This window comes from Nicotiana tabacum, chromosome 14 (genome assembly GCF_000715075.1).
Source record: "Nicotiana tabacum cultivar K326 chromosome 14, ASM71507v2, whole genome shotgun sequence".
NCBI lineage: Eukaryota > Viridiplantae > Streptophyta > Magnoliopsida > Solanales > Solanaceae > Nicotiana > Nicotiana tabacum.
The window spans coordinates 52,958,021-53,030,109 of NC_134093.1; the positions used below are offsets into that span (position 1 = coordinate 52,958,021).

Here is a 72,089-nt window from a genome sequence, read left to right on the forward strand (position 1 = left end):
ACCGAGCCCGAGATCACTCTTATCATTGGTTTGGCCATTTATCATATCTTTCATTTGCTTAATCTAACGTCATTAATTACTTATATTGAATTAGTCCACATATCTTTAAAACCGTATATAAATTCAATTGTTATCCGTTTTTAAGGGTAAACAATAAGGCCACGCATGGCACCTCATACCATAACTACAACACAATTACCTCCACGAGGTCCATATGTCTCAAATACAACTAAATAGACGCTGACATCAATATGATGAAATCTATCACAATGAGGTTAATCTAATCCAACCACCATAGGTAATACACAAATCAAAATACATTGCTGTAACGAATTGAGTGCAATATATAAGTAAGATGCACAAAGACTAAGACATTTCTTCGCATAAGTAAGGATATTTGCCAAACTCTAACAAAAACTAAGAATTAGTCATACTTGTGGATGTGAACAAGTGGGAATACGAAATTTACATATCTTCCGCAACCTCCCAAGTAACTTCCTCAACGCCATGATTACGCTAGAGTATCTTCCCTGAAACTGTCTTTAATCCTCAACTTATAAACTTACTTATCAATAATCTCGACTGATTCTTTCTCATACCATATTATCATTTACTCCCATACCTAGAGAGATGATGTGAGAAGGATCGGGCTCGTATCCCGATAGCATCGGTACACTATGATTAAGAATATTCCTGGTAGTAACTTAACTTAACTTAACTCGTAGATCACTTTATCAAACTATCCTTTCAAGTCTTTAAAAACCATTAAATCTAGGCATTTCTTGCCAATTTGCTAACCATTAAATCACACCTCTTGGTTCTTAAATACTGTAAAGAAGAAGGAATGGCTTGAACAAAATGAAAAGTTCAAATATTTCCCCTCCAACATGTGCGCTTGTTCAAAATTGGAGTCTTTTCATATTTAAAGACTTCTTACTTACATTCTTAAGAGGTTATACTTCCATCTCCGTTCCTAGGGTTGTCTAGAACCCAAATCATGTTATACTTGCGATGTTTGCACCCTACCTGCTAATTTATTTGTTTAAAATATATTGGAACTTGATAAAGGAATTGTACTAGGTCAAATTTCATTTACTTGAGTTTTGAGAGGGTTACTTGACAGTTAATGAGAATTGTTGTTTCTTTGAATAATAACCTCTTAATAATCATTGAATCAGTTATTTATAAAGTATTTTCTCTTCTTGGGGAGCGGGCCGAACGTCTCAGTAATAGAATAGATGCATCTATGGTTTGTGTCGTTCGACCCTCGGCAGTGCACAGTTTATATATTTGTATGTTGGATCGGGCCATACGACCTTGGCATAATTCGTGCATAATAATTCTTGGAGCCTACTTATAATTGATATTGTTTCATTGGCTTGGGAGATTAATTTGTTAAATGATAGGAATTAATTTGGGATTTACTATTATTAGAAGAATTGTTTATTTATTTCTTGTTATTGAGTTTTCAGCTGTATTTATATAGTCCATGCTTAGTTATAATTTTAGTATTTTATTGTTAGCCCATAGTAAGTGTGGAAGTCGACCCCTCGTCACTCCTTCTTCGAGGTTAGACTAGATACATACTAGGTACATGTTGTTTATGTGTTCACGCTACACTTCTGCACTAATTGTGCAGCATCTGAGGCAGGTGCATCTGGTTATCAGTCTGGCGCGCATCATTGATTTCCTCGAGACTTAGCGGTGAGCTGCCTTCCGAGCTCATTTTGCAGCATCTGAAGTCTTCCTTTTGTTTTTACTTTCTCTCTATTTCACTTCTGACAGTAGTGTAGTATTGTTTCTTGGTATATTCTACTAGGAGCTCATATACTTGTGACACCAGGTCTTGAAAATTATTCTAGTAGACACATGATGATTTTTGGGCTATTTCACTTTTCTCATTTGCTCTTAAAATTAGCTATCTCTCATCTTATTAAATTATTTCTTCCTATTTATGCACAAATTAAAAATCAGCTATTTTAATAATAATAAAAAAAACAATCATGTGGTTAGTTCACTGTTGGCTTGCCTAGCGGTAGCGTTGGGAGCCATCATGATCCATAGGAGAAAATTGGGTCATGACAACATGGTATCAGAGCAATAGGTTCACGTAGATCTCACAAGTTATGAGAAGGCCTAATAGAGTTTTACGGATCGGTGCGGAGACATCTGTACTTATCTTCGAAAGGCTATAGGGTGTTAGGAAACTACTCTTTATTCATCTCCTATCGTATAGTTGATTTTATACTACGTGTCTTTCTCTTATTCTCTCACAGATGTTGAGAACACACACGGCGGATATTCTAGACCCGGTAGGAGCTGTTCTCCTTATTGCTAGAGGCCAACGCAGAGGTCGGGGGAGGGAAACGGCCCGAGGTAGGGGACGAGGATGTCCCAGAGTTTCCCCAGCCATGCCACAAGAGGATCCAGTATAAGATCCCATTATTGAGTAGCAGGGCGAGGTGTCTGCGACAGATCCAGCACCGTTAGATTTCATGTCAGCACCGGGCTTTCAGGAGGTCATGAACCGCATGCTACAGTTCATGGATACTATGACCCAGGCTGCTTTATTTCCAGCAGACCCAACCACCTATCGGGCTGGAGGGGGAGCGTAGACCCCTACTGCTCAGGCTCTTGGGCATGCAGTTGATGTATATCAGACCTCGAGCACACTACCCGTGGGTGGAACTCAACTAGTGGCAGCAGCCGTACCTGAGCCCAGACCAGCTGCGGCCGGCGAGCTGCAGAAGCTATTGGACATATGGACTAGGCTTCACCCTCCTGTCTTCGGAGGTGAGCAACATGAGGATCCCCCGGACTTCATTGATTGGTGAAGGGACAGACTGCACAACATGAGGATATTAGAGACCCACGGGGTGGATTTTACTACTTTCCAGCTAGAGGGCAGGGATCGTAGATGGTGGTAGTCTCATCTTCTTGGAAGACCAACAGGTTCTCCTCCCTTGATTTGGGATAGGTTTACACGCCTTTTCTTGGATAGGTATATTCCACCCTCCCAGAGGGAAGAGTTGCGGTTTCAGTTTGTGCAGCTCCAACAGGGTCAGATGTCAGTGACCAATTACGAGGCGAGATTCTTTGAGTTGTCTCGCCGTGCACTTATGATACTTCCTACTGAGGCGGAGAGGGTACGGAGGTTTGTTGCGGGGTTGAACTCTGGTATTCAAGTCACTATGGCCCGAGAGGTTGAGATAGGGACTTCTTACCAGCTAGTTGTAGAGATAGCTCGGAGGATTGAGGGTTATCGTCTGCGAGGCCGAGAGCAGATGCCGCGGGACAAGTGGTTTCATTATTCTAGAGAGTTCAGTGGTGCTCCATCTAGGGGCAGAGGTCAGTTTGGGAGAGGTCAGCTTAGCAGGCCCACATATCCAGCATCGCCGCCTCCTCGGGATGCACCAGTTCGACCTTATTTTAGCGTCATGCCAGAGTGTTCCTACTGCCCACCAGTTATTCAGGGTTCATCTAGTGGGTATTCAGGTCATCAAGGTCACACTTCAGGTCAGCAGTCCTTCGTACTGAGAGGTTGTTTCGAGTGCAGGGATTTTAGCCACGTGCGGAGGTTTTGCCCCAATCTTTGGGGAAAGGAAGTGCAATAGGGTTCTTAGCCTATGATTACAACACCAGTAGTCGCACCAGCCGTCTGTCCGCCTAGAGGTGGAGGGCAGGTGGATAGGGGCCATCCAAGAGGTGGAGGTCAGGCAGGTGGAGGCTAGTCAGGTGGCGCTCCAGCTAGAGTCTATGCTTTCCCGGCTAGACCAGATGTAGTGGCCTCAGATGTCGTGATCACATGTATTATTTCTATCTACGGTAAGGATTCTTCGGTATTATTTGATCCAGGGTCTACCTATTCATATGTGTCATCTTTGTTTGCTCATTTCCTAGTTATTCCTCGTGAGTCCTTGGGTACTCTTGTTTATGTGTCCATTCCAGTGGGCGATTCTGTTGTTTTGGATCGGGTCTATCGGTCCTGCATTGTTACATTCTGTGGTTTTGAGACTAGAGTGGATCTTCTACTGCTTGATATGACCAACTTTGAGGTCATCCTGGGCATGAACTATTATCTCCATATCACGTCATCCTTGATTGCCATGCCAATACTATTACCTTGGTGATGCTAGAGTTTCCTAGATTGGAGTGGAAGGGTTCATCTGTTAGCACACCTTGTCAGATCATCTCTTTTATGAAGGCTCGACATATGGTCGAGAAGGGTTATTTGGCTTATCTAGCCTATGTTGGGGATACTACCGTAGAGACTCCGATGATCGATTTAGTACCTATAGTCCGGGAGTTCTCCGATGTGTTTCCTTCTGATCTTCCAAGCATGCCACCAGATTGTGATATTGATTTCTCCATTGAATTGGCTCCAGGTACCCAGCCTATATCTATCCCACTGTACCGTATGGCTCCGAAAGCGTTGAAGGAGTTGAAGGAACATCTTGAGGAGTTTCTAGTAAAGGGGTTCGTCTGGCCGAATGTATTACCTTGGGGTGCACCGGTGTTATTTGTGAAGAAGAAATATGGGACTGTGCGGATATACATTGATTACCGCCAATTGAACAAAGTTACCATCAAGAACAAGTACCCGTTGTCGAGAAATAATGATTTATTTGACCAGTTGAAGGGTGCCAGGGTGTTCTCCAAGATCGACTTGAGATCAGGGTACCATCAATTTAAGATTTAGGATTCGGATGTTCCGAAGACTGCATTCCGGATTAGATATGACCATTATGAGTTTCTAGTGATGTCCTTCGGTCTGACTAACGCCCCAGTGGCGTTTATGGATATGATGAACATGGTGTTCAGACCATATATTGATTCGTTCATCATTGTCTTCATTGATGACATTTTGATCTACTCGCGCAACATGGAGGAGCACGAGCATCATTTGAGAGTGGTACTTCAGACCTTGCGAGAACAGAAGTTATATGCTAAGTTCTCCAAGTATGCGTTTTGGCTAGATTTTGTAGCATTCTTGGGGCATGTTCTATCAGGAGAGGGTATTAAGGTGGATCCCAAGAAGATTGTGGCAGTTTAGAGTTAGCCTCATCCTACTTTGGCGACTGAGATCAGGAGCTTCTTGGGGTTAGCAGGTTATTATCGTCGGTTCGTGGAGGGCTTCTCATCTATTGCAGCACCTTTGACTAGATTGACCCAGAAGGGTGCTCCGTTCCATTGGTCCGATGATTGTGAGGCGAGCTTTCAGAAGCTCAAGACAGCTTTGACTACAGCACTAGTTCTAGTGTTGCCTTCCGGTTCGGGGATGGATACTGTGTATTGCGATCCTACTCAGGTCGGTTTGGGTTATGTATTAATACAGGAGGGGCGAGTTATTGCATATGCTTCACGTCAGTTGAAGCCCCATGAGAAGAATTACCTTGTACATGATTTGGAGTTGGCCGAGATTGTTCATGCTCTTAAGATCTGGAGGCATTATCTTTATGGGGTGTCCTGTGAGGTTTACAACTGATCATCGCAGCTTGCAGCATTTGTTCAAGCAAAGGGATCTCAATTTAAGGCAGCGCATGTGTCTTGAGTTACTCAAGGATTATGATATCACCAATCTTTATCATTCGGGCAAGGAGAATGTAGTTACAGATGCCTTGAGCAGAAAGGCAGAGAGTATGGGTAGCTTGGCACTCATTTTAGCAGAGGAGATGCCCTTAGCTTTGGAGATTCAGTCCTTGGCTAGCAGACTTGTGGGGTTGGATATTTCAGAACCCAGCCGAGTTCTTGCATGCGTCGTTGCTCAGTCTTCACTATTGGAGCAGATCAAGGCTCATCAGTTTGATGAATCGCACTTGTTGGTTCTTAGAGAGACGGTACTACAGGGTGGTGCCAAGGAGGTTACTATCGGCGAGGATGGTGTTCTGCGACTCCAGGGTCATCTATGTGTTCCTAATGTCGATGGCTTGAGGGAGAGAATTCTATAGGAGGCACACAGTTCTCAGTATTCTATTCATCCAGGTGCTACGAAGGTGTATCGCGACCTGAGGTAGAATTATTGGTGGAGACGGACGAAGAAGGACATAGTTGAGTATGTTGTGAGGTGTCTAAATTGCCAGCAGGTTAAGTATGAGCCCAGAGGCCAGGTGGCCTACTCCAGTTGATGACTATACCTGAGTGGAAATGGGAGCACATTACTATGGACTTTCTTCAAATTGAGACGAGGTAAGTCTTTTTTCTAACCTTGTAAGAGGTAATTAACCCCATAGGTAAATTGATTTAATATGTGCTTCTATTTGTGGGGGCTACGTACGCATGAGGTGACGAGAGTCCGTACGTAGCTACTAAGTATGCTTATGTCCGGGTTCTTTAGGACCTAAATCATGTTATACTTGCGATGTTTGCACCCTACCTGCTAATGTAATTATTTAAAACATATTGGAACTTGATAAAGGAATTGTACAAGGTCAAATTTCATTTACTTGAGTATTGGACGGGTTACTTGACCGTTAATGAGAATTGGTGTTTCTTTGAATAATAGCCTTTTAATAATCTTTGAATCGGTTGTTTATAAAATATTTTCTCTTCTTGTGGAGCGGGACGAACAGATCGGTAATAGAATAGATGCATCTATGGTTCGTGTCGTTCGACCCTCGGCAGTGCACAATTTATATATTTGTATGTTGGATCGGGTCGTACGACCTCAGCATAATTCGTGCGTAATAATTCTTGGAGCCCAATTATAATTGATATTGTTTCATTGGCTTAGGAGATTAATTTGTTAAATGATGGGAATTAATTTGTGATTTACTATTAGTGAAAGAACTGTTCATTTATTTCTTGTTATTGAGTTTTCAGCTGTATTTATATAGTCCATGCTTAGTTATAGTTTCAGTATTTTATTGTTAGCCCATAGTAAGTGTCGAAGTCGACCCCTCGTCACTACTTATTCGAGGTTAGACTAGATACTTACTCGGTATATGTTGTTTATGTACACACGCTACACTTCTGCACTAATTGTGCAGGATCTGAGGCAGGTGCATCTGGTTATCAGTCTGGCGCGCATCCTTGACTTCCTTGAAACTTAGCAATGAGCTGCCTTCCGAGCCTGTTGTGTAGAACCCGAAGTCTTCCTTTTTGTTTTTACTTTCTGACTATTTTACTTCAGACAGTAATGTAGATTTATTTTTGTATATTCTACTAGTAGTTCATATACTTGTGACACCATGTCTTGAAAATTATGCTAGTAGACACATGATGATTTTTGGGTTATTTTACTTATCTCATTTGCTCTTAAAATTAGTTATCTCTCATCTTATTAAAATTTTTCTTCCTATTTATGCACAAATTAAAAATCAGCTATTTTAAAAATAATAAAAGAAACAATCATATGGTTAATTCATTATTGACTTGCCTAACTGTAGCGTTATGCGCCATCACGATCCATAAGAGAAAATTGGGTCGTGACAATGGTAATGGGTTAGGTTCTAATTATCTAAATGCTTAAAGAGTTCCCATTCAATTAGGAACCATTACAGATTTTAATTTTTATAAATTTCACTGTATGCCTTCTTCCTCTTTCACTCGGCCATAGTTCGTGAGTATTTGAAAGCCAACAGTCAAAATACACGCATTAGTAAATTTTTAATTCCTTTCGAAAGCTAAATCCCTTTAGCTTTCTTTTATGTTATTTTGGTTTACTTTGAGACTTCGTGATGCATTAAATTGTTTTTTTCTTCAATTTGCTAGCTGTTTTTAATCGGAGAGTTGAAGATATCCTTATTAATTTAAAATTGATCTTCTATTGCATACAGGTTGATTTTGGAAAAAAAATCCATCATTTTACTGAGAAACTTATATCCATCAAATGACTTATGTAATGGCACAAGAACGGTGTGTAAAGATTTTGGAAATGACATCGTACATTCTGAAATCAAGATGGGTCAATGTTCTTCCAAACATGTGTTTATCCCAAGACTTTCGCTTGTCCGTTTAAATTTGTACGAAAAGAATTTAATGTATGCTTGTGTTAAAATTGCAATAACAATAAATAAAGTACAAGGGCAAATAATTCTAAGTGACGGATAGTATCTACCGCAACATGTTTCGCTCATGGACAACTATATATTGTATTTTCAGGAGGAATATCAATATCCACAACAAAAGCTCTTATCATGCCGGAGCAACCAAAGTATCAGAAGGAAATTTTAAAAAAATAAATGAGGCCTTAGGGGGGTCTCCCGAGGAATCGCCTCATAGTCCCAAAGTAAATATGCAGTATAGGGGGATCTCCCGAGAAATTGCCTCGTAGTCCCAAAGTAAATATGCAGCAGATAACCGAAGGAATAACGAATTTACAATAAGAAATCTTACAATTAAAAATTTAATTCAAATCAAAGGAAGCAAGTAATTCAACTAAGCATGTTGCACAAATTTCAAGTAAGAGTTAAGGCAAGTAGACATGCGATACTAGGCTAATAATAATCACTACATATGCTAAGGCAACTCAGTTAACGAATTTAAAAGAAGACACCTCAGCAAGAACCGAAATTTTCACAATAAGCCCGTGTACGCACTCGTCACCTCGTGTACACGGCGCTCACATATCACAAATTGTTATAACAATACCAAAACCTAAGGGAATTTTTGCCCACACAAGGTTAGACAAGTCACTTACCCCAAATCTCGCTCAATCAATCGATAAGGATGCCTTTCCCTCGATTGTCCGACTCCGAAAGGCCCAAATCAAGCCAAAAGTAATTACATATCATAAATACAACTAAAAAAAACTAATTTAAATCATAAATTTATGACTTTAGCAAATAATTGAAAATCACCCCCAAAAAGTCGACCCGGACCCACGTCTCGGAATCGGGTAAAAGTCAAAAATTACGAACACTCATTCAACTACGAGTCCAACCATACCAATTTTACCAAAATCTGACACCAAATAGCCACTCAAATTCCCAAATTAAACTCTCCAAATCCCTAGCCTCAAACTCCCAAATTTCACCTTAAATACACACTAACTAGGGGGAAATCAATGGAGAAACAAAATTATTGATCAAAAATAAGCACAAGGGACTTACCTCAAGAAATCCCTCGAAAAGTCTCTCAAGAAATCGCCAAACACGAGCTCAAAATGTCCAAAATGATAAAAATCACGATCCCTTGATTTAATATAGTCTGCCCAGTGTTTTCGCTTTTGCGAATCACTTGATCGCATTGCGGTCCCGCTTTTGCAGAAAAAGCACTACTTCTGCGGTTTTGCCCAGGCTGCCTTGCCTCCGCTTCTACGATCTTCTATCCGCTTCTACGAGAAGCAGTCTGCTTATGCGGACTCCAACGCACATGCGACCTCCTTGTCCGCATCTGCGGTCTCGCAGATGCAGAATTTTCCTCGCATCTGCGACCTCTGCCCACATTTCTCCAGCCCGCTTTTGCAATGCCCGCTTCTGCGGGCTCGCACCTGCGATCAATCTTGCGCATGTGCGATTACACCAGAGCTGGTGCCTTCAGTCATTCTCCCACATCCAAATTTGATTTGTTAACCATTCGGAATCTACCCGAGACCTCCGGGACCTCAACCAAACTTACCAACAAGTCCTAAAATATCATACACACTTAGTCGAGCCATTAGATCACACCAAACAACGTTAAAATATGAATTGCACATCGATTCAAGCCCAATGTACTTTAAAACTTCAAACTTCTATATCCGACGCCAAAACCTATCAAATCAAGTCTGATTGACCTCAAATTTTGCACACAAGTCATAATTGACATTAAAGACCTATTTCAACTTTCAGGATCAGAATGCTACCCGGATTTCAAAAAGTCCACTCCCAATCAAACTTCCCCAAAATCCTCCCATTTTCCAACTTTCACCAATTGATGCTAAAATGACCTACGGACCTCCAATTCAATATCCGAACATGCTCCTAAGACCAAAATCACCCTGCGGAGCTATAGAAACCGTCGAAACTCCATTCTGGAGTAGTCTTCACACAATTCAAACTACGGTCGATTCCTATGACTTAAACTTCTATTTTAGGGACTATATGTCCCATTTCACTCCGGAACCAAAAACAAATTCTCCCGGCAAGTCACAAAATCCAAAAATTAAATAGAGGGAGCAATAAATAGGGGTTCGGGGTTAATACTCTCAAAACGACCGGTCGGGTCGTTACATCCTCCCCCTGTTAAAACAAACGTTCATCCTCGAACGAGTATAAAGACATACCTGAAGTGGTGAAAAGATGAGGATAACTGCTGCGCATATCATGCTCAGTTTTCCAAGTCGCCTCCTCGATCGGATGACCCCTACACTGAACCTTCATAGAAGCGATGTTCTTTGACCTTAACTTTCGAACCTGCCTGTCCAAAATGGCCACCGGCTCCTCAACATAGGATAGATCCTTGTCCAGCTAGACTGATCTGAAGTCTAACATATGAGACGGATCACCGTGATACTTCCGGAGCATGGAAACATGGAATACTGGATGAACAGCAGAGATACTAGGTAGTAGTGCAAGTCTATAAGCCACCTCTCCAACTCTCTCAAGAATCTCAAAAGGCCCGATATACCTAGGGCTCAACTTGCCCTTCTTTACGAACCTCATAACACCCTTCAAGGGCAAAACCCGGAGCAAGACCCGCTCCCCAACCATGAATGCAACGTTGTGAGCCTTCCGATCCGCATAACTCTTCTATCTGGACTAGGCTATATGGAGTCAATCCTGAATAAATTTAACCTTTTCCAAAGCATTCTAAACCAAGTCTGTACCTAATAGCCTAGCCTCTCCCGACCCGAACCAACCCACTGGAGACCGGCACCGTCTACCATACAAAGCCTCATACGGTGCCATCTGAATGCTCGATTGATAACTGTTGTTATAGGCAAAATCCGCAAGTGGCAAGAATTAATCCCAAGCACCCCCAAAATCAATCACACACACACGAAGTATATCCTCCAATATCTGAATAGTGCGTTCGAACTATTCGTCCGTCTGAGGGTGAAATGTAGTACTCAGCTCCACCCGAGTACCCAACTCACATTGTACGGCTCTCCAAAATCATGATGTAAACTGTGTACCCCGGTCAGAGATGATAGATACTTGTACGCCATGAAGCCTGACAATCTCGCAAATATAAACCTGAGCCAACTGCTCCGAAGAGTAAGTAGTAACCACCGGAATGAAATGAGCTGACTTGGTCAATCTATCCACAATCACCCAAACTACATTGAACTTCCCCTGAGTCCGTGGGAGCCCAACAAAAAAATCCATAGTGATCTGATCCCATTTCCACTCTGGAATCTCTATCTTCTGTAGCAATCCACCTGGTCGTTGATGCTCATATTTCACCTGCTAACAATTTAGGCAAAGAGCTACATATTCCACTATGTCCTTCTTCATCCGCCTCCACCAATTGTGTTGCCTCAAATCTGATACATCTTCGCGGCACCTGGGTGAATGAAATACCGTGAACTGTGAGTCTCCTGGAGGATCAACTCATGCAAACTATCTACATTAGGCATACATAGTTTGCCCTGCATCCGTAATACACCATCATCCCCAATAGTGACCTTATTGCCATCACAGTATCCTTAAGAACAAGCAGATGGGGGTCATCATACTGATGCTCCCTGATATGATCATAAAGAGAAGACTGAGATACTACACAAGCCAACACTCTACTCGGCTCGGAAACATCCAACCTGATGAACTGGTTGGCCAATACCCGAACATCCAAGGCTAAAGGCCTCTCTGCTACTAGTAGATATGACAAACTGCCCAAACTCTCCACCTTGCGACTCAAGGCATCAGCCACAACATTGGCTTTCCCGAGATGATAGAGAATTATGATGCCATAATCCTTAAGTTAAGATCCTTATGTTTAAACAGATGTTGTAGACTTCGATAGTTGGTGAAAACCTCACAAGGAACACCATACAAATAGTGCTCCAGATCTTCAAGGCATGAACAATAGCTGTTAACTCAAGGCCGTGGACATGATAGTTCTTCTCATGCACCTTCAGTTATCTAGACGCGTAGGCAATCACCCTACCGTCATGCATCAACACCACACCGAGACCAATGTGCGACGCATCATAACACACCATATAAGACCCTGAACCAGTAAGCAACACTAACACTGGGGCTATAGTCAAAGCAGTCTTGAGATTTTGAAAGCTCTCCTCACAATCCTCGGTCCACCTAAACGGAGCATCCTTCTGGGTCAATCTGGTCATAGTTGATGCAATAGACGAGAAACCCTCTACAAATCAATGATAGTACCCCGCCAAGCTAAGAAAACTCTGGATCGCCGTAGCTGAATATGGCTTGGGCCAACTCTGCACTGCTTCAATCTTATTTGAGTCTACCTTGATCCCCTCACTAGATACAACATGACCCAAAAATGCCACTGAATCTAGCCAGAATTCACACTTCAAAAAATTTTCATATAACTTCTTCTCTCTCAAGGTCTGAAGCACAGTCCTCGGGTACTGCTCATGATCCTCCCAACTCCGAGAGTACACCATAATGTCATAAATAAACTCAATGAGGAAAGAGTCAATATAGGGCTGAAATACAATATTCATCAAGTGCATGAATGCTGTTGGGGTGTTGGTCAGCCCAAAAAACATACAAGGAACTCGTAATAATCATACCGAGTCTTGAAAGCAGTATTTGGGATATCTGGCTCCCGAATCTTCAACTGATGATAGCCTGAACGCAAGTCGATCTTAGAGAACACTCTAGCACCCTGAAGCTGATCAAATAGGTCATCAATACGTGGCAATGGATACATGTTCTTCACTGTAACCTTGTTCAACTGGCGATAATCAATACACATTCGCATAGAACCATCCTTCTTCTTTACAAACAAGACAGGAGCACCCCAAGGTGACACACTGGGCTGAATGAAGCCCTTATCAAGCAACTCTTGCAAATGTTCCTTTAATTCTTTTAAATCTATCGGGGCCATACGATAAGGTGGAATAGAAATGGGTTGAGTTCCTGGTAACAAATCAATGCCAAAGTCAATATCTCTATCAGGCGGCATGCCCGGAAGATCTGCCGCAAATACATCTGCAAAATCCCTCACTACCAGAACTGACTCGACGGTAGGAGTATCAACACTAACATCTCTCACATAGGCCAGATACGCAACACACCCCTTCTCAACCATTTGTTGAGCCTTAAGAAATGAGACAACCCTGCTAGGAACACGATCTAAGGTACCTCTCCACTCTAACCGTGGTAGACCTGGAATAGCCAACGTCACCGTATTGGAATGACAATCAAGGATAGCGCGATAGGACAACAACCAGTCCATGCCCAAAATAACATCTAAATCCACCATACTAAGCAATAATAAATCGCCTCTAGTATCTAAACCACTAAGAACAATCAAACACGACTGACACACACGGGCAACAATAATAGAATCACCCACGGGTGTAGACACATAAACAGGTGAACTTAGAGAATCATGGGATACACCCAAATATGGGGCAAAATAAGATGACACACAGGAATAAGTGGAGCCTAGATCAAATAAGACTGATGCATCTCTATGTTAGACCAGAATAATACCTGTGATAACAGAATCTGATGCAACTGCCTCTATCCTAGCAGGAAGGGCATAATAACTGGCTTGGCCTCCCCCTCTAGGGCGATCTCTACCTGTCCGGCCTCCACCTCTAGCTGGTTGTGCAGGTGGGATGGTAGCTAGTGCTGTAACCATAGCCTAATGACCTGGCGGAGCACGCGATGCCTGAAAAATATATGAAGGTGCACCCCTCCTAAATCTGGGGAAATCCCTCACCAAATGGTGAGTGTCGCCACACTCAAAACAAGCTCTTAGAGGACGTGGCTGATGCAATTGGCTCGGGCCTAATCGACTGGACTGACCACTGGAAGCACCCCATACAAGAGGTACGCTAGACACTTGCGGTGTATAATAAGTATCCTGGGGCCTAGTAGTGGTCGGAGCACCGCTGGCGGCTGGAAGTGCTGAATAAACAGGGCGACCCATATAACCCCTGCCATGACGAGATGCCACTGGGGCACGAGTACCACTGTAAGTGCTAGACTCTCGAGACCTCTTGACCTCTCTCTCCTCTCAATCCCGAGTCAGCATACCCTACAACCTCCTAGCAATCCCTACTACCTGCTGGTACGCAATATCCATCTCCAACTCTCGGGCCATGCTCAATCTGATACTGGGGTTGAGCCCCTCAATAAACTAACGAACTCGCTCTCGAACGGTTGGCGCAACTGCTCAAACTTGGCGCGCCATGCATCTATGAGACTTTGGGGAACATACTCCTTCAAGAACATATATAAGAACTGAGTCCAAGTGAGTGAAGCTGCCTCAGCCGGACGATCTAACTCGTATGCGCGCCACCACTGATAGGTCACTCCTCTAAGCTGGAATGTAGTGAAAGAAACCCCACTAGTCTCCGCAACACCCATAGTACGGAGGATATAGTGGTACTCCTCAAGAAAACCTTGGACATCCTCTGATGCCAAGCCACTGAAAGTAGGAGGGTGGTACTTCTTGTACCTCTCGAGCCTGAGCTGCTCTGCCTAAAAAGCTGCTGCCCTAACCTCGGGCTGAACTGGAGCTACCGATTGTATCGGTATGATCTCTGGAACCTGATCGACCTGAACCCGCTGCTCTAGGGTACCGGAGACGGGATTTTGGGCCCCTCCCCAGTCGGATATGTGGCAGGAGCAAGTGGTATCAATCCTGCATGAGCCAAGGTGCTGAACATGCTCAGAAACTAGGCTAGAGTCTCCTGGAGGGCTGGTGCAGTAACAAGCATCTCAGGTGCCTGTCCTCCAACTGGGGCTACTGGTGGCTCCTTTATAGCAGCTCGTGCGGGTGCTCTGGTTGCACCACCTGGACGTCCTCGGCCTCTACCCCGGCCCCGACCCCGGCCTCTCGCGGCTCTAGCAGGGGGTGCAGGCGTCTGGTCATATGATCTAGTTGTACATGTCCTCACCATCTCTGAGAGAATAGAAAGACAGATATTTAGAATCCGAAACCAAAATCTTGCACGATAACGAATCCAAGAAGTGAAGCTTTTCCTAATAGTTCCATAGCCTCTCGAAGATAAGTACAGGTGTCTTTGTACCGATCCGCGAGACTCTACTGAAACTGCTTATGACTAATAACACCTATGAACCTAGTGCTCTGATACCAACTTGTCACGACCCTAATTTCCCTCAGTAGGACATCATAATGGCACTTAGTCTCTAAGACTAGGTAAACCTATCAATTTGCGGAATAATAAACTGAACTCCAAACTCAACACATGGTATATAAGTACAAACTGCGATTTAATAATTATAACTCCCAAAACCCAGTAGAAATAAGTCATAGGCTTCTAAGAGAAAATACTAAATACATCAAAGTCTAAAGAGGATAAGAGAAACAACATAATAAGGATAGAGGGGGACTCCGAGGTCTGCGGACGCTGACAAATATACCTTAAAGTCTCCACATAAATTCCAGCTCACTGATATTTGGTTTGGTAGAAAGCACTTGGATCTGCATGAAAAGATGTGCAGACGTGTAGTATGAGTACACCACAACGGTACCCAATAAGTGCTAAGCCTAACCTCGGTAGAGTAGTGACGAGGTCAAGTCAGAGCCCTACTGGTTTAAAAGCAAAGTAAGGCAAAAGATATAATAATATTTGAAATGACTGAAAATTTAAACAACAGGAAACTTCAGAAAATAACAGCACAACAAATAAAGGAAATCAACAGGGGAATCTCCCAAGGTACCGCCTCGTAGTCCCAAAAGTAAGTATGCATGACAGGGGGATCTCCCGAGGTACCGCCTAGTAGTCTCCAAAATAAATATGCAAGACAGGGGGATCTCGCGAGTAAACGCCTCGTAGTCCCAAAGTAAATATGCAGTATAGAGGGATCTCCCGAGTAAACGCCGCGTAGTTCCAAAGTAAATATGCAGTACATGGGGATCTCCCGAGGAACCGCCTCGTAGTCTCAAAGTAAATATGTAGTACAGGGGGATCTCGCGAGGAACCGCCTCGTAGTCCCAAAGTAAATATTCAACAGATAACCGAAGGAACAACGAATTTACAACAAGAAATCTTACAGTTAAAGATTTAATTCAAATCAAGGGAAGCAGGTAATTCAACTAAGCATGTTGCAAAAATTGCAAGTAAGAGTTAAGGCACGTAGACATGCGATACTAGGCTAATCATAATTACTACATATGCTAAGACAACTCAGTTAAGGAATATAAAAGAAAACACCTCAGCAAGAACCGAAATTCCCACAGTTAGCATGTGTACGCACTCGTCATCTTGCGTAAACGGAGCTCACATATCATAAATTGTTACAACTATACCAAATCTTAAGGGGGGTTTTCCCCACACAAGGTTAGACAAAGTCAGTTACCTCAAATCTCGCTCAATCAATCGATAAGGATGCCTTTCCCTCGACTTTTCAACTCCGAATGGCCCAAATCTAGCCAAAATCAAATACATATCATAAATACAACTAAAAGAAACTAATTTAAATCATAAATCTATGACTTTAGTAAAGAATCGAAAAATTGCCACAAAAAGTCGACCCGGACCCACGTCTCATAATCGGGTAAAAGTCACAAATTACGAATATCCATTCGACCACGATTCCAACTATTCCATTTTTACCAAAATCCGACACCAAATTGCCACTCAAATCCCCAAATTAAACTCTCCAAATCCCTAGCCTCAAACTCCCAAATTTCACCTTATTTACACACTAACTAGGGGAAAAATCAATGAGGAAACAAGATTAATGATCAAAAATAAGCACAAGTGACTTACCTCAAGAAATTCCTCGAAAATGCTCTCAAGAAATCGCCAAACACGAGCTCAAAATGTCTAAAATGATAAAAATCACGAACCCTTGATTTAATATAGTCTGCCCGGTGTTTTCGCTTCTGCGGATTACTTGATCGCATTTGCGGTCCCGCTTTTACGAAAAATGCACTGCTTCTGCGGTTTTGCCCAGGCTGCCTTGCCTCCGCTTCTGCGATCTCCTATCCGCTTATGCAGGAAGCAGTCTGCTTCTGCGGACTCCAGCGCACATGCGACCTCCTTGTCCGCATCTGCGGTCTAGCAGATGCGGAATTTTCCTCGCATCTGTGACCTCTGCCTACGCTGCTCCAGCCCGTTTCTGCCCCCAAATGCCCGCTTTTGCGGGCTCGCACTTGCGGTCAATCTTGTGCAGGTGTGATTACACCAGAGCTGGTGCCTTCAGCCATTCTTCCAAGTCTAAATTTGATCCGTTAACCATCCGGAATTCATTCGAGACCCCCGGGACCTCAACCAAACTTACCAACAAGTCTTAAAATATCATACGGACTTAGTCGAGCCTTTAGATCACATCAAACAATGCTAAAAAATATGAATTGCACATCGATTCAAGCCTAATGAACTTTAAAACTTCAAACTTCTATATCCGACGTCGAAACCTATCAAATCAAGTCCGATTGACATCAAATTTTGTACACAAGTCATAATTGACATTACAGACCTATTCCAACTTTCGGAATCGGAATCAGACTACAATATCAAAATGTCCACTCCCGGTCAAACTTCCCAAAAATTCTCTCATTTTCCAACTTTCGCCAATTGACGCTAAAATGACCTACGAACCTCCAATTCAACATCCAAATACGCTCCTAAGACTAAAATCACCCTACGGAGCTATAAGAACCGTCGAAACTCCATTCCGGAGTCGTCTTCACACAATTCAAACTACGGTCGATTCCTACGACTTAAACTTCTATTTTAGGGACTATGTGTCCCATTTCACTCCGAAACCAAAAATAAATCCTTCCGGCAAGGCACAAAACCCAAAAATAAAATAAAGGGAGCAATAAATCGGGGTTCGTGGTTAATACTCTCAAAACGACCGATCGGATCGTTACAAGTAACTACAACTTTGCACTTCATAACGAAAGCTATTCAAATTTTTCTAGTTGAAATAGAAAAATGATTAAGGACTCCTAACTCTAAAAGAATAAAAAAGGACTCTAAATTAAAGGAATAGAAGGTGCTCGAATAAAGAAATACTCCTGAGACTAAAAAGAGTTGTAATAAGTTAAACCTGATAAAGGACTCCTAAAACCGAAAAGAATTGTAACTTTTACGTTTGCCCTACGTTTAGTTTAAATTGGAAAAGAATTCGGGTTTAGTTGATTTACAATTATATCCTTAAATTTTATATAAATATTTAAAATTATAAAAGTCGACCAACATTTTAAGTATATTTTAGTCGTTCAACATTTAGCATAAATTATTCATGATTTTATAATAAAGATAGATAGATAGATAGATAGATAGATAGATAGATAGATAGATTAAAGTGTATATACACGTTTATTAGTTATTTACCAAATAAAAATTTAGATCAATTTCTAAGTCTTTAAATATTAAAGTTGACTGTATAACGTAAACCAAACTTATAGGCAAATTAGGATGAGTAAGTAAGTATCTTTAAGTAAGTTTACAAACAACATGCCTACATTTGAAAATAATAATAATAATAATAATAATAATAATAATAATAATAATAATAATTTATATATTATTAAAAGGAGAGGAAAAAGTTTTTATTTACATGTTGCCACAAAATCTATTAAATCACAATTCCTATTATAATATACGATAAGTGAAACATAGATAAAATACATCAATTTATATATTAAAATTAATAGCAATAAATTGTATTGTAATTTATAAGAAATTACAGTTAGTTTTAAGTATAACTTCTCACATATTTCTTTTTAAAAAGTTCTTATTTGAAAAATGTAGGAAGTCCTAATATTTAAAATTTCAAAATTAATTAGCATAACTATAATACCTTACGTGTTACTTTTTAAGACATTCATACAATTTTATCCAGTGTAAAATTTATTTTTAAACAAAATTTTAGAAAAATTATTTTTAACGAAAATTCAACACGAAATGTTGCTCATTTTTATCCTTTAAGCATATATTTCACATTGGACAAAATTAAAATTTAATTTTTTATTTTTTATTTTAGGACTTTAAAATCAACTAAATTTTTCTTATTAAATATTTTCTTGTTTTACTATGTAGAAAACCTTAATATTTACTCCCTCTGACCCAACTTATTCGAGTATTAATTGAGCATAAAGTTTAAGAAAGAAAAAAGACTTTTGAAACTTGTGGTCTAAAACGATATTTATGCAGCTACAAATAATCTTATTAAGAATAAGTTAAAAGGTATAAAATTAAATTATTTCTAAATAAAGAAGTATGATACTCTTTTTAGGACAAACTAAAAAAGAAAGTACGACACATAAGTTAAAGACCGAGCGAGTAGGATTTTTAAAATCTAAGATTTTTTCTTATATAAATCATTCATAAAATGAACTAGGTAACGTAACAATAGTTCCTTCCGAAAATGTAGTAAGACAAAACAAATAATCTTTTTATCAAAAAACCATTTGAAATTTATGGGTGCAACATTGTCCTGATTGCTTTCACACAACTAAAGCGAACAATAAAATTTTATAGCAATTAAGTAACAAGGTCAATAAATAAATATGGTTTTCTGGTTTTATGACAAAACAATTACTTGTATTAGAGTGACACAAGAGATTTTTGTCCATTTAACTAAATAAATAGGACCAACAATTCTTCATTTGCAGAAACTTATACTCTTTTTTTTTAACTCATTTATGTTTAACATTTATGTAATTTTTAAATTATTTTACACTCATTAACATAGGGTACAGGTGCAATGTGTGTATCATAATATTAAAAATTTATTGCAGTGGAAGTATTGTGGGGATTATAAGTAAAGGTTGGGGATAAAAAAGTAGAAATATATCTTGTCAAGCTTGCTTTTAAACTGGCTTTTGATTTGTTTTGACTTAAAAATATTTTAAATCTTTACTAAACACTTTTGGTCAAACTAGCTTTTAAAGGAGGAAATGGGATGAACATAAGGTGTTCGTCGGTCGGTACGGTACGGTAGGATATTTATATATTTCGGTTTAGTATTCGGTTTCTTAAAATATTATACAAATACCGTACCTAATTAAATTCGGTATGGTTCGATTTTTCTCCGTCCGATTTCGGTTTATTCGGTTCGGTAACTTCGGTTTATTCGGTTTGAATACTAACTAGTGCATAAAGTCATATACTGTAATATTCGTAATTAAAGTACTCAAAAGTACAAAACTAAAAATATTTGTTGACAAAAGTTTTGTCCAAAACTAGCAAATATCAACCCAGAGAGAAAATTGTACATAAAGGAATAAATTTAATCATTAGAAACTTGTTACTTAGAGTTAATTGATTAACTTAGAGAATAAAAGAAAGTAAAATTTTAGATTTTTTATGTTATTAATTATAATATATACCAAATACCATACCTAATATTTTTATTATTAATTTTAATATATATTTACCAAATACCATACCTAATATCAATTTTTTAAAATTTAAACCAAATACCATACCGAATATCAAAATATTGAATATCAATTACTAAAATTTTCGATTTCGGTACGTTAATTCGATATTTATCAAATTATTTACAGCGGTAAATGAAGTAGCCACTTACCCTGTTTTCTTTTACAATTACTTTTCTTAAAATATTTTCCATTGAAGCCTACAATTGTCACAATCTTTTAAGTACTGGAAAAAGAAAAAGCTACTTTAGGCGATCTTTTAATTACTGAAAAAAAAGAAGAAGCTACTTTAACCGAAATATCGCCGGTTTAGGGTTAATATTATGTCAGCATGTGGAAGTGCGGTGACGGATGAAAAATTCTATGGCTGGGAACTCTTGTACAGAAAAGGGGTCACCCCCTGAGAAGAAATTGAAAGTCGAGGACAAAGACAATTTGACTGAGGAAAAAGGGAAGGAGTATTATGATCCGGATGATTGGATGACTTGGCCAAATAAGGACGTCTTTATCAAGTATTATCAACAGCTACGCGAGAGCGATGTATGTTCCATGTACTATTTTTTTTTAATAAAATAATTAGAATAATATGGAGAATTGTACTATTCCATATTTGCAAATTATGAACATTGAGACCCCAGCAGATTTGGGCAAGCACACTTTATCCCAAGCAACTATGCCTCTATTAACTTCATAACCTTAGCTAGTAATACAAATAGATGAGCCCAGCAGGATTGGATTCCAAATTTTTTTGCTTAATCCTTAGTGGACAGAGTAACGTAGTGTTCGGGCCAACTTGCACGCACCTCGACTAATTTCACGGGATACTTGTTATCTCACACCAGCAACGTGTACTAGATAACTCTATTCACCAAGGCCTAGACCGATGGGAAGAATCACCTAGTGTTTTTGGCCTCTGCTGGAATTTGAACCTGAAACCTCATGGTTCTACTCTCATTCTTGACCACTAAGTCACACCCTTAAAAGCGTTTCAATATTTTCTTCTATTTCTTTGTTAGTGAAGATTAGCAAAACAAAGGTGTATACGTTGTTCTATTTGTTGTTTGTTAGGGATGAGTTTGGTGTATAAGTTATAATGTGTTGAAAAATAAGAAGAGTAGTGGAATAAATCCCACGTAAATATGTAGATAATATAAAGTGGTATCAAGATCTAGAAGATATGAAGTTATCAGCATACATTGTATTCTTGTTGTATTTTCTATTTAAAATAAAGGGTATAGTAAATTGGAAGCCTGATGAAAGAAGAAAGTGAGTTTGTAAACCGAGGAGTATTCAGACGTTAAACTCCCTCCACATTACAATTAAAGAAAATGAACTAATGTGCATTGTGAGACAAGAGTGGGTTGCTCTAGTGGTGAGCACCCTCCACTTTCAACCAAGAGATTGTGAGTTCGAGTCACCCAAGAGCAAGGTGGGGAGTTTTTGGAGGGAGGGAGCCGAGGGTCTATCGGAAACAGCCTCTCTACCCAGGGTAGGGATAAGGTCTGCGTACACACTACCCTCCCCAGACCCCACTAGTGAGATTATATTGGGTTGTTGTTGTTATTTTTGTTGAACTAATGTGCATTGTAGATGTGCAGGTTTAAAAAAATAAAATGCAAAATTTTCATGTGTATGTTTGTCGTACCTTTCTTGAAACAAGTTGATTGCAGCATATATTATACATTTCCATCATAGTGGCCTTTATTGAATAACTCATTTATATGTGGAGGATAGCATGTGAAGTAAACAGAGGTTTCCTGAATTCTCTCTCCATATTGTTATTGTTAAATTTTATTTTGAATATGCTGTTATTTTTGTTATCTACTTGTGTAGTTTGTCTAGGTCTCTGTGTGTTTTACATGAATCAATCCCTTTTTCCATATGCATATTTGTCTATATATGGCTCAAGACGCTATGGAATTTTATGTGCAAACACTTAAATATCGTATTACTCCTTTCTGGGTCATTGCAATGCGCGGAGAAGCTGGTTCAAGTCAACTATTTTTTCATGGGTTAGAAGGGGATGGGAGATATTGTAGCCTTTTGATATCTGTGGATTTTAGAATCCTTTTTTCCTATATCAATTTTGTATACACCTAATAATGTGTATACTATACTTAGTTCTGGAGGCACTGCACTCTATGAAGTAGGATGGTGAATCGTTCTGTGGGAGTAGTCACCACCCAGTCATCAGATTTGATTTATCCCTCATTCTTCTTCTTCTTCTTAACATCGGTGTGTCTCTGTTTGGCCAAGAGGTCACGGGTTCGAGCCGTGAAAATAGCCTCTTGCAGATATGTAGGGTAAGGCTGTGTACAATAGATCCTTGTGGTCCGGCCCTTCCCCATACCGCGCCCATAGCAGGAACTTAGTGCATTAGGCTGCCCTTTTTTACATGTAGATGGCCCAAAAAATGATCGTATAGATGAAATTGGAGTTAGTACTCTTTTATTGGGTGTTCGAAGTGTTGGAAATAAACCCACTATAGAAATAATATTCACAGTAATAAAAGCGGAACAATAACGTAGCACCGAGATACGGTAATTAACAAGAATAAAAGAGTTACTACGACACCAAGATTTTTACGTGGAAAACCCTTTTGAATAAGGGAAAAACCATGGCCCTCAGAGGAGCAACTGATATCACTATATCAAGAAATTTTACACTTTGTAGGTCCGTGTAAAATACTCCAAAGACCACTATAACACTCAAAAGAAATAACCCTCTTTTGATAGTCCTACCTCACTACAATATCGCTCACTCTCTATTTTTCTCACAGACTATTTTCTTATGCCCTGTCTGTGAAACCTCACTCTTTCTCTCTCTTTGTTGGTGTATTTTACAATGAGAGCAAGACGCCTATTTATAGTGTTTAGGATTGCTTCATTGATGTCATAAATGATCTCATGAGTTTGGCAAGAGTCAAATATTCAATATGAAACCAACGAAATATTTGCCATAAAAGCTTCCTTGCTATTCCTTTAGTTGCCTTGACATTTCAAAGCCAAAAGGAAGATGTCTTCCTTACACATGGGATGGACCCATCAAATCTCCCCCTCCAGTCCCATGCACCTGAATGAGGTAACTCCAGTTTTTCATATAGAGTTCATGCCGACAAGTTCTTTGCATAGCTCGAACTTGTCTCTAGGTACCACCTTGGTCAGCATATCCGAAGGATTCTCACTTGTATGGATCTTCTTGACCTGTATAGATCCATCATCTATTCTTTCTCGAATCCAGTGATATCTCACGTCGATATGCTTCGTCCTTGCGTGATACATGGTGCTTTTGCTCAGGTCTATTGCACTTTGACTGTCACAATAGACGACATACTGCTTTTGATGCAATCCAAGCTCTTGAAGGAACTGTTTCAGCCAAACCATCTCCTTCCCAACTTCAGTAGCGGCAATATACTCAGCTTCAGTTGTAGAGAGTGTAACACACTTCTACAACTTCGACTGCCATGATATAGCTCCCCCTGAAAAAGTGAACAGGTATCCTGTAGTAGATTTACGATTATCAAGATCACTTGCCATATAAGCATCCGTGTAGCCCCTCAAAATTGGATCAGATCCTCCAAAACACAAGCAATCTCCTACAGTACCTCTTAGGTACTTGAGTATCCACTTGATTGCTTCCCAATATTCCTTTCCAGGATTTTCAAGGAATCTGCTAACAACACCAACTGCATGAGCAGTATCAGGTCTGGTGCATACCATTGCATACATCAAGCTTCCGACTGCTGAAGAATAAGGAACTCTAGCCATGTTCCCTTTCTCCTCCACTATTGTAGGACACACCTTCTTGCTCAACTTTAGATGACTAGCAAGAGGTGTGCTGACTGGCTTAACATTCTTCATGTTGAAGCATTCCAGTACATGTTCAATGTTCTTCTCCTTAGACAGCCACAACTTTCTGCTTGTTTGCTCTCGAACTATCTTCATACCCAAAATTTGTTGTGCTGGGCCCAAATCCTTCATATCAAATGACTTGGACAGATCTCCCTTCAACTTTGCGATCAGCCCCTTGTCTTTTCCTACAATTAACATGTCATCCACAAACAACAACAATATAATAAAGTTATTTTCAGAAAATCTTTTAAAGTATACACATGGATCAGAATATGTCTTTGTGTAAGTTTGACTTTTCATGATTGAGTCAAACTTCTTGTAGCACTGCCTTGGTGCCTCCTTCAACCCATAAAGACTCTAACTTCATATACACAATGTATTTCTTTTCAGCTACTTCAAATCCTTCTAGTTGCTCCATATATATCTCCTCTTCCAAATCTCCATGAAGAAATGTAGTTTTCACATCCAACTGCTCCACTTCAAGATCTAGACTAGCTGCTAAGCTCAAGATTATTCGAATAGAAGTCATTTTGACAACAGGTGAGAAAATTTCGTCAAAATCAATACCTTTTTTCTGTTCGAAACTTTTAACCACCAATCGAGCTTTGTATCTCACCAACTTGCCATTTCCATCTTTCTTGAGGACCCACTTACATTTGAGTGGTCTTTTACCCTTTGGAAGTTCAACCATCTTGTACGTGCCATTTTTCTGCAAAGATTCCATCTCCTCTTGCATGAGTTTCATCCACTGGTTCTTTTCTGGATGAGACGTCACCTCCTTAAGACTTTCTGGATCCCCTTCATCACTGATGAGGACATACTCTGTGGAAGGATACTTGCATGACTCTACCCTTGGCCTCTCTGATCTCCTCAGAGGTTGAGGTTGTTCTTCTTCCTGAGTGGGGTACTCCACTTGTTCGACATAATCATCAAGTTGCTCCCCCTGCTCGGCAACTTCGTCGGTCCTACTTTATGCACTTGTGGAATTGTTAGAAGTAAAAGGAATAGTAACAAGGTTAGGAATTATACCATTCTTGGCCTTCTCTGGCATATCATCAGCAGTTCCAACTTCACTTTCTCGGAAGACTACATCTCTGCTTCTGATGACCTTCTTCTTTACAGGATCCCACAATCTGTATCCGGACTCTTCATCTCCATATCTGATGAATATGCAGGGAACAGATTTATCATACAACGGTGTTCTCTGCTCCTTTGGTACATGTGCAAAAGCTCTGCAACCGAACACCTTCAGATGCGAGTAGGACACCTCCTTGTTGGTCCATACTCTCTCTGGGATGTCAAATGCCAACGTAACTAATAGACTCCTATTCTCCCAAGAATGACTTAGGTAGTTTCGCCATTCTGAGCATGCTTCTCACCTTCTCCACAATGGTGCGGTTCATCCTTTCAGCTACACCATTGTGTTGTGGGGTTCCAGAAACTGTCTTTTCATGTCTGATCCCATGGCTCGAACAGTACTCTTCAAATTCCCTTGAAGTGTACTCACCTCCATTGTCACTTCGGAGACGCTTTAGTTTTTGGCCTGTCTCCCTTTCCACCATAGCATGAAACTTCTGGAAAACTTGAAACACCTGATCTTTGGTTTTCAAAATATAAACCCATAATTTTCGTGAAGCATCATCAATAAAAGTAACAAAATATTTGTTATCGCCCATTGATTCAATTTCCATTGGACCACAAATATCAGAATATACCAAATCAAGTATATTCAATTTTCTTTCAGACGATGTCTGAAATGAGACTCTATGTTGCTTACCAAATAAACAATAGTCACAAGGTTTTACCGTTGTACCTTTAGCATAAGAAGTGAATGATTTCCTGGCAAGAATCTGCAATCCATTCTCGCTCATATGACCCATTCTTTTGTGCCACAAATCTGCAGAAATCTCATCTTGTGCCGCGTTCAATTCACCTTGGCATATTTCTGCATTTGTCATGTACAACGTGCCACGAGCAACTCCCTTTGCAATCACCAATGATCCCTTGGTGAGTCTCCACTTTTGATTTGCAAAATAGTTCTCGTATCCATCTCCGTCTAATGCAATTCTCGAGATCAAATTCATCCGCAAATCAAGTATATGTCGTACGTCTTTTAGAACCAACGTGCATCTGACATTTGTCTTGATACAAATGTCACTGATCCCCGCAATCTTTGAGTAACTTGTGTTACCCATTCTCACAGTGCCGAAATCACCTGCTACATATCTGCAAAAAAGATCTCTTACCGGTGTGGTATGGTAAGATGCTGCTGTATCAACCACCCATTCTGAATTTGGACCTAATAAGTACATGCATTCATTTTTCTCGTTTATAAAGAGGACAACATTATCATTGTTTTGCACCATGGCGGTTGTGTTGTCATCATTCTTCTGGCCACTAGTTTCACCTTTGCCCTTCCTTGGATTTGGGCAATCTCTTTTGAAGTGACCTGGTTGATCACAATTATAGCAATTTCTGACTTTTGATTTGGATCGGTTCTTAGACTTCCCACGAGCTCTGGATCTACCATAGTCTCTCGAACTACTTTGATAACTCCTGCCTCTCCCTTCTGTGATGAGAGCATGTCCTTGATTTTCAGGCTTCTTTCTCATCTTCTCATTGAGTAGAAGAGCCGATGTGACATCTTTCAACTCAATAGTAGTCTTACCGTGCAGTATGGTTGTTGCTAAATTGTTGTATGAAGATGGTGACGAGTTCAATAGCAAGATGGCTTTGTCTTCTTCCTCGATTTTCACTCCGAAATTGGCGAGCTATGTGATTAGTCCATTAAATACATTTAAATGTGACAAAAAAATCTTACCTTCACCCATGTGTAGGGCGTATAGCTGCTTCTTCAGGTACAATTTATTTGTCAGCGTTTTGGACATGTATAGGATTTCCAACCTTGTCCAAATGCCACATGCGGTGTCTTCATCAATGACGTTATTTATCACATCATCTGATAAGTGCAACCTGATTGCACTAGCAGCTCTTTCATCCAAGTCATCCCAATCCTCAGCTTTCATAGTATCGGGCTTTTTGGCATCAGCATCTAGTACATTGTGTAAACCTTGTTGGATGAGCAGATCCCTCATCATTCTTTGCCATGTTGAGAAACTGCTATCTCCGTTAAATTTTGCTACCTCGTACTTTACTCCAGACATTTTTATTTTCACTGAGTATAGTGCTACCGACTAGGGGTGTTCAAAACCGAACCAAAACCGAAAACCGAACCGAAATCGAAGCTTAATGGCTTATTGATATCGGGTTAACGGTTTAACGGACGGGGAACGGATTAAATTTTTTTTATTAACGGCTTATCGGTTTGGGGGCGGATTATTCAATTTTCTTAACAGATAATCCGTTAACCCGTTAAGAATATATATATATATATATATATATATATATATATATATATATATATATATATATAAATATCAAAAACCCTTCCACTTCTTCCAGCTATTAGCTTAGCTTATTCTCCCACCCTACAACAAGATTGTTTAAGCTGCTATCTATGGTTCACCTCTGCTTTTAGTTTTTTAAACTAATGCATGTTGTCTATGTTTAATAGAATAACAGTAGTGTTGTGCCATAACTTTTATCCCACAATATTGATGATAATAATGTCTTGAATTATGTTCTGGGGAAAGAGCGCATTTGCATTTCCTGTAAATTGTTTACTGCTTATAATCCATCCCTATTTCTATACATAACTGCCTTTTGCTCGGTGCTATTTGTATGGTTAATGATATAGCGTGAAATGCCAGGTTGAGAGTTTAAGTTAGAAATTTGAAGCTGATGTTTGAACTTTGAAACTGCAGAAATTCAAGCACTGTTAGGCGTTAGCTGCAGGCCAAACATTTCTGTGTAGACTGCTCACTTATGGATTAATCATTTTGAAATATCTATTCTGGACTCACTTTGAATATAGACTGGAATTTCCTATTCTGAATTAATAGGCTAGGCGTTAACAGACATATGTATGTTTGGACTCATGTAATGTAGTCTGCTTTGGGATTTAATGGTAGGCGTTAAAAGATATGTATGTCTGGACTCATATGTAGTCTGCTTTGGGATGTAATGTAGCCTACAATGTGTTCTGCTTTTTTCACTCTACAACACATGACACACTACATCATTCTTATGTAGGCGTTAATAGACATGTATGTTTGGACTCAATGTGTAATTTTTTATTCTGAATTTGTATGCTAGGTGGTCAACAAACAATTAATGCATGTAATATAGATTGCATTAGACCAATAAACCGCCCCATAACTGCCCGATAAGAGCTAAACCGATACCAATCCGCCCGATATCTTATCGGGTGGCTAGCGAATTAATACATTTAAAAGCCGATAACCGTTAAGCCAAACCGTTAAGAGTAATTAACCGCCCAATCCGCCCGATAAGCAGCCCTACTATCGACGGTGAATAGTACTTTTGTGAACGAGCAGAACTTGTGCTCTGATACCAGTTGTTGGGAATAAATCCCCTACAGAAATAATATTCATAGTAATAAAAGCGGAATAATAACGTAGCACCGAGATACAGTAATTAACTAGAATAAAAGAGTGACAACGACACCAAGATTTTTACGTGGAAAACTCTTTTGAATAAGGAAAAAACCATGGCCCTAAGAGGAGCAACTGATATCACTATAGCAAGGAATTTTACACTTTGTAGTTCCGAGTAAAATACTCCAAAGACCACTATAACACTTAAAAGAAATAACTCTCTTTTGATATTTCCACCTCACTACAATATCGCTCACTCTTTATTTTTTTCACATACTATTTTCTTATACCCTGTCTGTGAAACCTCACTCTTTCTTTCTCTCTTTGTTGGTGTATTTTACAATGAGAGCAAAACACCTATTTATAGTGTTTAAGATTGCTTCATTGATGTCATCAATGATCTCATGAGTTTGGCAAGAGTCAAATATTCAATGTAAAACCAAAGAAATATTAAAATCTTCCTTACTATTCCTTTAGTTGCCTTGACATTTCAAAGCCAAAAGGAAGATGTCTTCCTTACACATGGGATGGACCCATCACGAATTTCCCTGTTCTTTTCCTTTTCTGTTGTACATTTTCTCTTTAATCAATTAAACTCTAAACTAGAAGGTAATACTAAGCATTAACTTGGAATTTTCCTAAACGAATGGGAAAAGGAATTCAATACTTGCTGGAATAGGAGTTGCATTATATGTAATTACAGTTTGTCTAAAACAACCCTTCTTTTCTTTTTTGCTTTTTTTTCGTGTTGGGTGCTCTCTACGATATGATTTGCTTTTGAAGGGAAAAATGATATATGGTTTTTGGTAGACTTTTGCTGTTGTTTTTAAGTATGTTTTCATGTCACCAGCCAACTATCCATTACAATTGGCAGTTTTCTTTTCTGTGTGACAACTGAAATGTTGAAAATTCATAACTTCTCTTTCGCCCTCTTGTCCGCACAGACACACATATCTGCGTGCATAACTTGTGTATATGACAAAATCTGCTCCATAAAAACACATTTTATACAAGTTTTCAACTATCAAATTTGTGATTATATTTTACTCTCTTTGTTCAGATCACACAGAATTCAAATGCTTAATTATGCCCTAAAATATTAACCTTTTGACTCTGTCGCAATTCTCATCTGTTTATTTATGTTATATGTATCTTAATAGGGTTTTGAGTTTGATGAATACCCTGGGTCGTGCATGTTTGCTCCCATCTACCCCATGATCGGATTTGAACGTTTTCCTGAGTTTGTGGATGAGATCAAGAGTTATGCTTCAATGGCAATCAAGAAGTACTTTGGCAATGATGTATGATCTATACGTTGTTATTTGCCTATTTTCTGCTGTGCTGTTCTTCCTTCATAAGTATTGACTTTACTTATTATTAACTGCAGGGGAAAGAACGCGATATTAAGGAGATTGTGAGGATAAATGCTGGTGGTTGTCGTGACTTTACCTACTACATTACCTTTAAAATTGACAATGATGGGAATGAAGAAACTTTTCAAGCTAAGGTAGAAGACACGATTGAGAACACAATAGAGATTCCAATTTGCAGGCACAAGGTTTAACTTATTGCTGAGGTTATTTGGTCCCAGTATCTGAATGGATTGGTAACAAGGTTTAACAAGTTCACTTTGGATATAGCTTTCGGCTATACAAGGTTTAACATTTAGAACTTACAACTCAAAAATATAGATTTCATACAATAATTCATACAATGTATAACTTTTTTATAATTTTCATACAACATTCATATAAAAATAACACAACTACAACATAATATAACTTAAATACAATTTTCATACAAGTTTCATGTAACTATAATGTAAGTTTGATACATATATACAACTTTATGTAAATGAGAGTAGTTATGTCATGACCCAAAATTCAACCAAAGGTCATGATGGTACCTACCTCCAAGACTAGGTAAGCCAATCACACTAATAGCATTCAATCATCAAAATATAATATAATAAGTTTGAATCATCATAAATTACGGAATAAGCAATTGGCATAAGTCAAAATAGTGATGCATAATACCAACTCCCAAAACTAGGTACAGAGTCATGAGCTCTGAAATCAAATACATAACGAGTCCCAAAAGTAAATTACTTCATGAAAGTAATACAACAATATGAAATAGGGGAAGGGGACTCCAAGGGTTTGCGACAATCATGCAACATTACCTTAAATCTTCTTAATCAGCGATGTGCTCACTACCGAGGTCCGTAGCCTCCAGCATCTGAATCTGCACAAAAATATGCAAAAATATACTATGAGTACGAAGCAATGTATACTCAGTAAGTATCAAGACTAACATCGACAAAGTAGCGATGAGGTTCAAGTTATGTGATATTCACTAATCAAAGAACATGTGTTTGTGTATATATATAATAACTTGCAACAAGAATATAATGAGATGCAAGACCATCAACTCAACAAAACATGAGATATCGACTCAACATAGGTAAATTCACTTTGACAAATAGAATCATCAAATAATAACAAAGGTATAGGCTAGCATGTTAAATGCAACGTGAAAACATGTAAAATACATGACAAAATCACCTTTGCATAAAGGATCACTTGCATGATCAAGAATGCCACCCTTATACTCCACTCATCATCAACCTCTTCTACATCAAAATCAATTACATCAATTAAAGTGCCACAATCCGCGTGTACGCCATCAAGAGATAAATATGAGAGGGTGATCCTAGGGGGATGGATCTGTATCCACACGCTGCATGACAAAGACCTCGTGCCATATTCATATCAATCGCACGACAAAGACCTCGTGCCATAATCATATCAATCGCACGACAAATGAACTCGTGCCATAACAACAACAATATCATCATATCTGCACGTCAAATGACCTCGTGCCAACACAAATCGATCCGTACAACATCCCCACATATGCGATAATCATAACAATGCAAGATGTTAAATTATCAACAAAGTCAACAAAGTGTATATGAATATGATAACAATAAAATGGGGATGAATGCTCAATATATGGAGTATGACTACGGCTAAATCAATTATCCATTCTATAATAGACCATCTTGGCTAATTAAGCGGCAATAACTCTAAATATGATATCTAGCATGAAATGATAAGTTCACGTAGTCATACAAATGCTCAAACATGTATCACATAAAGCATATAATCAAAATAAAGCATATTAAAAGCTAAAGTCTAATCTGGTGATAAATCACACATAGCACCCGTATACACACTCGTCACTTCGCACACACGTCGCTTTTTACATTTCACAATTAGCCAAACAAGGCCAAATCCTAAGGGTTATTCCTTCACACAAGCTTATGCAAGTTACGTACCTCAACAAGCCTAAATCAACCTTCTAAAATCGCATTTCCCTTAGAAATCATCTCGAAACGGCTTGAATCAAGCTAAAAATAACTCAATCATATCAAACAATGTTATAGGAATCAATTCCAAACAATAAAGCTCCGGTCTTTATCCACTTCTCAAAAAGTCACAAAAGTTAATCCTGGGCCCACATAGTCAAAACCCAAGTCAAGGGCAGATTATGACTACCCATAATCCCACGAGTCTAAATATGTGTTCAGATCTCAAAACCGAGTACAAATCAACTCCCAAATCATCAACATGGTCTGGAATTTGTTGGCTAACAATTGGTATTTAGTGTTGATCAATGGCCAAGCAAGGTGATCTAATATCTCCTGCATTGTTTATCATTTCAGCTGAGGTATTGTCAAGATCTTTAAACAAATTATATCGGGCTTTAACAATCTCCAGTGTAGTACTTTGCACTCTTATTTTCCTTTGATTTTGGAACCTTCCTATACTGGCTTCTGTCAATTATCTATCAAATCATTGATTGATTCTTCTTCCGAATTTCCGCTGCTTCTTCCTTTTTCACAGCTAGTCTTTGATACTTTTCTTTTCCTTTATTTCCGTTGATGGATTGTTTCCCTTAGTCCATACTTGAATGATAAGGAGCCTTGATTTCATTGTTTTATCGCTTGTGATCGTGCACCAAATGTGATATATTATTTTTCATCATTGAAACTCATATTTAACAATCTCCCCCTTTTTGATAATGACAAAAATAATATATATATATATATATATATATATATATATATATATATATATATATATATATATAGTTTACTTCCCTGTTGGGTTTGCTTGCTGTAGTCGACTCCCCCTTAACAGGTGTTGCATATGCTTCAGTCGACAAACTACAGTTTACTCCCATGTTGGCTTGCTTTGCTGTAGTCAACTCCCCCTCAACGGGTGCTGCATATGCTTCGGTCGACTCCCCTTCAACAAGTGCTGCTATTTGTCCTGCAATGTATGACTATCTTTTCTCGCCCTTTTTGACATCAGTAAAGAGGGGGCATGCATATATATAGTTGAAAATAAGTAAAAACAAGCACATCATAGGCAAATATTTGCAAACTATAGGCATACAGAGTTTTAGTAAAGAAAGTATCCATCGACTGGTTATCCAGTCCAAAATAGCAAAATGGCAAAAACAATTGTCTGAAACATCCATAACTAACGACGCAAGAAATAAGTGAGAGTGTTGCAAATCACCTTCTTTAGACGCTCAAAGCTAGCATTAGCTGAAACTGTCACCCCATCAATCTTGTCATGTACTTCCTTGAAGGATTTGATTGTGTTTTCTGCAAGTTTGAGAATTTTGACCCTTATCTTTGAAACGTCAGACCCAGTCTCTTTGGAGATGGCATGGATGTCCCCCAACCATTGATTGAGTTGCAACAAAAAGGTCCTTGATGATGATCAACTTGTTGTCAATAGCAGTTAATTTCTCTACAATATCATGATCACCTACACTATGATGAGAAACAGAGGCTTTGATCTTAGAACCCTTAATACACATATATCCCATACTGGAAAAGGCTCTAGAATTGTAGGACTTTGAAACAGAGATAAAGGAGTAATTTGAGATAGATATGTTGTGGGCTTCCAAGATGTGGGTGATAGCCATACCATAGGGAAGACTAGTGGGATCATCAGCACTTTTAATCATGAAGTTTATGACACATGAAGATAGTTTAACCTTAAGTTTGGTCACTAGACAGTAGACAAGAAAGGTATCTTGTTGAGAGAAGGTGGAGAATGAGCCAGTGCGAGGAAGGAGAGCAGTAGCAACAATGTGGGCTAGGACTCGGGTTTCGAAACTAATATCATGGGACCTAACTGATTAGGAAGGAATTCATATGGACACTCAGCAATACAACATTTTGCTTGATCAAAGGAAATTTTAAAGTCATCAGACCAAGTATTTTTGAAAAACATGGGAAAGCCAGAGCACTTACATTGAAAAATTGAGTCAAACATGGCACAATCAAGGACAATGCGTTTTCCTAGAACTAGGGATTCTAACTTATCAGGCTTGCTAGAACGAAGATTGGCATAGAACATTCTCACTAAAGATTTATAAACTTTGGGAGGGGGTACAGAGAGGAACATAGACCATCCTTGAAAAATAAATAAATCATTTACCTTACAATTTAGGGTTTCCATGTCATCAAAATCGATTACTCTATCGTGAGCAATTGGCTTGTCTTTGAGAGCAAAAAAGAAATCCCTATTGGGGGTATCCTAAAAATTGAGGCCGGACTCTAGAGAACTCGAGATGTCTACTTTGGATTTATTGGGGGTAAACGATTCAAGGGGGTCTTCCATGGGTCTTTTGCCAAGAGCTTTTTCTCCTATTCGGTGAGAGTAGTCAGATGGCTTTGCCTGAGAAGAGGCAAACCCTTCTGAGTGATCAGACCCTAGATCTACCTGTTCTGGAGGTTGAGAAGAGAGTTTTCCCTTAGAACGAGTACTTTTTCTAGTGGAGGCAGAAGGAGTGTTTAGCCATTGAGAATTTTGAAGAAGGGTTTCTGAGCGATAAGAACAATGAATACAAGGAAGAATAGTTCAGAGGATTAAAAAGAAGGGATTTTGACGGTTGAGTACAGGTAAGGAAAGTGTGTCAGTGAAGAGTCATGATGATTGATTTTCCTTTCTTGAGAGCTGCCACTGATGGGGAAAGAGAGGGAAATTGGAGGCGCTTAATTAATGCGTACTTACAGAGAAAATAGAACTGAAAACATTAGACACGCAAGAATTAAAATTAACACATAGGTCCTAATTTTTATGATCAAGCGAAATAATTCCAAGTAGTTCTCTTAAGGAGAAAATCTATCTTCAAGTAAAGGCTTTGTAAAATATCTTCTAATTAATCAGTGGTTCCAACAAATGATAATTCTATATCTCCCTTAAGACATGATCTCTAATGAAATGATGTTCAATATCTATATGCTTAGCCCTAGAATGATGCATAGGATTCTTTGAGAGACATGTAGCAATAGAGTTATCACAAAATATTTGAATAGGTTTAAAAAATAGTTGGTAGTCACCTAGTTGATGATACATCCATAGTAACTGTGCACAGCATTGCCCAATGGCAATTTATTCTACCTCAATTGTGGATAATGCAACTAAGCCTTGTTTCTTACTATTCCATGATATTAATGCTTTTCCCACTAATTGACATGTTTCGCTGGTGCTCTTTCTGTCTTCCTTATCACCTACAAGATCAGCATCTGAGAAACCTTCAAGCTTAAAACTTTTAAATGTGGGTGCCATAGTCCATATGATATGGTTTCGATGAGATAACGAATTATTCTCTTTACTGCAGTCAGATGCAATTCCTTAGGAGCTGGATGAGACCTGGCACATTTATACATACTGAACATAATATCTGGTCAACTGGTAGTCAAGTAAATCAAAGAGCCAATCATTCCACGATATTTAGTTTCATCAACTGGATTTCCTTTTTCGTCCTTGTCGAGACTTGTTGGCGGATTCATTAGTGTACCAATTGCTTTAGCACTGCTCATGCCAAACTTTTGAATTAATTTCTTTGTATATTTCATCTGGCACACAAAGGTTCCTTCTTCAGATTGTTGAATTTGAAGTCCAAGCTAAGAAAAAACATAAGCTCTCTCATCATGCTCATTTCAAACTCACTTTGCATAAGACTAGCGAATTCCTTGCACAAAAGAGTGTTAGCACTTCCAAAGATAATATCATCAACATAGACTTGAATAATAAGATTACTTCCTGATGATTTTTTGATAAATAATGTAGTGTCTACTTTATCTCTTGTAAAGCCATGGTCAAGTAGCAATGAGCTAAGCCTTTCGTACCACGCTCGTGGAGCTTGTTTGAGTCCATACAGAGCTTTGGTCAACTTATACACGTGGTAAGGAATTTATGAGTCTTCAAAACCAGGAGGTTGTTTTACATATACCTCCTCATAAATAAAGTCATTTAAAATGCGCTTTTGACATCCATTTGGAAAAGTCTGAATTGTTTGGAGGATGGATATGCAAGAAAAATTCGTTTAGACTTTAGTCGAGCTACTGGTGCAAAGGTTTAATCGTAGTCGACTCTTTCCTGTTGTGAGTAGCCTTGGGCTAATAATCTGGCTTTGTTTCTCACAACCTTTCCATCTCTATTTAGCTTATTTCTGAAAACCTATTGGTTCCAACTACAGTAGCATTTGCAGGCTTAAGTAGCAGTTCCCAAACTTGATTTTTATCAAATTGATCGAGTTCCTCCTGCATTGCTTGTACCCAGCTGGAGTCTTTCAAGTCTTCTTCAACCTTATTTGGTTTGATCCGAGAGATGAGTGCTATATTTGCCTTTTTTCTTGAGAGCTCCCCTGGTTTTCATTCCTTCACTTGGATCTCCTATGATAAACTTCTGAGGATATTCCGGTTCACTTCTTCACTCATTTGGACGTGTTGCAATCATATGAGTAGTTGACTCCTTCTGTGATTCTGGTTGATTATTGACAGGTTCATTAGTCGACTCTGTGACACCGTTTGTATTATCAGTCGACTTTTGTGATTTTCTTGTCTGTGATATTTCTTGGTTGATATCTTCATCACCTGCAATAATTCCTTTCTCGGTCGTTGAGGTATTTTCATCAAATATGACATGTACTGATTCTTCTACAAATAAAGTACATTTATTATAAACTCTAAAAGATCTACTATTTATGGAATAACCCAGAAAAATACCTTCATCACTGCTTGGATCAAATTTTCCAAGATTATTCTTACCATTTTGTGGATAAAACACTTGCTGCCAAAAAGATGAAAATAGCCTATGCTGGGCCGCCGTTTACCTTTCCATAATTCATATGTAGTTTTCTTCAATATAGGTCTTATAAGACATATGTGAGAATGTGGCAGGTTATGCTTACTGCTTCTACCCAAAAATGATTTGGCATCGAATATTCCAATATCATTGTTCTGGTCATATCTTGTAGAGTTCGATTTTTCCGCTCAACTACTCTATTATATTGAGATGATCTTAGAGTTGAAAAGTTGAGAGTATATCCTTGATCATTGCAGAAATCTTCAAATGCTCTGCTTTCGAATTCTCCTCCACGATCACTTTAGATGGTTGTAATAAGGTACCATTTTTCTCTTTCAACTCTTTTACAAAAAACCTCAAAGTATTTCAAAGCTTCATCTTTATGAGATGAGAAAATCACCCATGTAAAATGTGAGTAGTCATCAACAATAACAAAAGCATATCGTTTTCCTCCAATGCTAGCAGTTCTGTGTTACATCCCGCATTTTCGTACGTTAAAGTTTCGTCGTAAGTTAATCGACGTAAGTTCGGGAATGAGATTACTTTGGGATTTATAATTATTATGATATTTCAAACAACTGATAAGTAAATTCGCGAATGTGAGAGGGTAAGCGAATCGAAGAAAATAAGTTCTGTCACAGTTTGATAATTTGGGATAAAATACGGTCCAAGCTATAATACCCGGTATTTATGGACTACTGCCATACAAGGTACCACATGACTATGATAGTAAGGTGTATGAGGTATATTAAAAGTGAGTAGTATTTTAAGTAATTTGGGATAATTCTCATTATGTGAGTAATTGGTTAATTATTGGATTAGTGAAGAATTTAATAAGTTAATTATGGAGATTAGGGAATTATTGGATAAACATGGTAACCCCAACGTGGCAGCAACTCAAGCCATGCTTGGTGACTCTTTGCTTGCATTATTAGATGGCAAGTTAAGAGATTTGGGTGGCAAAATAAGCCTTATTAAGTGGGGCCCGCACCCATTCAACAAAAGGCTTTTCTACTTTAGCATATATCAAATGCTAAAGTATCATCTCCAAGAATTCAATAACGTGAGCTTTCATCTTTCAATAACGTGAGCTTTCATAAATCAATACCGTGAGCTTTCATAATTCAATAACATGAGCTTTCAAGAATTCAGTAACGTGAGCTTTCATGGATCTTCAAGAATTCAAAAACGTGAGATTTCATACGAAGTTATTCTACATAATAGCAACGAAATTTTGCGATTCTAAGGAAGTACGGTGCAATCCTTCTCAAGAATATCATGTGGATTTTTACCTAATTCGATCCACCGTTATGTGATTTGTTGCAAAAGACGTGTGTTCGAAGGATTGTCAAGAGAATCGGCTCAGGTATGTTAAGGCTAAGCCCTTCCTTCACTTTAGCATGATCTCGTAACTACACGCGTTTGATAACGAGGCATAAAGAGAAGTTTATACTCCTGAATTTATATACATTATCCTAGTCTCATAAGTTATAGTATTTTCCCTTAACAGGACTTCATATTCAATTGAGTATTGTCTTCTTCCAGTCAAGAGAGCGGAGGGTCTATATATATACAGTATTACAGTATTTTCCCCACCATCGAGCTATAATCGGTGGGCAGGCCCCTATTGGGCAATCTCTGATTAGATGGTAAGTTATATACCTAGCCTACTCTGGCCGAGAGCCTTTGAGCGAGCCCAGTTGGCCGAGATACAGAGCCTAGTATGGCCGAGCGCCTATGAGCGAGCCTACTATGGCAGAGCAATTATATATATATACACCAAACCTTATAGGGCCGGACAACTATTTTACTTATTATATTGAGAGAATTGAGTCAGTATCAACAGGTATACGTTGATGATTTGCCCACAGTGGCTGAGATAATATGATGGGATGCCCTCAGAGGCTTGATGATGTTATAAATGCATATACCTAAGCATGGTATGATATTTCTATGCATATGCATGACATTGTAAATATTAATGATTCACAGAGTTATTCAGACATACATGTCGAGTCTTTTACTCCATGTTTCTCTCATGTTTATTATTTACTAATTTTCATTCCTTACATATTCGGTACATTATTTGTACTGATGTCCCTTTGCCTGGGGACGTTGCGTTTCATGCCCGCAAGTCCCGATAGACAGGTTGAGAGCCCTCCAAGTAGGCTATCAGCTCAGCGAAGATGTTGGTGCGCTCCATTTGCTCCTGAGTTGCTATTTGGTCAGTATCATTAGGACATGTATTGATTGGTATGGCGAGGCTCTGTCCCGACCTTTATGACAATTGTGTATTCTTAGAGGCTTGTAGACAAATGTCATATATACGGGTATTGTATGGCCTTGTCGGCCTATGTTTTGAGTTTATAAATGATTATGTTGGCCTTATAGGCCCGTATGTCTCGTGTATGAGTTTTTATATCAGGTTGGGTCATTCTATGTCGGGTAATTCCCTCATGTTTACTCTGTTTATCTCATGACGCCCCTTCTGGCCCACTTACCTATGATGATGTAATAAGAAAGATATATTATGTTGTTACTCGGTTGAGTAATGTGTCGGGTGCCCATCGCGGCCCATCGATTTGGGTCGTGACAAAAGTGGTATCAGAGCAGTTCTGTCCTAAGGAGTCTACAAGTCATGTCTAATAGAGTCTTGTTTATGGGTATGTCATGAACCACACTTATAAGCCGGAGGCTACAGGGAATTTAGGGTTGTCACTCTTTCTTCTTACTCTAGATCGTGTGATAAAGCACAGTTGTAAGAACTCAATTTTCTAAACTCTATCTTATTCATAATTCGACGATGCCTACATCTAGAAAGATGGTTGGTAAAGGATTGAATGCGGCTGTGGAAGAGTTGAGTCAGAGGAACTCAATTTTGCATCATGCTTATGATGAGTAAATGAAAGGTCTCCAGCAGATCATGTGTGTACTAAGACGTGTGAGCTTCTGGAAAAGGAGCCCTAAAGCATGAATATCTATCCACCTATATGGTAAAAAGCAATGAGAGATTCAGAAGGTAGATGCAAGCTTCAATAAGTAAAAGAAGCAAGATGAAAAAGGGTATGAGGTACCCAGTTAATGAAGATTATTAGTATTTTCAACTCCGGCAGAAAAATATAAGCATTGTGAGTTACCTTCAACAGTAACAGAGGTATGTATAACTGGCCACACACATCTCATTTATGCCCTATGTGGGCTAACAGAAGTAGTATGAGAGAAGGCAGGGTATCAGGATCTAGCTGGGGTTAGGGTAACCCAAAATGGTGGATGGATTGTTTGCATTAGTTGACATTCCCGAAAGATATTGCAAATGTTCTAATAGATCTCCTTGTGAGACACCCAGATGGTGCACTCTAAAATAGTACATCAAGATATGAGTACTACAAAGATAGGCACTGAAAGCCTTGAATGGATAAATATTACCTTAGTGTGGCTCTCGTCCCTAATAGAGAGAGAATGTTAGGCAACCCGAAGAGCCACTGGATGGAGCAAGGGGAGCAAAGGCAAAAGAATGTCTTATTAAAGTTTTCAGAATAAAGTGATAGACATAAATATTAGCAGGGAAATAAAAAGAGAGTTAATGAAGCATTATGAGTAAGGTGTGATACATGGATGAAAACGGTAGATCAAAAAGATGACAATATTACAGAATCTATAGTCAAGTGAAGAAAAAGTCTAGAGGTGATAGGCCTTGAGACAACAAAAGAGTATAGACCATAAAGTCACATCCTCATTTCGAGAAATAAGTTCGTGACTCCAACGCGACTACCAAAAGAAAAAGTTAGACCCCAGAGTAATAAGAAATCAACGTGAACTGATGAACAAGATAAACTAAACATGAACAAGGGACTGAGTAATAGTCGGCATCATGAGAATTTCAGAGATTGCGTCCCGGCGATAATAGAATGGACAACAGAAGAATACCCTTTAAAGGTCATTCAGGAAGACGCTTCCCTAAAGCAAGCAAGGTGAGCAAAGTTAAGCTTAAGGGATTGTGTGTGCCAGTTACACTAAGTATCACCCTCGCGAGTAAGGAAATTTGTTATCCTTGGTACAGAAGGATTACCGAGAGGCGACTGAGGATCATCGATGATGTGAAAAGATGCCAAAGATGAAGAGGTAAAATATCTATACGTAGATCATCGTAGCACTAAATCTTAGTACTCCCCTAAAGGGGAAAAATATGGAGTGATCTGGCACTAAGTAAGAATTAAGTGGTTCTAGTAATTATGGAATGGTAAAGGAAGAATGCGATAAAAATGAAAAAAGGGATGAGATTGCACTTATGCAAACACAACGTCAAGGAGAGGAAGTAAGGGTTCCTGCCCGAGATGTTATCGATAGATAAAGAGCCAGCGCAAGAGGTAAGTTAAGACAGAGGAAATAACCCAAGAAAGATTACGCGGAGTAATGATATGAGAATGGGACAACGAGTACTCAGTAGTTAATTTAGGAAGAGCCTAGTTATGGCTAGTCAAGAGGATACAAACAAATCAGCAGGTCGTGCAAGATAAATATAGTAAAACCCAATATAGTTAATTCAGCCCCGCAGTTATGACATTTTAATACTTGAGAAATATTCGGATAAGGAGTCGGGGTAGTTAAAGGTACTGTATAAGTGTTACGGAAATAAAAGAGAGTGCCACTGGGAAGACAATCAAAATATTAGTTCAGAAGCAACCCTACAAGCACAAGGGTGTGGAGATAAGTAACTACAGATAATTATAGGTGAGTACATCAAAATTTCTATCGGGTAAACAATATAACAAGCTTGTAACTTTACAAGAGCCAGAAGGTCTCCGTAAGTACTACAACGAAAGACTAGCTAAGGATATAAGAAAGAAGGCTTCAACCTAAGCACAGTGACCTAAAAGAGGAAATGGTCTTGACGCCCAGAGGGACAGCTTGACATAATTTTATATATTAACACAAAGTGAAGCCTAGATATTGGCTAAAAGTTGGAGGAAAAAGGGGAGAAAGTGGCACCTATTGTAGCTAATGAGAGGGAAATGGAACCAAAAGTAATATTCGAGACCATATGAATTGCAAAAAATTCCGACATGCATGGGAACTAAGATAAGCTAAGTATGCACGCAACAAGGGGGCAGAAAGACCAGGAAAAGTAATTGCTTATGTTTAAAGAAAGCTGAGATGGAACGAAGAGAATTATTCGATCAATGATCCAGATTTAGTTACATTATGAACGCACTTAAAATTTTGGAGTATTATCCATGCAGCATACATATTGACATTCATACAGCCGTAGAAGACTCAGGTATGAGTTAAAAGAAGGAATTGAGCCCATGGCATAGGCAAATGATTGAATTGTCAGAAGATTATATCATGGATATTCCATAGCGCCCATGAAAGGCTAAAGTAATAACTAATATCATGAGCTGCAGATCGGAAGATAACTTAAGCCTACATAAAGGCTGATCAGAAGGAAGAGGAAACTAAAGAGTTACATCAACGAAGTAAATCAGGAGTCTGATTATTGGACCCAGAAAATTATAGACATCATGATTGAGAACATTGCAGAATCACTTTTAACATCAGATGAACAAGAGAGATAGTACAACAACCATATTCTATAACGGCCCTACATTATAGCCAGTTAGTAAAGTATCAGCCTCATAAGAAGTCAGTATGAAGCTCCCACCGGATTGTGTATGCACCAGAGGTGCATGTATTATAATAGAGCTTCAATTTGTGGATGTAAATTATACCTATATGGAAGGAAGGTTGCGAGTAATATAAATAGAGATGTGTAGGTCGTAAGCTAAAGTATGGTAAAGCGATAAGGTTTTATGACAGGAGTAAGGATAAGAAAGGGCGAGTGAGAAGGTGGTGAGAATGGATAAGTCCTCGGGATTAAACCCATGAAAACAAGAGAGCTGATGGTTTCTCTAAGTTGTAGAAAGCTCAGTATAGCCTGAATGAACTCAAAGGAGTCTAAGACTAATAGCATCTAGAAGAAATGGAATGCTGCCCTGGTAGTAGAATGAGGGTGTAATTGTGATAAATGAAGGATGGCGTTTGGGCTTTCGATTGAGTAATGATTTCACGAATTGTACAAGATTAAAATACTCACGTGAGGAAAATCACATTAGGATACTATGAAATATGGTTATGAAAGTGTAGTATCGCCCCCAGGTGGATCAGGAAAATCACTTCAAATGTTTCATGATACAGCGTAAGCCCTAGTGGCAATATATTACGTCAGAAATTTCAAGTTATGAATGGAAGATTGTAGATCAACATTGAGATAAATCAACAATGAATGGGTAAAAGCTATAAAGTATTAGATGAGATTAGGCCATCAGTCTTAAGATGAACAGTAATGAAGAAGCATTAAAAGACTTAGCTTTATGCATATAGGATAAGCAACGAGAGTAACCTGGAGTTTGGTAGCAGACCTCAGTAACGATAAATCGAAGTAAGAATTATGGTATAGTATAGCCTACTTAGATGAAGTAAAGCTAATGACGCCCAGAGGGACAGCTTGACATAATTTTATATATTAACACAAAGTGAAGCCTAGAGATTGGCTAAAAGCTGGAGGAAAAAGGGGAGAAAGTGGCACCTATTGTAGCTAATGAGAGGGAAATGGAACCAAAAGTAATATTCGAGACCATATGAATTGCACAAAATTCCGACATGCATGGGATCTAAGATGAGCTAAGTATGCACGCAACAAGGGGGCAGAAAGACCAGGAAAAGTAATTGCTTACGTTTAAAGAAAGCTGAGATGGAACGAAGAGAATTATTCGATCAATGATCCAGAGTTGGTTACGTTATGAACGCACTTAAAATTTTGGAGTATTATCCATGCAGCATATATATTGACATTCATACAGCCGTAGAAGACTCAAGTATGAGTTAAAAGAAGGAATTGAGCCCATGGCATAGGCAAATGATTGAATTGTCAGAAGATTATATCATGGATATTCCATAGCGCCCATGAAAGGCTAAAGTAATAACTAATACCATGAGCCACAGATCGGAAGATAACTTAAGCCTACATAAAGGCTGATCAGAAGGAAGAGGAAACTAAAGAGTTACATCAACGAAGTAAATCAGGAGTCTGATTATTGGACCCAGAAAATTATAGACATCATGATTGAGAACATTGCAGAATCACTTTTAACATCAGATGAACAAGAGAGATAGTACAACAACCATATTCTATAACGGCCCTACATTATAGCCAGTTAGTAAAGTATCAGCCTCATAAGAAGTCAGTATGAAGCTCCCACCGGATTGTGTATGCACCAGAGGTGCATGTATTATAATAGAGCTTCAATTTGTGGATGTAAATTATACCTATATGGAAGGAAGGTTGCGAGTAATATAAATAGAGATGTGTAGGTCGTAAGCTAAAGTATGGTAAAGCGATAAGGTTTTATGACAGGAGTAAGGATAAGAAAGGGCGAGTGAGAAGGTGGTGAGAATGGATAAGTCCTTGGGATTAAACCCATGAAAACAAGAGAGCTGATGGTTTCTCTAAGTTGTAGAAAGCTCAGTATAGCCTGAATGAACTCAAAGGAGTCTAAGACTAATAGCATCTAGAAGAAATGGAATGCTGCCCTGGTAGTAGAATGAGGGTGTAATTGTGATAAATGAAGGATGGCGTTTGGGCTTTCGATTGAGTAATGATTTCACTAATTGTACAAGATTAAAATACTCACGTGAGGAAAATCACATTAGGATACTATGAAATATGGTTATGAAAGTGTAGTATCGCCCCCAGGTGGATCAGGAAAATCACTTCAAATGTTTCATGATACAGCGTAAGCCCTAGTGGCAATATATTACGTCAGAAATTTCAAGTTATGAATGGAAGATTGTAGATCAACATTGAGATAGATCAACAATGGATGGGTAAAAACTGTAAAGTATGAGATGAGATTAGGCCATCAGTCTTAAGATGAACAGTAATGAAGAAGCATTAAAAGACTTAGCTTTATGCATATAGGATAAGCAACGAGAGTAACTTGGAGTTTGGTAGCAGACCTCAGTAACGATAAATTGAAGTAAGAATTATGGTATAGTATAGCCTACTTAGATGAAGTAAAGCTAATGACACCCAGAGGGACAGCTTGACATAATTTTATATATTAACACAAAGTAAAGCCTAGAGATTGGCTAAAAGCTGGAGGAAAAAGGGGAGAAGAGTTGCCTAGATGGCAAGAAGAGTACTAAAGCATTCGCAATAACTATAGGTTATGATAATGATAAGTGCATCAGTCAACATTCGAGGACGAATGTTCCGAAGGGGGAATGATGTTACATCCCGCATTTTCGTACGTTAAAATTTTATCGTAAGTTAATCGACGTAAGTTCAGGAATGAGATTACTCTGGGGTTATAATTATTACACGTTTTAAACAAGTGATAAGTAAATTCGTGAATGTGAGAGGGTAAGCGAATTGAAGAAAATAAGTTCTGTCAGTTTGACAATTTTGGATAAAATACGGTCCAAGCTATAATACTCGATATTTATGGACTACTGTCATACAAGGTACCACATGACTATGATAGTAAGGTGTATGAGGTATGTTAAAAGTGAGTAGTATTTTAAGTAATTTGGAATAATTCTCATTATGTGGGTAATTGGTTAATTATTAGATTAATGAAGGATTTAATAAGTTAATTATGGAGATAAGGGAATTATTGGATAAACTTGGTAACCCCAACATGGCAGCAACTCAAGCCATGCTTGGTGACTCTTTGCTTGCATTATTAGATGGCATGTTAAGAGATTTGGGTGGCAAAATAAGCCTTATTAAGTGAGGCCCACACCCATTTAACAAAAGGCTTTTCTACTTTAGTATATATCAAATGCTAAAGTATGATCTCCAAGAATTCAATAATGTGAGCTTTCTATCTTTCAATAACGTGAGCTTTCATAAATAAATAACGTGAGCTTTCATAATTCAATACCATGAGCTTTCAAGAATTCAGTAACGTGAGCTTTCATGGATCTTCAAGAATTCAAAAACGTGAGGTTTCATACGAAGTTATACTACGTAATAGCAACAAAATTTTGTGATTCTAAGAAAGTGCGGTGCAATCCTTCTCAAGATTATCATGCGGATGTTTTCCTACTTCGATCCACTATTACGTGATTTGTCGTAAAAGATGTGTGTTGGAAGGATTGTCAAGAGAATCGGCTCAGGTATGTTAAGGCTAAGCCCTTCATTCATTTTGGCATGATATCGTAACTACATGCGTTTGATAACAAGGCATAAAGAGAAGTTCATACTCCCAAATTTATATACATTATCCTAGTCTCATAAGTTATAGTATTTTCCCTTATCGGGACTTTTTATTCACATTATTCTAGTTTCATAAGTTACAATATTATTCCTTATCGAGACTTCATATTCAGTTTAGTTTTGTCTTTATTCAGTCAAGAGAGAAGAGGGTCTATATATATATACAGTATTACACTATTTTCACCACCATCGAGCTATAATCGGTGGGCAGGCCCCTATTGGGCAACCTCTGATCAGATGGTAAATTATATATACCTTACCCAAACCCCGTAATTTCTATGCCTATGAGCGAGCCCAGTTGGCCTAGATACAAAGCCTAGTATGGCCGAGCGCCTATACGCGAGCCTACTATGGCAGAGCAGTTATATATACCGAGCCTTATAAGGCCGGACAACTATTTTACTTACTATATTGAGAAAGTTGAGTCAGTATCAGATGGTATACGTTGACGATTTGCCCACAGTGGCCGAGATGATATGATGAGATGCCCTCAGAGGTTTGATGATGTTATAAACACATATACCTAAGCATGGTATGATATTTCTATGCATATGCATGGCATTGTAAATATTAATGATTCACAGAGGTATTCAGACATACATGTCGAGTCTTTTACTCCATGTTTCTCTCATGTCTATTGTTTACTGATTTTTATTCCTTACATACTCGGTATATTATTTGTACTGACATCCCTTTGCCTGGGGACGTTGCGTTTCATACTCGCAGGTCCCGATAGACATGTTGAGAGCCCTCCAAGTAGGCTATCAGCTCAGCGAAAAATGTTGGTGCACTCTATTTGCTCCGGCGTTGTTATTTGGTCAGTATAATTAGGATATTTATTGATTGGTATGGAAGGGCTCTTTCCCGACCTTTATGACAATTATATATTCTTAGAGGCTTGTAGACAGATGTCATGTATACGGGTATTGTATGGCCTTGTCGGCCTATGTTTTGAGTTTATAAATGATCATGTTGGCCTTATAGGCCCGTATGTCACGTGTATGAATTTTTATATCAGGTTGGGTCATTCTATGTCGGGTAATTCCCTCATGTTTACTCTATTTATCTCATGACGCCTCTTCTGTCCCACTTACCTATGATGATGTAATAATAAAGATACGTTATGTTAGTACTCGATTGAGTAAAGTACCGGGTGCCCGTCGCGGCCCATCGGTTTGGGTCGTGACATTCTGGTTGGTCCAAATAAATCCATGTGAAGCAATTGTAAGGGTTTGATGGTTGACATAATGTCTTTGCTTTTGAAGGAGTGTTTCGTTTGTTTACCAATGTGACATGCATCACACACATGATTTCTAGAAAAATTGAGTTTAGGAAGACCAATAGCTAAATCATGTTTGTAGAGTTTCTCAATTAAATGCATGCTTGCATGACCAAGTTTCTTTTACCACAACCATGGATCATCAGATATTGATGCTAAGTAGATGTGACTATCTATGTATTCAATGCCATCAAGAATGTAAACATTTCCATACCTTTTTCCTGGGAGTATTATTTTACCTGACGCATCTTTAATAGCGCATCATGTTTTCTTGAATTTAACTTCGTACCTTGAATCACATAGCTGACTTATACTCAAGAGATTATAGTTGAGTCCATCTATAAGATATACTTCAGTAATATCACAGTTATTATTGAATAGAGTTGTGTCGGTGCCAATTATCTTTCCTCTTAAATCATCACCAAATTTGACACTTTCTCTATCTATCTTAGTAACTTCTTTGAAAAAGTTTTTGTCGCTTGTCATGTGATTGGAACACGCACTGTCTAAGTACCATTTTCCTTTGCGGCTCTTTCTGTGGTGTTCCTCGCTTGTTTCACCTCGTGCCATGAATCAATTTTCAGTATCTTCTTTTCATTCATCGTCTGATGCATCTTCATCGGTCCATCAACCCGAGTATCTGTTCATGTCGTTTTCCAAAATGGTCATGAAGCACAAGTTTGCTATTTCATCGTGTTCTGAACTATCTTTATCACTCCAGCTTTCGAAAGATTTGTTTTTATTGAATCCTCTGGAGACCTTTCTTTTAAGATCTGGGCATTCGGCTTGAACATGCCCGTACTTTCCACACTCATAAAATTTTTCATCATTCTTGTCTTGTTCATTGTATTTTCTGGTTCGCCTGGGTGGCATCCTTCCCCTTCTTGTGTTTTCTATATCTTCACATTAAACCATCCATGTTTCTCGATACCATGGCAATCTCTTCTTCAAGAGCTTCTGAGTCGTCATCAATATCATTTTCAGATTTTTCAGTTGTAGCTTTAAAAGCAACTATTTTCTTCTTTTCTTCCTGGTTTGTTTTCTTGAGATGTATTTTCTCGAATACTATAAGATCTCCTTGTAGTTCATCATATGAAAGTTTGTTTAGATCTTGAGATTCGAGTGCAACTACTTTTGTCTGCCAAGTGGTAGGTAGACTCCTTAGAATTTTTCGAACTTGATCACCACTTGAGTAGGGTTTACCAAAAGCTTTTAGATCGCTAATGATTTTGCTGAACCTTGCAAACATTTCCTCAATAGATTCTCCTTCTTTCATCTGGAAGAGTTCATAGTCATGAGACAACATGTTTATGTGAGTTTCTTTCACTTTGCTGGTTCCTTCATAAGTAACTTCCAGTTTATCCCACATTTCTTTGGTTGTATCACAACTTGAGATTTTTTCATACACCTCTCCACTTATAGCATTATAGAGTAAATTCTGTGCCTTAGCATTGACCTGAACAACTGTCATTTGCTCGTCTATGTATTCATTTATATCTTCCATATCATCGAGTGGTTGAATTGCTGCTGGTAGTGGATAGTTACCCTTTTGATAACGCGCCATACTTTGACATCACAGGATTTTGCATATATTTCCATTTGCACTTTCCAGTGAGAAAAGTGTTGTCCATTGAAATATAATGGCCTGACTTGCGACATTCCTTCTTGAAAGAGTGCTCCAACAGTTACTTGATTTGCCATGATCTTTTCTCACGAGTTGTTAAGCAAAAAGTGTGAGACTAGCTCTGATACCAATTAAAAGTACAAGAAGGGGGTAAATTAAAGATTTTTATAACAATATTCTAAGTAGTTTACTAGTTTACCAATTAGTCGACCAGAGATAAGAACAGAATAATAATAATCCAGAAATAAAGTGCAGGAAATAAAGACACCATAATTTTTATAATGGTTCAGATTCAATGTGAATCCTACGTCCAGTCCCCTTGGGTTGCAAGGGTGATCTCTTTCAGTATTTGAAGTGTCTTGAGTACAAGTTGGTTGATGTAGCTTTACACCAACAACTTAGTTTCTGTGTAACTTTTCCTTTCTTGATACAATATCACACCAGTGTTTATCTCTTTTTCTTCCTCTCACTAATTACACAGTAGATCTAAAAAGAAGTACAATGCTTGTTTGGAGTAGAACAAAAAGAGTAATAATGATTCATTCAAAGTATGTCTGCTTCAAGCCTGGAACATATGTATATATACTTCGCAAGGCCTTCGTGACTCGCGAATCTTGAGAGATTACAAACCCAAGGGAATTTATCCATGAACCAAAACGCAAATTGATTCTTTTCGATAATAAGGTTAGGTTTCCGTTGATCTTTCTTGACTTATATCCTTGACAGGCTTTTCTTCCGCTAGGCCAATCTTTTTGTTACTTGATGGATCCCTGATTTCGGGCTTTAACAATCTCCAGTGTAGTACTTTGCACTCTTATTTTTCTTTGATTTTGGAACCTTCCTATACTGGCTTCCGTCAATTATCTATCAAATCATTGATTGATTCTTCTTCCAGATTTTCGCTGCTTCTTCCTTTTTCATAGCTAGTCATTGATATTTTTCCTTTTCTTTATTTCCGTTGATGGATTGTTTCCCTTAGTCTATGCTTGAATGATAATGAGTCTTGATTTCATTGTTTTATCCCTTGCGATCCTGCACCAAATGTGATATATTATTTTTCATCATTGAAACTCATATTTAACAAATACGTGTTGAGATCTCAAAATCGGGTCCAAATCGACTCCCAAATCATCAACATGGTCTGGAATTTGTTGGCTAACAATTAGTATTCAGTGTTGATCAATGGCCAAGCAAGGTGATCCACTATCTCCTGCATTGTTCATTCTATCAGCAGAGGTCCTATCAAGAACTTTGAACAAATTATTTGTAGATATGAGGTTTAGGGTTTATGGCATGCCTAAGTGGACAGATCCTTTGAACCACTTAGCTTATACTGATGATACTATTATTTTTGCTTATGCTGATCCATATTCATTGGAGAAGATAGTTGAGGTGCTGAATAAATATGAGTGAACATCTGGCCAGTTGATCAATAAGGCCAAAAGCTCTTTCTACATGCATGCTAATGTGGATGGATCTTTATTCAATTCAGTAGGGGTTAGCACTAGATTTACAAGAGCTGAGTTTCCATTTACTTACCTTGTGTGTCTAATATTTTACCTGAGTAGGAGAAATGAGTACTGCAATGATATCATCAAGAATGTGAAAACCAAGCTTCATTCATGGAAAGGCAAGCTACTGTCCTATGGAGGAACTACAAGAAATCTGATATTTAGTGGCGACTGATGTTATCGCCACAAATGATAAGTGTTTAATGGCGACAACTATTATCTCCGCTGATAGCATAATATTAGTGGTGACTATGAATGAGTCGCTACAAAATATAATGTATCTGGCTATTCTGGCCGCAGGTGCGGTGAACGCCACATAACACAATGGCTTTTGTAGTGACTCTTGGTGTCGCCGCTAAATGTACTATATTAAGTCGCCCCAAAGACGAAAAAAAGGAAAACAAAAACCCTAAAGTAACAAATCTCCTCCTTATAAATTAGCTAACACTCCAGCGTCTTAACCCCAAATCACCTTTCTCCTACAACATGCTTCTCGCTGAAGAGGACCACACACCGTCGGTGGTGAACATGCTCCTTCTTGTCTCATTATCTGGCGAATCGAGTGCTGACTTCCTTCCTCATTTCTTCCTCTCTCTAGATTTTGTGCTCTCTGTTTTCACAAGGCGAAAAAACCTAATCTCTTTTTCTCTATTGTGATGGTTTACGAATTATCATCATATTCAGAAGAAGCTATTATACCTGACTGTGACTGGTGTGTTTGTGCAACGCAAGGCTCATGGTAAGCATGATCTTTAGGGATTTTTGGTTTAGTGTTGTTTCCTTCCTCTATGAGTGTAAAATTAAGGCCTGATTATGTGGATTTTAACTCTTTTTTATGTTATCTTTGTGCTCTTAAGCTTTAAAACTACTGGGTTTGAATATATTTTTGCAATTTTAGGGCTTTTATGCTTGAATACTGCTCAGTGCTTGGTGCTTTGGAGTGCTAAGTTCTAGGTAATTTTCGAAAGATTCAATTCCCATTTCCCTTAGTTATTGGTTATGATAGCCTAGAAATTAGGTCTTTGAGTGATAACTTGTATTAATTTGCTTCATTTGTTCCCTTGATGATAGCCTATTTAAGATTAGAAAGAAAAATAGACTTGGGGATTTATTCCATCTTGTGATTTTTCAGAGAAAAGAGAATACGTGATTCACATATATTTGGATAGTTGATTTATTATGCCCATCTAATCAGATTCATCACTAGGTAATTGGCCAAATTGAAACTAACTGCTCTTAATGTCACACCAACTTCTATTTATTTGTTTGTTATTCCAATACTCCGAACAGGTTATTTTTACCATCCTAATATTATAATCATGTTATTTTTGGAGATTTGTACTTGTCAATGAACTGCATTAAAAAATCTGATACAATTTTCTTCTCATGTTTAATCTTTTAGTAGCCTCCTTATGGAAAACCACTTGATGAACTTTTTTCAAGTTTATATTCTTATTAATCACCTTTGTATTAGGTGTATCACTGAAGTATGCATATTTTATCATAAGAAGAGATGTTCCATAAGAATGTAGAAGTTGGAAAAGTTGTGTTGGTATGTGATTAAGTCGAAAGCATTTTTGACTTGGAGCAAATTTTGTATTCGAAGTTTGTTCCTGAAGAAATTGATATTTCAGCTTATTAGCAACTTTAAGGTACAATAACTTTGGTAGGATGCTTTGTGGTTAATGAGTTATGATAAGAGCCAAGTGTCTTAAATATTAGTGTTAAGCTTATGTTAGAATAGTGGCAGTCAAGTGTTCTAGTTTCATGATAATACTATTACATGCCTGTTCAACTTATACATTTATAGTTGGTCTGCAAGTTACAATCTTGTGCATTATACACTACTGTCTTAGTCATATGTCTAAATGGTTGTAGGTTAGTAGTTCCATTAGATTTTTTCGGGGAGATCAGTGAATTGGTGACTACAAATAGGTAAAAAGGGGAAAGTAAGCTATGTTTGAACTTTACCCCTTTGGTATGGTTAATTTGTGGTTTGATTTGCTAATTTTGTAGCTGCATTTCTTCTGCTGTCGTGGAGAACCAACTGATGATTCTCATGTTTCTTCTTGTATAAGTTTATTATTCGGCGTTATTATCATGTTTCAAGATGCTATTATCTTTCATGTAAAAAAGGTGGTTCTGTCTTTTGCTGAGGAGGCTTAATCCACCTGGACAAAGAAATTGGTCCCGGAAAGATGATGGAAAACCAAGTTACTAAATCTTTAACATTCCTATTGACAATCATTGTTTTTTACTTGTTTATTTAGTAATTCCATTATGTCTATGGGATGATGGAAATTAAAATTTAAAGAGTAGATTTAAGTTGTAAAAAAATGTTGAAGGCTACTGGAAACTAGTAAAAGGTTGGATTAAAGTTATTCTCATACATTCAAATATCTCATTTGAAATAGAATAGCAAGAGCAGTTTATGCATAAATATTATATGTTCATTTGAGTTGTATATATTGTATGTCCATTTGAGTTATTTTTGTTTGTGATATATGCCAATAAGGGCTTACTCGTGAATGTTTGAAATACACGTGTTAACTCGTGGCATTAGTAATGGATGCTTGAAATATCTAGAATTTATAACAAGTGCTCAAATAAAAAGTAGCTGAAACCACTTCACCAAAACCTGGGATTTGTTTCGTGCCATTGAATTCTCTGTAAGATTTTCTCTTTCACTCTTAGTCCAGTTCAACCTTTGATAAGATGCCTCCTTTTGTTATTTAATATTTATATTATAAATAGTGGACAACTGTAGAGTATATTGAAGTACCACATTGTTTGCTATAATTGTTATATACTAATGATTAGTGGTTGCCGCAGCTAAATTTTACTTCTGCAATTTGTATTTTTTTTTTCACCATTCAGTGACATTTGATAAACGTGGGGATGTTTAAGTTTCATGGTTGACCTTATTGCTACGGAGAAAGAGATAGGATTTATATGCTCTGCCAAATTTTTATCTCATAGGATATAACATTTTCTTGAAGTGCACATCTTATTTCAATGAGATTAAAGCACGAAGGCAGTGGAGATGTTAAACTCTCCATACAGAACATTAATTTCTATCGCTTGTGAAATATTTCAAATGTTAACATTGTCAAACTATACTTCCATCACAGCACACTGTAATACGTTAATTAGGAAGTTTGTTCCTTTTCAGTTGATTAGTTTAAAGTTTGGGGACTTACAAATGAAAGAGAGTGATTTTAGTCACCATTCCATATTAATGGTATCTGAATGTGTTGTCTAATAAATCTCCTTGAATTTTCTTTGTAGGTAGTTACTAATCTATCCTAAGTATGTGCAAAGGATAATGATGCACCTTCTTTTGGGCAGTACCAAGGAGCGGAACAATGGGAGCTGCCAATATTATCCTAACTTGCTTTTGGTCAGGCTTTTTCTCTCCCACCTTTGGCTGCATCTAGGACATGAATGTTTGTTAGTTGAATTCCAAAATCATATTCTTTAGGGGGGAGGGAATGGTGCTAGCCAAGGAGGAGCTCCAAAACATTATATTTATCTTTGTTCTTTTGTGCATTTCATGTATATGTAAAACTACAATATGTTATGAATTTGTTAATAAAAAGCTCTGGTACAACTTCGTTTGAGAAATGTCTTTATCTGTGTCTCTTCTAACGTTATGGATTATTCCAACACATTTGAGAAATATTTGTAAAACTATTACAGCATCATAATTTTTTTTAACAAGAAAAACCTATTTGTGGCGACTAAAGTTGTCACTAATCAACAAGCTATTGTGGCGACGGAGACTTGCTGCTGAAGGTTCCATGGTTTTGTAGCGACTAAAGTTGCCAGTAAAAGCCATTCTCCAGGGGTATTTGCTTATTGTGGCGATGGAGACTTGCTGCTGAATGTACGCTTGTTTTGTAACGACTAAAGCCGCCACTAAAAGCCATTATCAGGAGTATTTGCTTACTTATTGTGGCGAGTTTAGTCGCCACAAATTGTTGCTTTTTGTGGAAACTACCAAAGGTCGTCACAAATAACCTTCAGTAACGGGAATACATGCAGCGAGTCCAAGGTTGCTGCTATATGTTTATAGTGGCGACTTTGGGGGCTTTTGTAGCGACATTGGTTGCCACAATAAGGTGTATTTCTTGTAGTGAGGTAAAGCAACACTCATATCAAGTGTGCTCCAAAGCATGCCTACACGCATTCTGTTAGTGTTGGATCCTCCCGATAACATATTAGAGCATCTACATAAGACATTTGCTAGGTTTTTTTGGAGTACAAAGGAAGAAGGCAGAAACAGGCACTAGACTAAATGGCAAAACCTATGTCTACCTAAAGATGAGGGTGGACTAGGTTTTAGGTCATTGTTTGATGTATCCAAAGCTTGTTTTCTATGTTATGGTGGAAGTTCAGGACATCCAAATCCTTATGGTCCAATTTCATGTGGAATAAATATTGCAAGAAGGAGATACCTACAATGGTTTAATTTAGAGAGGGGTCACATATATGGAGGAAAATGTTGGAAGCAAGGGAGGAAGTGGAGCATGAAGTACTTTGGGAGATGAATAGGGGCTCTACAAATGTATGGCATGAGAATTGGACTCATCTTGGTGCTTTGTATCATGTACTACCTCCAGACATTTACATTAATGAAGATCTTCAAGAAGTAGCAGAATTGAGGAATGAGGATGGCTAGAATGAACAACTACTGGAGCAGTCTTTTTCCAGATGATATTGCTGATCATATAAGGCATGAAGTGCACTTTCAAAATGATGATGAATTCTGGGACACACCTAGGCGGATGCCTACCTCCTCAGGATCAAGGGTTATGCTTCAATGGCAATCAAGAGGTACTTTCACAAAAAGAGAAAAAAAGGTATATCACTACAGGAAATATGAGCTATGACGACATTTAATTAGTGATATTTATAATAAATGTAGGGAGAAAGTTCATTTCGTGACATTTGTTAACAAAATGTGGCAAAAATACTAACGTTTGATGACAAATGACAGAAATACTGTGACATTTGATAGAAATGTCACATAATTAAGAATAAAATGACATTTAATTAGTGATATGTACAGCAAATGTCAAAAAAAGTTACTAGTTTCAAAAAAGAAAGAGATTTTTTTTTCCAAATCTCCCTCTCAAATCTCTAAAAAACCCTACTCCGCAACCTCCCTCTCTTAGAACAATTAAGTTCATTTTCCCCCTCCCCAGTTTCTCTATCCCGTCCGAATCCTTACACCCCAACCATGAATCTCAAAATCCTTCAGGAATAGCAGTTTGAAATGTATTCTCTTCTTGCTTAATTCCGTATTTCCTTCTCTTTGTCTACTGTGCATTGGAATAACTCTAGGTTAGCATTTTTCTTTATCTCTTGATTGGATTCAAATTCTTCCTTATTTCTTGCGAGTGTTTTGATTTCTCAGAGGATTTCAATCATATTTATTGCATTTGCCTGTGTCCTATGTATTTGCAGCAGAGGAATTGAGAGTTTAGGGTTTTGAAGCTTAATCTATGTTCTGATTTTATTTTGTGGTTGTGATTGTGTGGTGATTTGGAGATATGTTTGTTTGAATGGAAGTTGTGTGGGGTATTATTACACAATATGCTAATGGCGGTATTACATTCACAGATTTATGCCCTACGGCTGTTTGACAAAATGCCTGATAGAGCATCTTAAACACTATGATCTTTCCTATTGTTTGTGGAGTTGCAGTGAGAAAGTCCAGAGTGTGGCAACTTATGGTAAGTCCTTGTAAATTTGATGGCCATATGACATCTTTCTTTCTTAAAATTATGTGTTTTTACTAAGGGAATTTGTTCGTTGGTGACAAATAGCTTGTGGAATACTTCAATTAGTAATCTTATAAGGATACTCGTGACAATCGCTGCAGTATATAAATTCATTTTATTAAATCGTTCTTCCATGTAGATTATGCGATCTTCTTTTGACTTTCAATCACTTGCAAATTTATTTCCTAGTTTATGAAAACATAGGTTGACTACCTCAGACAACCTTGTTGTCTCAATTCAATAGTGTCAAATGGGTGGAAGCGCAAGGAAATTGGAGCTGAAGGGATGTAGCAGAAAAAGTGGAAGAAAGAGTTGAGGAAGTGAAAAAATCTGTTGCAGAATTTGCTTGTATCCATCCAGCCTAATAGTTTCTTTCTACCATTGTTTAATTGTAAGGATGTGCTGCTATTCACAAATACATTCTTGTAATTAGTTACAGAGATTTTTTGTTTACTCATTTTATTACAGTTCAAATTATATATATTTATTGACATTTATAGGTATTTATTTTAGAAATTTGATGTTTATACTTTCATGTATAGCAACGTATAATATTAGTTTTATATTTATATTATAATTGCCCTCTCAAATGTCAATGAGTAATTTTGACATTAGCAATATGCATTGTACAAGTGTCGCTAATAACTCAAGAATTTCCCGACACTTCTAAATATAAGTTAGAAACCAATATTAACTTATCGACATTATGGGAAATGTCACAAATTTTAAAGTGACATTTTCATAAAAGTCAATAAATAAATGTCAGTAAATTTTTTTCCGACATTAAAATAAATGTCAAAAAATTTCCGACATAAATTTACGACATTTGGACTAAGTGTCAAATAAATGTTTGAAAGCAATTTTGTGACATTTATGTAACTTATTACGACGTAGATCATATTTCCTGTAGCGTATGATCCGTACCTTCTTATTTGCCCATTGCCCGCTGTGCTTCTTTCGTAGGTGTTGACTTTTACGTATTGTTAACTGCAGGGGAAGGAAGACAGTATTAAGGAGATAGTGAAAGATAAATGCAGGTGGTTGTCGTGACTTTAAATACTACATTACCTTTAAAATTGATAACAATGGGAAGGAATAAACTTTTCAAGCTAAGGTAGTAAACACGATTGAGCGCACAATAGAGATTCCAATTTGCAGGCGCAAACACAATGTCTAACTTATTGTTGAAATATTTGCAGTAACTCATGGCGTTTGACGCCTCTCGTGTACAAAACTTTGCTCTCTTTTACTAAAAGAGAGCTTTTATTATTGGTTTTCTTATCTTCCATTGGCAAAGTACGCGATACTTCTTTTGATGTTTGTGACTTGTTATGCCTCTAAATTTAAATCTCTCAAACAATATGCTATAAAGCATTTGTTCCCATGAATGGGTTGGTAACATGTTCCCTTTGGAGACAGCTTTCGGCTTATTTCGCTATATATATGCAGGCAGAGTACGAGGTGTTTTTTAAATTTTGTTTGTTTTGTACATCTATATTTTGCCAGGACAGAATATTAATTTTCTTATCCTATTGAAATGGAGCAGTAGTAAGAAAATTGCTCGTCGAGTTGGTTTTCAGTTTTAGTAATATTCGATCTGTCATAAGGTCATGTTGATTGTCACTGCGAGTGTGTCGATTTTTCTAGATTAAGTATATCGCGCAAAAGAAGAACTCCAGACTTCAGTACCTAAAGAGTTTAGCTAATATTAGAAGAAAAACTATTCCATAAAATAGTACTCCTGCTTAAGAGTTTCAGTAAGATTTCAAGGCTTTCGTGTCCATTTTGACTTACTTTACCTTTGATAAGGGATGTTATTGAAGGAGTTATACCAAAGTGATAATTCTTCTTTTTATCTCTTCCGAGGTGGCATTTTGACAGCTTTTAATTTTGAGGAAAATAAATAAAACTACATTTTCATTTTTGCTAAAAAACGATGTTTTACATTGTTCCTTAAGATAAGTTAGTTAGGTAGGTCTAGTTTTGTTCTTAATTTATTAGCCCAAGGCACTGACATTATGATAATCAATTCTAAAATAAAAAAGTTATCCTCGTCTTGTATTATCTTTTTGTCCAAACAAAAAGAAAAATGCAAAAGAACTTTTGCATGTTATTTGTCTCTCGAAAATTATCTAGAGCTGGATTTCATCAATTGATCAGAATCTCAGTTTATGCCTCTAAAAGGGACAGCGAGATATCAAATTTTGACATGTCAAAACTTGATTGTCCCTATGTACTGGACACGTGTTCCCGTTGAACTATATCTTATTTTATACTCCCTCCGTTTCAATTTATGTGAACCCATTTGACTGGATACGAAGTTTAAGAAAAGAGAGAAGACTTTTGAACTTGTGGTGTAAAATGAAGCACATATATTTTGTGTGGCTATAAATCATTATATAAAAGTAAATTATTTCCAAATAAAGAAAATGGTCATTTTTTTTGGTACGAACTAAAAATGAAATAGGTTCACGTCAATTGAAACGGAGGAAGTATTAATTATTTGAATGCAGCTATTAAATGAATGTCAGCTTTCACTTGTAATCTGTCGATGAACTATTGCTCTTGTTCCAACCTTGATGGCATGACATATTTTACCACTCTGAATTCATGTGCTGGATTATGAGTTTGTTTTGAAAATTTTGCTACGTACATGACATTTTAAGAGAGCGTCTGCAGACAAATTTCTTTCTTTTTTTTTATTTTTTATTTTGGCACGTAATAACAAATAAAAATAGATTTAATTTCTTAAAATCTTGAGAGTAGCAAAAAACGAGAGGCAGACCAAATTTATATCATTTGGTTCAAGCAGCAACAACGTCTCCATCTCAGGTTCCCTGAAAAGGAGGCTCCTTGGGTTAAAATGATCAACCAAAGAAAAAAGGAACAAATACATATAAAAATCGGACAATCAAGGGTTGTGGTAAAATGAATAGGATCCCTTCATCTTTGATTAGAGGTCTCGAATTTGAACTCCATACATTAAATTTTTTTTAGTAGAGACCGCTTCTCTTTTTAAAGAACTTTACGCGAAGCGAATTAAATGAAGTGGGTCCAATATGACTATCAAACAAGAGATAAAAAAGCCCAAAAAAAGAAGAAAAAAAGGAGGGAATCGCTCGACACCTCCATCACCAAGTTTCATGATGATAAAGAGAGACAATTAGTTGGATTAGCCACTTTTTGGACCAACTATTACGAATTTGATTGATGGATAGGCAAAAATAATTCTAGGATAATAATTTAGACCATTTTATTTTTTGTTTGGTTATTAATTCTGGGATAAGTTATCCGATGATTAGTTATCCTAAGACTAATCCTGAAATAAGTTATTCATTATTCTTTGTTTGGTTACTAATTCTGGGATAAACTAATCCCCGCCTTATTCCATGTTTGGTTAATAATCTTGGGATAAGTTATCCCAGGACTAAAAATAATACCGGGATAACGTATACATGCAAGATGGTGGAATAGTAATTGCAAGATAAGTTATCACATGATAAAGCAGTAAAATTGACAATTTCAAAATTAATACAACATACCAAACAATCAATAAGAAATAATAGCAGGACAACTAATCCCAGCATAACTTGTCTTCAACCCAAATGACCCCTTGGTGTTTAGTCAGCTTTTCAAACACATTAGCCACTGATCCGGCTAAATTGACCTTTTTGCTCCCAAGAAAAACACAAAATACAACTCCAGCAATCGGTACTATAGTTCAAAGTTTTGACAAGTCGAACTATGCTAAGTTCAAAATTTGTTGAACTTTCAAACCCGGAAACGATTTTAATTTTTGAATCTTTACTAGCGGTAAACTCTAGGTGTAATTCCTGATTTCTTAACCTTTTGCTAGTGCAAAATCTAGGAAAAATTTCTGATATTTGAACCTTCACTAGTGCAAACACACGGACTGAGATTTATGAGTTCATAAATCATGTACAGACCTGAAATTCTTACTTACAAAAACCAATCCCTGATAATGTTCAGGTCTCGTCGTCGACAAACTGATTAAGGCCAGATTCGTAAAGCAAACAACTTTGGAAGTTAAGAATACAACTAAACAATTTACTTGGAAGTTAAGGATCTGCAGTTAAGACGACAAGGACGTTATAATCATAACATTAGACGTAACATCAAATCTAAACAAGTAAATCCATCCTATTTGCTTTATTGAGTAATTTCTTTCATCTGCAACATTAATTAACCAATGAAGTATTAATGCAACAAGGAATAAAGAAAAGAAGAAATCCCAATAAATAATACTGGATTCGATGCTGAAGTTTTACATGTGAAAGTTTCAAACTCCGGCATACGGTGCTGAATTTCACATGTAGGAAATTCCAAACTCCAGTACAATCTAATTAAAGCTTCAAAATTCAGTATTGATCGCTGGAATTGTGTTCCGTATTCTAGGTATGAGTATTTTTGTTCAAATGTTTTTTGTGTGAAAAAAATGGTTAAATGCTTATAGCTTTCTAAATATAGGCTAAACTTTAATAGAGGGTGTTAAAAATAGCTATTTTCCAATTTCTAAAGGAAGCATAGCATATGAAAGTGGATTAGTTGTATGAGCCTACTAAGCACACATAGTTTGGCCCGTATCAGCTGTGTCACGATCCAAAATTCACAAGCCGTGATGGTATCTAATCCGACCCATTAGGTCAGCTAATTAACAGTTAACACAATTCTAATAAATAAATGTGATCAACAATTAATATATTTGGATTTCAAACAATAACCCAAGGACTGGTAGTACAAAACATAAGCTACTAAGATTGGATTATTGCAAAAACGGATGTTAATAAATACAACTTCTGTTTCAAATGTACATAAACAGAATTCAACTCTAGAACTACCCAGGGACAAGTGATAGCCACATCCGGAAGGCACGAACATCTTCAGAGTCAGCCCCCATCATCTACCGCAACTCTGCTCCAAAAATCTACACTCAAGGTGTAAAAGTGTAGTATGAGTACAATTGACCCCATGTACTCAGTAAGTATCTTGACTAACCTCGGTGAATTAGTGACGGGAATTTTTAGTTAAAAGATACTGATGTTTGGTTATAATTACATATTTTTAGTGCATTACTTACCTTACATTTTGGGGCTTTAATGCTAAACTATACTATATTTATGCTTAATTGAGTCTATTTTATGTGTAGGTGAATTGGAGATGAAAGTAGAAGAAAAAGGAGACCTACAAGTCGAAAGCGTACGCAGGAGCAGTAAATGAGAGAACCTGGCGACGCCAGGCTTGAAGCTGGCTTTAGGCTGGCTTTGCAAGGCTAAAGCCAGGCTGAAGCTGGCGTTAGGCTGGCGACGCCATGCCTGGGGCCAGGTCCAATCCGAGTTTTGAAGACTTAATTCGTTTTCGGGTTTGACTAGGACTTGTCCTACATATTTAGGTCTTTTCCTATACATATAAATAGACCTAAAAACGCCATATTTAGGTCTTTTCCTATACACATTTAATTGCTTGATCACCAATTGAATACTATCTACGAATCTAGAATTGAACTTGAAAGTGGGAATTCTATATTGCATATAGGATTGAGTAGAGCAAGTTCTTGAACTCGGGCATCGGGGAACGGATTTGTGGTTAGGATAGACATATACGTAATTGCCTTGCTTGGTTGATTTACAGGAATTATAAATGCGTTCTTGTTGATTCTAACTCCATAGACATATAGGCGTTAGGTTAGCTTGAATAGGCGAGTAAGAACTCGACAGATTCTTATGAGCAATATTAACCCTGTCAACCAATAAGCTAGATAAATTAGTCGGTCAATTCAATTTAAGAATATAATAGGATTGTTAGATAGCCCATAACCCTAGATCGTTTTCGTTACATTGATATCATAAAAATTCTGCTATTTCTCTGTTCAAAATTCATTATTTATATTTTTTTTATTTAATTAGTTTAGAATAAAATATTTTTAGGTTTAATTCTTGTTTAGATAATTAGGATAGTCTAGTGATTGGCTTCCTTGATTCTTGAAGACTGGTGCAAGAATGGGTGATTAGAATACTAGGTTTCCTCCTTCTCTCTCTAAAATACTCTTACCTCTCGCTAAAATTATCAAACATTTGCTTCAAAATGAGCCCCTAAGGTTATTTATCAAAATAGGGTCGGGTTATAAAAATAGAAAAATGGACCCTTCGAACTCAGTTCTGCGGTCGTAGAATGGATCGCATAACAGATATGTGTCCCGCAAAATGGGCCGCAAATACGATGCCAAGATCTGGGCTGGTCTGGACCGGTCTGCGACAGGTCTGCGGTCCGCAGACCACTTATGCGGCCGCAGAGTGGACCGCAGAATCGCCCAACGAAATTCTTCATGCCAAATCTGCGATGGAAATTGCGGACCGCGAAATGAATATGCGATCGCAGAATGGGCCATAAAATGACCTTCAAAATTAAATTATTTTTCTGCTCAACTCTGCGATGGGTATGCGGCCCGCGGAGTGGTTCTACAGTCGCAAAACTGACTGCAGAATCGCCTTCTTCTGTCAAAAATTTCCATCAACTCCTCAGTACATTCTTCAACCTAAAAATTCCGTACTTCGGCACCACGAAACCTTAAATTCCATGGCGAAACTTTACGGGGCCTTACATATATCAACGCGGGAGCCTTTATATTTAGTTTTGAAAATCATTTTCTCGAAATAGGATCCCGCGTTTTAGCCCACCTTATCACACTGCATGGCTTCTACTAGTTCCCTTACTAGCCACGCGTTTCAAGCCCACATTATCTCACCGCATGCGTTTCAACACCCATACCTTATACCACCACATGCATATCAATAATAACAACAGCACAGCAGAAACCTCGTGCAACATAATAACAACTGCACGACATAAACCTCGTGCAAACACAATAACAACCGCATGGCAGAAACCTCGTGCAAACACAATAACAACCGCACGACAGAAACCTCGTGCAAATAACATAACAATTCTCTCAACAATACACGTATGCCAAAAATATAACCACTCAAATAAATGACTTTCACAATATGCGCCCACATGCCACAACATTTTCTTAAAATAGTTTCAATATCACAACCACACATAGCCCTCGGCTCAACAACACTGAATACAACAACAACAACGACAATAACACAAGAATACGACAAGTAAATCAACTCAGTAACTTCAGAATACAAAGAAAACAGAAGAACGAACTCACAAAGAAAGACACAATAGGAAATAATGGTACAACATAGCAATAACTCAACAAGGAAGAGACAATGTGTAGTGAGGATTCCACAAAAGTACAACTCAATGGTAAGAGGGATAACATGAATCAATGATTTCAAATAAGGATAAGTCGACAATGATAAGGGATAACAAAACTTCATTTAGGGTTGAACAATTACGGAAGAGAAACAACAAATTCAATTAAGGATAAGCAAATTATAGAAAAAGATAATAATAACTTCAACTAATGATAGGCAATTACGAGAAAGATAATAATAACTTCAATCAAGGTTAAACAATTACGGAAAGGATAGCATGGCAATAAAAGAGGCAACAACTTCCGTTAAGGAACATAAGAGTTTAATTAACAAAAAGGGTAAAACATGAAGTAATAAATTCCAAATAAGACACGTAAGGGTGAATCTAGTAAATGAGGAATTTAACATGACAAAACAACTTCATATTTAATGGACATAAGAATCTCAGAGCACTAAACGGTCAAATTATCACAATTAGTCTGAGCATGTACTCGTCACCTCGCGTACTCGGCCTTCACATAACACAATTAGCACCAAGGACTCAAATCCTAAGGGGTAGTTTCCCCCATACAAAGTTAGGCAAGATATTTACCTCAAAGAAGCTAGACTGATACTCTAAAAGCGCCATCCTGCTCAAATCATCATCCGAATGGCTCGAAACTAGCCAAAAGCAACTCAAAATCATCAAATAATGCCATAGGAATCAAACTCAATCGATAAAGGTCGATTCTTTACACACTTACCCAAAGTCAACCAAAAAGTCAAACTTGGGCCCACACCTCGGAACCTGACAAAACTCATAAAATTCGACAACCCATTCAATTATGAGTCCAACCATACTAGTTTCACTCAAATCTGATACCGAATCGATGTTCGAAACTCAAAAATTCTCTCTATGAAACTTTAGTTAAAAACCCTAACTTTCTCTTTTGAAATCATCAACCAAATGCTAAAAATGAAAATAGATTCATGAAATATAAATAAAATCGAGTGGAGAACACTTACTCCAATCCATATGCTGAAAATCACCTCAAAACATCGCTTCAATCCGAGTTCCATAGCTCAAAATATGCAAAAATGGTCGAAACCTCTGAAATAGAGTACTTTATAATCACTAGGCGAATTAATGAATGGCGATCGCGGAAATACCCTCGCGATCAACAAAAAGAAAATTACACTGCCCTTGAATTACTCTATGCGATCGCAGCAATAGACTCGCGAATATGATACACAAAGCCCACAAAACTTCGCGAACGCAAAGAGGAAACCTGCCTCCTGACCAGCTCAACCCATAACACTACGCGAACGCGTAGATGCAGTTGCGAACACGATGAAGACCAGACCCTCCCTATGCGAACGCGTTTGTACTCACTCGAACGTGGAGAGAAAATTCCACAGTAGACCAAAACACCTTTCGCGATCGCAGCCATACCTTTGTGATCGCGAAGGATGCCAGAAGCAACAGGTAACAACAAAAAACCAGCAATGCAAAACCCATTTGAAAGGATCTGAACTACGTCCGAAACTCACCCAAGCCACCCGGGACCTCGTCTGAATATACCAACAAGTCCCATAACATATTACAGACTTACTTGAGGCCTCAAATCACATATAACAACATCAAAACAATGAATCGCACCTCAATTCGAACTTTAACGAACTTTAAACTTTCAACTTCCAAAACTGGCGCCGAAACATATCAAATCAACCTGGAATGAACTCAAATTTTGTACACACGTCCCAAATGACATGACTAAGCTATTCAAATTCTCATAACCACAATCTGAATCCGATATCCTCAAAGTCAACTCTTGGTCAAATTTGTGAACTTTCCAAATGTAACGATCCGGTCGGTCGTTTTGAGAATTTAAGTCCTGTTCGGTAGCATAAGTCCTTGTGAAGCTTCGTATTATATGTATTGACTTACGTGCGTGATTGAATTCGGTTACCGGATGATTTGGAGTGATTTGGGACACTTAGTCCCTAAAACGGAAGCTTAAGTATTAGGATTTTTACCGTAGTCGGAACTTTGTGAAGACAACTCCGGAATAGAGTTTCGTCGGTTTCAATAGCTCCGTATGGTGATTTTGGACTTAGGATCGTGTCCGAAAAATTATTTGGAAGTCCATAGTGAAATTAAGCTTGAAATGGTGAAAATAGGAAGTTTAAGTTAGAAGTTTGACCGGAGAGTTGACTTTTTGATATCGGGGTCGGAATCCAGTTTTGAAAATTTTCATAGGTCCGTTATATCATTTATGACTTGTGTGCAAAATTTGAGGTCAATCGGACTTGATTTGATAGGTTTCGACGTCGAATGTAGAAGTTAAAATTTCTTAGTTTCATTAAGCTTGAATTGGAGTATGATTCGTGATTTTAGCGTTATTTGATGTGATTTGAGATTTCGACTAAGTCCATAATATGTTTTGAGACTTGGTGGTATGATCGGACGGGGTACCGAGTGGCTCGGGTGAGTTTCGGGGTGGTTTCGGACCATTTCTAGGCCATTTTTAGTTGCTGGTTTTTGTCCATAGAGGTATGCATCGTGATCGTGGACAAACGTTAGCGATCGCGAAGAGCAATTTTGTTGTTTCGACACTATGAATCGCGATCGCGAAAGACTTTTCGCGATCGCGTAGAGGTAACTCCTGTCGCACTGACCCGACTTTGGAAGCTCATATCTCACAATCTATAAGAAATTTGAAGATGATCCAAAAATGAAAATTGTAGCTCTTTGTGTCTAGTTTTCAGAAAAATAAACCATTTATCATTTTGAGGTGTATACAAAATGTTATGATAGATACACTACAGGCTGTTCGGGAAGAGTTTGAAAATCTCTATTGCATAGGGTTGACTTTGGAAGCTTATATCTCAAAATATATAAGGAATTGGGAGATGAGAAACAAATGATAGTTTTAAGAAAGTTAAACCATTCATCATTTGGAATTTTGTACAAAACGTTATGACCATTATATTAGAGGCTGTTTGGAAGGGTTGGGGAGTTTGTTCTTCGCGATCGCGAAGAGCAATTTTGGGGCTGAAAAAATTTGTGCTTCGCGATCGCGAAGAGTAAATACCTCGACAATAGCTATATTTTGAGGTTTCAGCCATTTTTAACATATTTGGAGCTATGGAGCTCGGATTGAAGCGATTTTTGAGGCGATTTTCACCATATGGATTGGGGTAAATGTTATATATCCTAAAGTGTTTATATTTCATGAATCTATGATTATATTCATCGTTTAATTCAGATTTTAATGGAAGAAATCAAGATTTTTGTAAAATCTTTCAAAAACGAAAATTTAAGATTTGGAGGTCGAGTTGTTATTGGAATTTGATAAAATTGGTATGGTTGAAAACGTATCGGAATGGGTGTTCGGATTTCATAAAAATTATGTCGGGTTCCGAGAGGCGGGCCCCGCGTTGTTTTGTTGACTTTTTGGAATAAATTTTTAAGTCGACGTATTATTATCCGGAATTATTTTCGATGAATTTTAATGAAGTTATACAATTAATTTGGATAGATTTGAGCGGTCCGGGGGTCAATTCAAGCAAAAAGACGATTTTGGAATATCGGCATAACTTAAAAGAGTTAAGTATCTTGCCTAACCTCGAGTAGGGAAATTACTCCTTAGGCATTGAGTCTTATGTGGAAATTTTGTAATTGAAAACCATGTACGCAAGGTGACGAGTACGTACTTGGTTTATATGTGCAAATTATATCGGTTGAAATTAGTAGACGCTCTTAAGTATTAAGTTGGAAAATTGTTGTAACTTTTTAAATCCCTTATTTGTCATGCCTCATTATTTGTTTGCCGAGGTTGTTTTTATATGATAATTTGGTGTGCTTGTCACTTGACTTTTGTGTGAAATCTATGTTTGTTTGAGTTGCCATTTTTATGAAAAACACTTTCATTATTGATTTTACCTACAAATAATTAAAATAAAAAATTTAGTTAATAAGATGAATTACTTTTCAGTTCACGTTATTGAAAATATGGTATTGAATTATAAAGGCCGTAAATCATATTGAGGCAAAGTGCCAAATTGTAAAATATTATTCGGTTGAGTTGTTCACTCCCGAATATTTTGTTAAGATGTTGTGCACATTATGATCGAGTCGTGGCTCCTTATTGTGGAAAAAAAATGTGTTGTTGATTTCTGTGGCAAGTTGTAATATTTGAGCACTTGATGTACAATTTGTGATATGTTGTAATATTTGAGCACTTGATGTACAATTTGTGATGTGTTGTAATATTTGAGCACTTGATGTGCAATTTGTGATATGTTGTAATATTTGAGCACTTGATGTACAATTTGTGATATGTTGTAATATTTGAGCATTTGACGTGCAATTTGTGATATGTTGTAATATTTGAGCACTTGATGTACAATTTGTGATATGTTGTACTATTTGGGCACTTGAGGTGCGATTTGTGAAATATTGTGATATTGATATGCATGCGGTGAGATAAGGGTGGCTTGAAACGCATGGCTAGTAGGAAAACTACTAGAAGTCATGCGGTGATATAAGGTCAGGGTGTTGAAACGCATGCAGTGAGATAAGGGTGACTTAAAATGCGTGGCTAGTAGGGGAACTGCTAGAAGTCATGCGGTGTGATAAGGGTGGCTAAAACGCGGGATGCTATTTCGAAAAAAAAAATGATTTCTTTAAAATTAAATGTGAAGGCTCCCGCGGTGATATAAGGAAAGGAAAGATTATGAATTTATTTATGATTTGGGGTTACGAGGCGGTACCTCGGGAGTGCCCCTTTTGTTGATATTTCTCTATGGCTGCACTTGCCTTTGGTTATTTTGTTTTTACGTAATTTGTAAATTCTTGTATTTTTCGTGATGTATTATTTCACTTAATATTAAGTATTTTGTAATTCTTGATGTATTGTGTTGACCTTGACTTTTTCGTACAAAACTTTGAGAATTTGTATTTTTGGGTTGTACTTATTTTTTATGATTGAGTTGTTTTAAATAAAAGAAAAATTCTAGTATGTTTAAATTTAATAAATTTTATATCCATATCAGTAGTTTATCTGATGTTTCATTTTAATTAAAATGTTATTTTCTCCACCCAAATGATTTCTAGAATAAATTCATTCCTTTGTTGATTTCTTACTTGATTTAAAGATTTTAACCTTAGTTTAGTGAAAATAAATTGATCCTGCGGATCTTATATACATTGATATTTTTACACGTGAGTTGTCCGTATAATGGTGATAGAAACATGGGCACGAGGTGTCGTGAAAAATATGAAAGTGGGTTGAGACTCATAATTTTTATGATTGTGAAATGAAGTGTCACATGGTGACTTTTACTTGAAAATATATTTATTGGAAAGTATTATATCCTGAAAATTATTATTTGAAAAAAATATAGGCGAAGGAATTTATATTTGAAGGACTTGATTAATTGGTTGTACTTGTGTTCCTTATTCGTCTGAGCAATAATTATGATGTTCTTGTTGATTTTGTTGTTATCATTGCTAGTTATTTTCTAGTATCATTTTGTATACTATATTGCACAGGTTATTAGACTAGTGAGTGTCTTGACTGTACTTCGTCTCTACTCCACTGAGGTTAGTCTTGATACTTACTGGGTACCGACCGTGGTGTACTCATACTACACTTCTGCATATTTTTTAGCAGAGCCAGGTATTGGAGGTATCGGACCCGGACAGAGTTAGAGTGTGATCGCAAGGATTCAAGGTAGAGCTGCTTGGTCGTCGCAGTCCTTTGGAGTCTGTTCATTTCATTGTACTATTAATTTTTAATCAAACAGTATTGTATATTTGGTCCTCGTGATCATTCCATGTATTCAGCTAGAGTTCGTGACTCAATACTACCAGTCTTCGGAGGTTGTATATTCTTATTTGTTCCGCTGTTAGTTTTGATTACTTATTTAATTCAAAAAAAAAATTAATTTCAAAATGTAATTAGAATCGGCTTACCTAGTATTAGAAACTAGGTGTCATCACGACGCCTGTGGCTGAATTTTGGGTCATGACACTAAACATTCAAATTTTTAACTTTCGCCAATTAGCGCCGAATTCTTCTAGAGATATCCAAATGCAAATCCGAGCTTACGGCCAAGTCCAAAATTATCATCCGGACCTAACGAAACCATAAAAACTCCGTTCCGGGGTCAAATACATAAAAGTCAAACTTGGTCAACTCTTACTGTTTAAGCTTCTAAAATGGGAATCCTCCTCCCAAATTGATCCCGAATCATCTGAAAATTGAACTCGGCCATACACGCAAGTCATTACACATAATACGAAGCTGATTGAGACCTTATGCCGCCGAACGAGAAGTTAATTCTCGAAACGACTGGTCGGATCATTACAGTGCTAGTGCTCTGGTTGTTGCAATTGCTCCATCTTGGCTAATACCTAGCTATAGGCTTTGGCCTCTTAAGGTTGAGTAACTCGCATTCATATGGCATCCAGCTATAAGTAAATTAAGAGCGTTAAGCTTTTAGCAGGTCAAAAATAATTTTTTTTGCCAGAAAAGTACTTTCTTGAAAATTTAAGGTGTTTCGCTAAAATAGAAAAGTACTTTTGAGCAGCAGTAGTGTTTGACCAAAAACTATAAATCTTGGTTCAAATAATTAAATTTATGTAAATGAGGATTAATCTTAGCTAACAATAATATCCCTGAGATAGAGTTATTAAAAAGCAACAAATACTATGTAGATATAGTCAGACAGTGGGACGATAGCATGTAATAAATATTCTTATAATTCTTATAAATATTCAATATCAATGAATAGCAGTAAATGACATTTAAGTAAATAGAATGAATGAGTCACCCAAGAAAGGATGTAATAAGTAGATGTTCTTTCTGACACTGAGGAATGATAGACAATCCCTTGAATATTTGAGTTATTCTCGGATCTAGTAGAAAAGTATAGATAAGAATCTCAGTGAAAAGGTAATGTTTGTATCTTAGCAATGAGATCCGATTTTCTTTCTCAAGTCAAAGTGTGTTTTTTACAAATGAATATCACATGTCCCATATCATTATGTTTTTTTTTCTATTTATAAGGAACATGTTCCTAAAAACCTAACAGTACAAGTGCAGAGAATATTCACTAGAATATTCTCTTTTGTATCCTATCTCGAAACTAGCCGTTACAACTCTGTTAAGGATGATCGACCTCGGCCTCGATGACAACTCCTCGACGTCAGTCCTGCTGACTCTTCAACCGCGGCCTTCGCCGATAATTAGATTACTTCGACGCATTCGCATCCCAGGAATGTTTCACTAATACCTTTTTGACTAAAGATGGATTTTGACCCATACAAGCTGAAACTTTTTTTCTGCTTTTGGGAAGAAGCTACAAATTATAGCTTATTCCTAGAAGCAGAACAGAAAATTAATTTTTTCAAAACAAAATACATTCATCATAAGTTTATATTTTTTAAATTATCCCTTATTAATTAAACATTTTCTTTCCTTTTTTGTTTCTACCATCCTTTTCTTCTCTTTTTTATTTTCATCGTACTTTTTTTATCCTTCTCCTATTCCTCTTTGGAATAGTCTCTCTATTATAAATAGAGCTCTTCTTTTATATATATTTAGATATTAGTGATTTATGGAGTAAATTTTTAATTTGTACTGAATTAATGATATATTTAATTTATTATCTAAACAATAAGTAATAATATTAGATAACTAATATTATGTTTTGAATAACTATATTGATTAAAAAGGTTTAATATATATTTTATTTTATAAATATTTTAATTAAATAAACATAAAAACTAATTAAATTATTCTATAAGAAATAATTAAATTTATTTCACTATTTTAAATAATATTGGCTGTAAAGTAAACTTTTACGGTCTTTTTCGTAATTGAACGCTTAAAAGTACTTTTTGAAAAGATTAGCCTAACATAATTAGCTTATCAAATATTGCAAAAAGCACCTCTCAAATGAATTAGCCAAACACAACTTGTTTTTCTCCGAAAGTACTTTTTCAAAAAACACTTTGAACAAAAATACTTTTTAAAATACGCCTCTAAGTAGAGTACAATAGTACATACACTTAGGGGTAATTTGGTCTGAAAAGAATTTATACATAGATAACAATGTAAAAATTAATAGTGCAGAGATTAATAATACGAGGATTAGCAGTACATAGATTATGTCTTGTCGTGTGTTTCATTGCACTAAAATTGAATATAAAAAGTATCATTTGTTTACTTTTTAAACTAAAAAAATAATGAATTTATAATTATACCCTAGCATATTTGGTCTTTATAGGCTTCTTCAAAAAAGACAAAAGGATAGTTTTGTCCTTTTGGTGCTTTATGTATGTATACCTTATACATGAATTAGTTATTTTATGTTGGTGATGGGATAAG

General features: G+C 37.5%; 1 protein-coding gene across 9 annotated transcripts; it reads left to right on the forward strand.

Annotated features, from left to right (window-relative positions):
• Window positions 1–20,760: 20,760 nt before the first annotated feature.
• Window positions 20,761–56,983, forward strand: LOC107783874 (uncharacterized). 9 transcript variants are annotated; one of them, XR_012698662.1, is made up of 5 exons: window positions 20,761–20,982; window positions 29,971–30,095; window positions 55,518–55,543; window positions 56,307–56,419; window positions 56,657–56,983. XR_012698662.1 is itself a non-coding variant. In XM_016604899.2 (3 exons), exons 1-3 carry the CDS (start codon window positions 20,794–20,796, stop codon window positions 30,372–30,374), a joined length of 507 nt encoding a protein of 168 aa, XP_016460385.2. In that variant the 5' UTR covers window positions 20,791–20,793; the 3' UTR covers window positions 30,375–30,586. The 9 variants fall into 9 exon arrangements, 1 of the variants encoding a protein (XP_016460385.2); XR_012698664.1 differs by having other exon boundaries at window positions 56,712–56,983; XR_012698661.1 differs by having other exon boundaries at window positions 20,773–20,982; window positions 56,672–56,983.
• The last annotated feature ends 15,106 nt before the right edge of the window (window positions 56,984–72,089 follow it).

Excerpts from the sequence above, each read along its gene's own strand:
- LOC107783874 (XM_016604899.2), top strand. The coding sequence starts at position 20,794 with ATGAAAAATTCTATGGCTGGGAACTCTTGTACAGAAAAGGGGTCACCC. Across the intron at positions 20,983-29,970 it reads AACAGCTACGCGAGAGCGAT|GGTTTTGAGTTTGATGAATA; the intron begins GTATGTTCCATG and ends GTATCTTAATAG. Across the intron at positions 30,112-30,197 it reads AGAAGTACTTTGGCAATGAT|GGGAAAGAACGCGATATTAA; the intron begins GTATGATCTATA and ends TATTAACTGCAG.